This window comes from Dendrobates tinctorius, unplaced genomic scaffold, assembly GCF_039654945.1.
Source record: "Dendrobates tinctorius isolate UK_male_01 unplaced genomic scaffold, ASM3965494v1 ptg000157l, whole genome shotgun sequence".
NCBI lineage: Eukaryota > Metazoa > Chordata > Amphibia > Anura > Dendrobatidae > Dendrobates > Dendrobates tinctorius.
The window spans coordinates 8,305,436-8,377,524 of NW_027361824.1; the positions used below are offsets into that span (position 1 = coordinate 8,305,436).

A 72,089-nucleotide genomic window follows, 5' to 3' on the forward strand; every position below is an offset into this window, starting at 1 on the left:
GGAAGTTATGATACATCCTAGATATTGTGAATTATTTCAGCTAGGAGATCAAGGAAGGAGAATTCAGTCCAACCCAGAGGGGCAGTGGCAAATATGGAAGGGAGCGAGCTAGGGGTTAAAAGCTAGCCATACACCTTTAGCCTTCGTCTTTGTTCTGCCATGGAAGCCACATCACATCACGTGTGGAGATGGACCAGAAACTAAGAAGGTGCCTGTGGATGCGAGAGCGTCCCTTCATCCACAAGATATATGGACCGGTAACGTGACACATCCAGCTAACTGATATCCCCAACCTGTACCCTACTTTATCTGTACTTCTGGCTGTATTATCTGTATATTACCCTGTATATATTTATAGTATCTAGTGCGCCTTTCGGCACCCTCACTGTAGTGTCTCGATAACCATTAAGTGACAGGGCAGCCTCTCCGGCGACTACTTATCAAAGAAAAGGATGAGCTGTCTACTCAAACGTCTGCTAGCGGCAAAGCTAAAAAGAAGAAGACAAAGCCAAGTTTGTCTGAAGTATTTTCTTCTGCAGCTGTTGAAGATGAGGATTGGAGTACCTTCGACCAGCCTTACTGGAAGAAATTGGAGCCAGCGAGACAAGAGGAGTTGTGAAAGTTGTGGGCAGCTGTAGGTCCTCAGGTGAGCATCATGGAGTACAACGAACCCTCGCCCGTGGAATGGCGACCTTTAAGAGAGGGAGAATGTAAGGAGGTGAACCGGACCGTGGGTATCTGAGTGCCTGGTCCAGAACTGAAAGGGCTGCTTCCTCTGTTTCTGGGGGGAAGCCTGAGGGAGGCGGACCTTCCCCTGCTGCAGGAGGGAAGGAGAGGAGTTTCCTGCTGACAAGAGGGGGCGGGGAGAGCATGCGGACACAGGGCAATAAGAAAAAAATGCGTGCTGCAGCAGGGGTTGGCGCCAAGTGAGTGCAGCGCGCAGAGAAAAGCGCGCCCTGCTTCCCCCTCCAGAGAGTGCTGACCCTGTGACAGGCTGTGCTGCTGCTGTCCAGATTAGGAGCTGTGGTGCTGGGGGAATTAGTCGTGTCATTAAACCAGAAAGCACAAAGAGGAAAACCCCCTAAAATATAACTTTTAATTAAATAATTAAAAAGAAACACACAGATGTGAAATCACAAAAATACCAGGGGGTCAGAAAGAGATATATTTATATTCCAAATATAGTGTAAGTATATATCACAGAAGGGGCAAGAAACTATAATGCCCTAAAAAGCCCTAATATGGCCCTTCCTAACCACGGAGGTTGGCACCGTAGTGGTTGATGACATGGCGCCCCCGCTCAATGTCGGCGTCCCTAGTAACGCCCTAGACCACCCTACGTATACAAAAAAGGACACAAAAAACACACACACCCAAATACCGAAAAGACTAATATAAAGTACTAAAGTGCTGTAAACTTATCTCATAGTGTAATCACTATCAGAAAATTGACGTCTTTTTCTTCCATCTCTAAATCTATGGCTGGGACATACCCCTATTTTATATGTGGGTTATTTATATATTTTTGATATCTCTGTCTTTTATACAGTGTGTTCTATTACTACACGGGCTTGTCCTGAGTTTGTCTCATTAAGTGCGTTATTGCCACATTTTTTGCTGTAGACGGTTTTTTGAGGGACATTTAACCACGTGTCTGCCCTTTAGCGGCACTAAACATTTTTTTGATTACGAGATAAGTGTCAATAAGCTGCTTTTGCTCTCAAATTTTGGTATTACTCCGAGATAAGACGTCAATTTTCTGATAGTGATTACACTACAAGATAAGTTTACAGCACTTTAGCACTTTATATTAGTTTTTTCGGTATTTGGGTGTGTGTGTTTTTTGTGTCCTTTTTTGTATACGTAGGGTGGTCTAGGGCGTTACTAGGGACGCTGACGTTGAGCGGGGGCGCCATGTCGTCAACAACTAGGGTGCCAACCTCCGTGGTTAGGAATATTTACACTATATTTGGAATATAAATATATCTCTTTCTGACCCCCTGGTATTTTTGTGATTTCACATGTGTGTGTTTCTTTTTAATTATTTAATTAAAAGTTATATTTTAGGGGGTTTTCCTCTTTCTGCATTCTGGTTTAATGCTTGATGTCGGAACCCCTTAGTCATTTCTTTTGAGGTTTTCTACTTGGAATTAGTCATGTCAGCAGAGCGGAGTGTGCGGAGCTAAGTTAGGTGCCGTACACTAGGAGACAGTGAGTACCGCACCCGCTCTGCCCAAGAGTGACCTTATACTCAAAAGAGCCCTCCTGCTGAGCACTGAGACAGACCGACAGTACGCAGTGAGCACCCTCTGGGTAAACGTGGACCCGCCAGCCTCCGTGACCGGAGGAGACTCCCTTGACAAGCCTGAGACAGTAGCTAGTGCGTGCAGGCCCGGCGTGTGCAATGACAGATCTGAGCCCCTGAGAGTAGTAGCTGGACTGACCGAGGAGCGTGGCATTGTCCCTGCGGTGACACATTCTGATGGTGGACTTGTGACTAAGAGTGGTGAGAGCAGGACCCCTTCTCACCGCCCAGCATCCTGTTGTTTTCCCTGGAGACCGTTTCTTCATTATGGACAGAGACTTGAGAGACTGCATGTGCCGCTGTTGTCGGTGCCACCATTGGATTCCCGCCTGTCAGAGACTGCGACGAGATGACCTGCGCCGCTGTTGCCGGTGCCACTGTTGGAACCCTGAACTTCCTCATAACAGAAGACTACAGTCCGATAAGTTTAACCTCTTTATTACCGAACTCTCGTTCGTCCCTCACCTACCCTGCCATCCTTCCAGTTCTGACCCATACCTAACCGTCACCCTACAATCCCTCACTCCCTGCGTGTAGAACATCCCCCTGTAAATAAACCTGTTTAACCCTTGCTCTGTCTCCCTGTGCGTGACTGAATCCAACGTTCCTGCAGGTTATTACATCATCTCTATGCCTATGACATGCTGATCTACCTATCTGGACCTGACATCACCTCCTTACTGACCAAAATCTCACAATAGATTCAAAATCCCACAATGTCTGTCTGCTATTTCATCTTTCTTTTCTGTTCGCTTTCTAAAACTGAACATGGACAAAACAGAATTCATCATCTTTCCCCCATCTCACTCTACCCCTCCGCCGACCTAGCCATCAATGTCAAATGCTGGCCACTTTCCCCAGTCCCGCATGCTCGGTGTCTCGGGGTGATCCTCGACTCTACCCATCTTTCAAGCCGCATATCCAAGCCCTTGCCTCCTCCTGCCGACTCCAACTCAAAAATATTTCCCGAATCCGTACATTCCTTGACCAAGAAACTGCAAAAATGCTTGTGCATTCCCTCATCATCTCCTGCCTTGAATATTGCAGCCTCCTACTCTTTGGCCTCCCCTCTAGCACTCTTGCACCACTCTAATCTAACCTAAACTCTGTTGCCCGACAGGTTCTCCCCATTATTCCCCAGCCTCCCTCCTATGCCAGGTACTTCACTGGCTTCCTATTGTCCAGACGCTCCAGTTCAAAGTTCTAACCATGACATACAAAACCATCCACAACCTGTCTCCTCCATACATCTGTGACATGGTCTCCCGGTACTTACCTACACGCAACCTTCGATCCTCTCAAGATCTCATTCTGTACCCCCCTCTTATCTCCTCTTCCCACAATCGCATACAAGACTTCTCCCGTGCTTCCCCCATACTCTGGAACTCTCTACCCCAACACATCAGACTTTCGTCTTCCATAGAAACTTTCAAAAGGAGCCTGAAGACCCACCTCTTCCGACAAGCCTACAACCTGCAGTGATCCTCAGTCTACTGAACCACCGCACGACCACCTCTACCCTCTCCTACTGTATCCTCACCCATCCCCTGTAGACTGTGAGCCCTCGCGGGCAGGGTCCTCTCTCCTTCTGTACTTGCGTGTGCCTTGTATTGCTCATGTTTATTGTACTTGTCTATGTATGCCCACTTTTCACATGTAAAGCGCCATGGAATAAATGGCGCTATAAAAATGAATAATAATAATAACATTAACAAAGATAAACCCGTGAAATAGATCCCTCTGTGTGTAATGACACTATAGAATATGTGAAATTCACTTTTTGTACTGAAGAACTGCAATAAATTCACTTTTTGTTGATTAATGTTTTGGCGCTTTTACACAATAAAAACTACCGATATTTCATAGAAAAAAAAAATATTATTTTTGCATCTCTTTATTCTGAGAGATATAACTTATGTTTATTTTTCCACTGATGGAGCTGTATGCTGTTTGTTTTTTCAGCTATATCATTTTTTCATCTTTTTTATCACGTTTTATTCCACTTTTTGTTCGGTGGTATGATAATAAAGCATTGTTTTTTTGCGGTGTTCACTAAAGGGGTTGACTAGTGGGATAGTTTTATAAATCAGGTCATTCCCGTCGTGGGAATACCAAAAATATATTTTTATTAATTTGTGATTTTTTTTATAATACTCTTAGTTTTTTTTTACTTTTTTAAACTTTTTTTACCTTGTTACTTTGTCTCACTATGGCACTTTCACTTTTCGCAGGCCGGTCACTTGTATAGCATAGAGATGCAGGAGTTGTGCTATGCTTTAGAAACTGTCAGTGCTGCCCTGATCATGGTGTAGCATGCTTGCTGCCGCAGGAACGCAGATCAGAGAACAGAGAGGGCTGCCTCCCTCTGCTTGCCCTCCTAAATATTGCGATCGATATCAGGGTTGATATCGATCGTAGTATTGAGGGGGTTAAAGTGCCAGCCGGCTGTCCCTTTATAGTGGGGTCTGTTTAGCTTCCATTGGGGTATCTGCCAAATGCTGCACCACTGTTTTTACTTCTGCTGGTATTGCTAGGTGAAACAGGTAACAATCCCAGGGAAAGTGGTCGTCAGAGCTTGTTACCTGACCTATTCGAGGGGTTGGAGGGTAGTGTTTTAGGGGTCCTGTTACCTAAGTCTCCGACCCATTTCTTTACATGGGGGCTGAGGGTTCATGTGGGGGAGGGGGCATCATCGGCTTCATCTGTCCAAGACACTGAAGTACCTTATCGTGACCCTTCAACCTGGACATCCCAAAAACCATGTCCACTCCTCCACAATGTCTGAAGCCCGCTCCTCCACAATGTCTGAAGACCGCTCCTCCACAATGTCTGAAGCCTGCTCCTCCACAATGTCTGAAGCCCGCTCCTCCACAATGTCTGAAGTCCGCTCCTCCACAATGTCTGAAGCTTGTGTAAAGGGTTACAAAGACTGTCTTAAGCCTCACACACGTCCCGGTTAAATGTTAGTAAATGTAAATGTTCTGCCCTGCATATATGGTTGTGTATCTTAATGCTGCTATGTGTCCATTGTATATAGGGAGAGTGCAGTACTCAAGTTAGCTCACTAGAGGGGGGAACATTAGGACTAAATAGAAAAAGGATAGCTACTAGTTAAATTAGGAGGGGCCAACTGCAGGTAAGTTGTAGTATTTCCTGAATTCTAGTTGGTAGGGCCTGGGAGACCGGACAAGGCAGGTGGTCCCCATAATGTTAAGAAAGGTGCCCAGTCTTCCGGGGCCTGGTGGCAGATCACAACAGTGAGAGAATGCAGGGCAGCTCCAATATGTGGCAGCTATCTACATGGGCTGATGCCCTTTTGTCTGGGGCGAAACGGAGAGGGGAACTCCTGAAAATAGGCTGACCCAAAGGAATGAAGCGGTATCGGACAAGTCGGTACGACCCTGGCGCATTCTGGAAGAAGTGAGGGAAAGCACAGAAAAGGCAAAGAGTGTACTCTGTGATGATCCCTGTGATGTCACTGTGACTGATCCGGACGTAGTGAGAATGGAACCAACTAAAGTTGTTTTTTTTAATTTGGAACTGGACTCTGTCTTTCTTTGTGCGATTCTGACAGGAAGCAAACCTCAGCATATCAGAGAGGATCCGAAAATGGTAAGAAAGGTATGCCGCAAAGGTGACAATATTGCTGCCATCCATCTGTAACGTTCTCATTCTCCGGTGGGTGGAGCGGTGGGAGACGAGGCTGCCATCCATCCGTAACGTTTTCATTCTCCGGTGGGTGGAGCGGTGGGAGACGAGGCTGCCATCCATCCGTAACGTTCTCATTCTCCGGTGGGTGGAGCGGTGGGAGACGAGGCTGCCATCCTTCCGTAACGTTCTCATTCTCCGGTGTGTGGAGCGGTGGGAGACGAGGCTGCCATCCATCCGTAACGTTCTCATTCTCCGGTGTGTGGAGCGGTGGGAGACGAGGCTGCCATCCATCCGTAACGTTCTCATTCTCCGGTGTGTGGAGCGGTGGGAGACGAGGCTGCCATCCATCCGTAACATTCTCATTCTCCGGTGTGTGGAGCGGTGGGAGACGAGGCTGCCATCCATCCGTAACGTTTTCATTCTTCGGTGTGTGGAGCGGTGGGACACGAGGCTGCCATCCATCCGTAACGTTCTCATTCTCCGGTGTGTGGAGCGGTGGGAGACGAGGCTGCGATCCATCCGTAACGTTTTCATTCTTCGGTGTGTGGAGCGGTGGGACACGAGGCTGCCATCCATCCGTAACGTTCTCATTCTCCGGTGGGTGGAGCAGTGGGAGACGAGGCTGCCATCCATCCGTAACGTTTTCATTCTCCGGTGTGTGGAGCGGTGAGACGAGGCTGCCATCCATCCGTAACGTTCTCAATCTCCGGTGGGTGGAGCGGTGGGAGACGAGGCTGCCATCCATCCATAACGTTCTCATTCTCCGGTGGGTGGAGCGGTGGGAGACGAGGCTGCCATCCATCCGTAACGTTCTCATTCTCCGGTGGGTGGAGCGGTGGGAGACGAGGCTGCCATCCATCCGTAACGTTCTCATTCTCCGGTGTGTGGAGCGGTGGGAGACGAGGCTGCCATCCATCGGTAACGTTCTCATTCTCCGGTGGGTGGAGCGGTGGGAGACGAGGCTGCCATCCATCCGTAACGTTCTCATTCTCCGGTGGGTGGAGCGGTGGGAGACGAGGCTGCCATCCATCCGTAACGTTCTCATTCTCCGGTGGGTGGAGCGGTGGGAGACGAGGCTGCCATCCATCCGTAACGTTCTCATTCTCCGGTGTGTGGAGCGGTGGGAGACGAGGCTGCCATCCATCCGTAACGTTCTCACTCTCCGGTGGGTGGAGCGGTGGGAGACGAGGCTGCCATCCATCCGTAACGTTCTCATTCTCCGGTGGGTGGAGCGGTGGGAGACGAGGCTGCCATCCATCCGTAACGTTCTCATTCTCCGGTGGGTGGAGCGGTGGGAGACGAGGCTGCCATCCATCCGTAACGTTATCATTCTCCGGTGGGTGGAGCGGTGGGAGACGAGGCTGCCATCCATCCGTAACGTTCTCATTCTCCGGTGTGTGGAGCGGTGGGAGACGAGGCTGCCATCCATCCGTAACGTTCTCACTCTCCGGTGGGTGGAGCGGTGGGAGACGAGGCTGCCATCCATCCGTAACGTTCTCATTCTCCGGTGGGTGGAGCGGTGGGAGACGAGGCTGCCATCCATCCGTAACGTTCTCATTCTCCGGTGTGTGGAGCGGTGGGAGACGAGGCTGCCATCCATCCGTAACGTTCTCACTCTCCGGTGGGTGGAGCGGTGGGAGACGAGGCTGCCATCCATCCGTAACGTTCTCATTCTCCGGTGGGTGGAGCGGTGGGAGACGAGGCTGCCATCCATCCGTAACGTTCTCATTCTCCGGTGGGTGGAGCGGTGGGAGACGAGGCTGCCATCCATCCGTAACGTTCTCATTCTCCGGTGGGTGGAGCGGTGGGAGACGAGACTGCCATCCTTCCGTAACGTTCTCATTCTCCGGTGGGTGGAGCGGTGGGAGACGAGGCTGCCATCCATCCGTAACGTTCTCATTCTCCGGTGTGTGGAGCGGTGGGAGACGAGGCTGCCATCCATCCGTAACGCTCTCACTCTCCGGTGGGTGGAGCGGTGGGAGACGAGGCTGCCATCCATCCGTAACGTTCTCATTCTCCGGTGGGTGGAGCGGTGGGAGACGAGGCTGCCATCCATCCGTAACGTTCTCATTCTCCGGTGTGTGGAGCGGTGGGAGACGAGGCTGCCATCCATCCGTAACGTTCTCATTCTCCGGTGTGTGGAGCGGTGGGAGACGAGGCTGCCATCCATCCGTAACGTTCTCATTCTCCGGTGGGTGGAGCGGTGGGAGACGAGGCTGCCATCCATCCGTAACGCTCTCACTCTCCGGTGGGTGGAGCGGTGGGAGACGAGGCTGCCATCCATCCGTAACGTTCTCATTCTCCGGTGGGTGGAGCGGTGGGAGACGAGGCTGCCATCCATCCGTAACGTTCTCATTCTCCGGTGTGTGGAGCGGTGGGAGACGAGGCTGCCATCCATCCGTAACGTTCTCATTCTCCGGTGTGTGGAGCGGTGGGAGACGAGGCTGCCATCCATCCGTAACGTTCTCATTCTCCGGTGTGTGGAGCGGTGGGAGACGAGGCTGCCATCCTTCCGTAACGTTCTCATTCTCCGGTGTGTGGAGCGGTGGGAGACGAGGCTGCCATCCATCCGTAACGCTCTCACTCTCCGGTGGGTGGAGCGGTGGGAGACGAGGCTGCCATCCATCCGTAACGTTCTCATTCTCCGGTGGGTGGAGCGGTGGGAGACGAGGCTGCCATCCATCCGTAACGTTCTCATTCTCCGGTGTGTGGAGCGGTGGGAGACGAGGCTGCCATCCATCCGTAACGTTCTCATTCTCCGGTGTGTGGAGCGGTGGGAGACGAGGCTGCCATCCATCCGTAACGTTCTCATTCTCCGGTGTGTGGAGCGGTGGGAGACGAGGCTGCCATCCATCCGTAACGTTCTCATTCTCCGGTGTGTGGAGCGGTGGGAGACGAGGCTGCCATCCATCCGTAACGTTTTGATCGTTTGTTGCAACTTTTTCATGGTATTGAGGCGACCAAAAAACAGTCACATTCTTTTCTGTCAGCAGATAGGGTGACATCTTCGTATATGGCGATCGTTCGGCCCTTTGTGAGCGGCGGCTCCGCATCGGCTTTACAGCTATATTTCACTGTATTATTCGTTCCCTACAGACGATATACAACACTGCGGTAATAACTTCTCAGTCTCAGAACATGGTGATAACACCTGCCTCATCCGGGGCTGTCCGGTTGCTCATAGTAACCAGCAGCCCAGTTCGGCCCACGTTGTCATAGCAACTGACACAGCGCAGAACTCCTCCCACCGGATCACAGGAAAAGGCGGTCCCACACGTGCTTTGATATCCAATGTCATTGGTCAGACGGGACGTTAATCTTCTCGGTAGCCAATCAGTGAGAAGTATTGGCGCATGCTCAGTAGACTGACTTGTGAGCTGCGTTAACGGCGCCAAATCTGTCGGTGGCCTAAACATCTGGAGCTGCGGGGCCGCCGGCGCCATGGACGAGCTGTACCTGGAGAACATCGACGAGCTGATCACCGACCACAACAAGATTGTGAGACCGCCATGATGGATAGTACTGCTGTGATATGGCCCCGTGTGACCCCGATATATCGCCCCCCCTCCTCCTCTGCCGTGTCGCCCCCTCCCGCCCCTCCTTCTCCTCTGCCGTGTCGTCGCCCCCCCCTCCTCCTCCGCCTCCTCCTCCTCCGCCGTGTCGTCGCCCCCTCCTCCTCCGCCGTGTCGTCGCCCCCTCCTCCTCCTCCTCCGCCGTGTCGTCGCCCCCTCCTCCTCCTCCTCCTCCTCCGCCGTGTCGTCGCCCCCTCCTCCTCCTCCTCCGCCTCCTCCTCCGCCGTGTCGTCGCCTCCTCCTCCTCCTCCTCCTCCTCCGCCGTGTCGTCGCCTCCTCCTCCTCCTCCGCCGTGTCGTCGCCTCCTCCTCCTCCTCCTCCTCCTCCGCCGTGTCGTCGCCTCCTCCTCCTCCTCCTCCTCCTCCTCCGCCGTGTCGTCGCCTCCTCCTCCTCCTCCTCCGCCGTGTCGTCGCCTCCTCCTCCTCCTCCTCCGCCGTGTCGTCGCCCCCTCCTCCTCCTCCTCCTCCTCCTCCGCCGTGTCGTCGCCCCCTCCTCCCCCTCCTCCTCCCCCTCCTCCTCCGCCGTGTCGTCGCCCCCTCCTCCCCCTCCTCCTCCTCCTCCGCCGTGTCGTCGCCCCCTCCTCCTCCTCCTCCTCCTCCTCCTCCTCCTCCGCCGTGTCGTCGCCCCCTCCTCCTCCTCCTCCTCCTCCTCCTCCTCCGCCGTGTCGTCGCCCCCTCCTCCTCCTCCTCCTCCTCCTCCTCCTCCGCCGTGTCGTCGCCCCCTCCTCCTCCTCCTCCTCCTCCTCCTCCGCCGTGTCGTCGCCCCCTCCTCCTCCTCCTCCTCCTCCTCCTCCTCCGCCGTGTCGTCGCCCCCTCCTCCTCCTCCTCCTCCTCCTCCTCCGCCGTGTCGTCGCCCCCTCCTCCTCCTCCTCCTCCTCCTCCTCCTCCGCCGTGTCGTCGCCCCCTCCTCCTCCTCCTCCTCCTCCTCCTCCTCCGCCGTGTCGTCGCCCCCTCCTCCTCCTCCTCCTCCTCCGCCGTGTCGTCGCCCCCTCCTCCTCCTCCGTGTCGTCGCCCCCTCCTCCTCCTCCTCCTCCTCCGTGTCGTCGCCCCCTCCTCCTCCTCCTCCTCCGCCGTGTCGTCGCCCCCTCCTCCTCCTCCTCCTCCGCCGTGTCGTCGCCCCCTCCTCCTCCTCCTCCTCCGCCGTGTCGTCGCCCCCTCCTCCTCCTCCTCCTCCGCCGTGTTGTCGCCCCCTCCTCCTCCTCCTCCTCCGCCGTGTCGTCGCCCCCTCCTCCTCCGCCGTGTCGTCGCCCCCTCCTCCTCCGCCGTGTCGTCGCCCCCTCCTCCTCCGCCGTGTCGTCGCCCCCTCCTCCTCCGCCGTGTCGTCGCCCCCTCCTCCTCCGCCGTGTCGTCGCCCCCTCCTCCTCCTCCTCCTCCGCCTCCGCCGTGTCGTCGCCCCCTCCTCCTCCTCCTCCGCCGTGTCGTCGCCCCCTCCTCCTCCTCCTCCGCCGTGTCGTCGCCCCCTCCTCCTCCTCCTCCGCCGTGTCGTCGCCCCCTCCTCCTCCTCCTCCTCCTCCTCCGCCGTGTCGTCGCCCCCTCCTCCTCCTCCTCCTCCTCCGCCGTGTCGTCGCCCCCTCCTCCCCCTCCTCCTCCTCCTCCGCCGTGTCGTCGCCCCCTCCTCCTCCTCCTCCTCCTCCGCCGTGTCGTCGCCCCCTCCTCCGTGTCGTCGCCCCTCCTCCTCTGCCGTGTCGTCGCCCCTCCTCCTCTGCCGTGTCGTCGCCCCTCCTCCTCTGCCGTGTCGTACCCCTCTCCTCCTCTGCCGTGTCGTACCCCTCTCCTCCTCTGCCGTGTCGTCGCCGCCGACCCCTCTCCTCCTCTGCCGTGTCGTCGCCTCCGCCGCCGACCCCCCTCCTCCTCCTCTGCCGTGTCGCCGCCGCCGACCCCCCCTCCTCCTCCTCTGCCGTGTCGTCGCCGCCGCCCCCCCCCCCCCCCCCTCGTCCCCCCATATTCAGCTTCTTCGTTCTCTTCTCCAGGTGACCTATAAATGGCTGAGTCACACTCTCGGGGTTCACGTGAACCAAGCCAAGCAGTGAGTATTGGGGGACAGTGAGCTGGGCTTTGTAGTTCCTGTGCGGCCGCTCACGCCTCGCTCTTGCAGGATGCTGTATGATTACGTCACTCGTAAGAGGAAGGAGAATGTGAGCGCTCAGGTGCACGTGACCTACCTGCTGACCGGGACGTGTGTGCGGGACGGCTGCCACGTGAGTAGTAACAGATGAGTGTGGTGTGCGGGGGACACTGCTGCCCTCCTCCTGACACTAGAGGGCGCTGTCCCTCCGTGGTGCGTGTACCCAGGCGGCAGCGTGATCAGCGCTGATCCCCTCTGTTTAACCCAACAAATGCCGCTGGCCCCAGAGTGACGTCTAAGCATCTCCGTCCAGGTGACTCCACCTGCCGAGTCCTCCACAGCCACAGACCCGGGGCTCGGCCTAATCCAATGGCTGGGCTACATGGCACAGTGTAATTAGTGCTGACGGGCGTTATACCTTGTATTTTGGGGAGACCCCCATTAATGACCATGTCCATCCAGCGCTGCTTCCCCCCTTGTACAGGATCAGTGCCCGGGCTGTGACTTCTGGCAGAAGGGCATCAGGAGCCGGTTGTAGACCTGTCGATGTTGTCAGCCTGGCGTCCAGTTTGGAGGAGGCTTCTGTGGTTTTGTCTCTTTGGTCTCGGGTGCGGGGGTCCGGTCAGTCCTCTAAGTCCGCCACACGTGTCTCTCCCAGAGCGCACCCCCAGATGGCTGCAATCTAAGAAGCCCTGTTTCACAAGATGATAGAATCCAATTTCGAGCCCCTGAACTCGTCCCAGAGAAACACAAACCCGCCCAATGCTGCGTCGTAGGAAAAATGAAGTCTTCATTGCGGTGAGGATCCTGGGTAACGCGTCTCCATTGTCGTTGCAGTACCACAAGGTGGCGGTAGTGAAGGAGGAGCAGCTGGAAGGTACTGTCCTCACCCGCTCTCACGGTTTGGTCTTGTTGTTTGTGGGTTTTAACCTCTTGATTGCTCCGATTTTTTTTCCAGCTGCCAAGTCCAAGCTCAGCGCGGTGGCCACTGTCCATGTGTACAGCATCCAGAAAGCCGCACTAAAAGACAGCGCGCCCCTCTTCAGTGCCGACTACGACATCACCAAGAACAACCTGCAGAACTGCAACAAGTAGGTTACCGCCGAGCGCTATCCGCAGCGTCCGAGCCAGCACCGATCCCCACACTCCAGCATCAATACAACTGTACTCCCCCCAGGTTCAGTGCCATCCAGTGTCCGGCCGCCGTACCCAGATCTCCGGAGGAAGTGGCGCAGCTCCAGAAATCACACTTCCAACCAAGCGAGACGCAGAATATATCTGCCACACCGGCTGTCAATGGGTTCACGTCACCACCGGCTGCCAAAGCTGTACCCCAACAGCCAAAAGGCATCATGGGAATGTTCTCACGTCCGGCGTCCAAGTCCCAGGAGGCTCAGAAAGGCCCAAAAACTGAAGCCAAAGAAAGCGCTGTAAGTGACAGCTCCAATATGGGGGATTCACTGTGTACATACATTACTGATCCTGAGTTACATCCTGTATTATACTCCATAGCTGCACTCACTATTCTGCTGGTGCAGTCACTGTGTACATACATTACATTACTGATCCTGAGTTACATCCTGTATTATACCCCAGAGCTGCGCTCACCATTCTGCTGGTGCAGTCACTGTGTACATACATTACATTACTGATCCTGAGATACATCCTGTATTATACCCCAGAGCTGCGCTCACCATTCTGCTGGTGCAGTCACTGTGTACATACATTACATTACTGATCCTGAGTTACATCCTGTATTATACTCCAGAGCTGCACTCACTATTCTGCTGGTGCAGTCACTGTGTACATACATTACATTACTGATCCTGAGTTACATCCTGTATTATACTCCAGAGCTGCACTCACTATTCTGCTGGTGCAGTCACTGTGTACATACATTACATTACTGATCCTGAGTTACATCCTGTATTATACTCCAGAGCTGCACTCACTATTCTGCTGGTGCAGTCACTGTGTACATACATTACATTACTGATCCTGAGTTACATCCTGTATTATACTCCAGAGCTGCACTCACTATTCTGCTGGTGCAGTCACTGTGTACATACATTACTGATCCTGAGTTACATTCTGTATTATACCCCAGAGCTGCACTCACTATTCTGCTGGTGCAGTCACTGTGTACATACATTACATTACTGATCCTGAGTTACATCCTGTATTATACTCCAGAGCTGCACTCACTATTCTGCTGGTGCAGTCACTGTGTACATAGATTACATTACTGATCCTGAGTTACATCCTGTATCATGCTCCAGAGCTGCACTCACTATTCTCCTCTGGTCACCGTGTACATACATTGGTTAGTCTGTCTGGATCTTTTTGTTTATTAGCATGTTGACTGCAGTTATGTTGCTGACAGTTTCCGATATCAAACAGTAGCATGAGCGCAGCTCTGGATGTGGCTGGAGTTTTGTACATATGTGACGGCTATGTTATTTTCTGGAGACTTTCTCACTATTTTTTTCCCTTTTTTCTTCTCTAGGTTTCTGAATCCAGCAGTAAACAGTCAGCTAAATCCAGCGCCATGAACAACTTCTTTGGAAAAGCTTCTATGAGTGAGTAGTGACGGCTGAGCCCGAGAGCCCTAAATTAATGAGATTTTACTATCTACTCGCCCATAATCTGTAGAAATTAACTGAAAACTTTTCAGGTGGGAAAATTAAAGTAAAATAATGTGGTTGCATGAATCTGCACACCCATTTACTAATACTGTGTATTTCTGACATTCCATCTTTTTGGGTCAGGGCCCATTACTCAGAACATCTAGAGTTGGAGATTTTCGCCCCTTGTTCTTTACAGCAGCTCCACATCTGTCAGATTGCGGGGGCATCTCCTGTGTACAGCGCCCTCTTTAGGTCACCACAGATTGTCACTTGGGTTAAGGACTGGTCTCTGACTGAGCCGTTCCAGAACGTCAGTTGTCTTCCGGAGAGTGCATTTGTGTAGAACGCTGAAATTCCACCTCACTCTTGACTTAAGCTCTAGGTCGAGCTGCCGAAAAACTGCTTCAACACACAGTGGTTCCCCACCATGCCTCACTGTGGGGATTGTGGTCTTGCGGTGATTCGGAGCGTTGGGTTTGCACCTTTAGAATTATTGTCCATAAGTTCGTCCTTTGGTCTTTTTAGACCATATCTTGTTCCCCTCATGCTTTTAGTGACGTAATGGAGGTTTTGATAGAACATCGCCGGGCTTCAATATTTTTCTTTTGTAAGGCTTCTGTTTTGCCCCCACCGTATAGGCCTGACACGTGAATAAAATAGGAGATGTTGGTCACCTTCAGGACACAACCAGGACTGGAAGAAATTTCTGCAGCTCCTTTAACGTTGCTCCTGCAGCTCCTTTAATGTTGCTGTCGGCCTCCTTTCTTCTCGTCTTTTTTCATCAATTTTTGAGGGACATCAAGTTCAGGTGATGTCTGAACTATCTCTTAATCCGGAATACCCACTGCACCCCAGAATCCCATGTACTACTCTTCCTCTGTTCTAACTGGTACGCTGTTGCTTTTTCCCTGACTCTAATCCCGTGTATCATACTTCAAATTTACTGAAGCATATTGATGTCAGTACTCCTCACACCTAACTCTATCATTCCATCTTAATCTGTCTTTCTCCAGCTTTGATGCTAGTCTAAGGGTACCGTCACATTTAGCGATGCACCAGCGATCCCGATTACGATATGACCCGGTCAAGATCGCTGGTGCATCGCTAAATGGTCGCTAGTGAGCTGCCAATCAGGCAGATCTCGCAGCGACAGCAGCGGTCGTTACATACCTGTCAGACGCAGAGATGAAGACGTCCTCCCGCCTTCGTCCACGCGTCGCTCGTCGGCGCCAGCAGGAAGCCGACGACGAGAAATGGACCAGGCCGATCTCGCGCAATCAGCGATAGACAGCGGGGGAGCCGGTCGGCGGTAAGTATCACACGCAGCGATATCATTAGCGATCTTGCTTAAGGTACTGTCACACTTAGCGATGTACCAGCGATCCCGACCAGTGATATGACGCGGTCAGGATCGCTGGTGCATCGCTATGTGGTCGCTAGTGAGCTGCCACACAGGCAGATCTCACCAGCGACATCGCTGGGGACGGGGGTCGCTACTTACCTGTCATACTAGGCGATCCTACGTCCTCCCGCCCGGCTCCACGCTCGTCTCTCCACAGGAAGCTGACGACGAGAAGCGGTCCAGGACGTTCTCGCGCGATCAGCGATAACCAGCGGGGGAGCCGGTCGTAGGTAAGTATCAGACACAGCGATATCGCTAGCAATATCGCTATAACGTCACAAGTTATAGCGATATTGCTAGAGATATCGCTTAGTGTGACAGGCCCTTTAGTGTGACGGGGCCTTAATGCTCTATTAACTGCAATCTGTTAATTGCTCCCTGCTGTGAACCGTCCTCCTCACCTCTCTCACCTGGCTTCATTTCATGGACATTTGAATGGTATAAGTTGAATGGATCAGGTGAGATATGACCCTGGTCAGATGTGACATCTTCTTTTAAGTGTAACATCAGAAATAGGTCTGAAGGTAAGAATAATCACTGCCTTCTAACTTTACTTGCCTCTCTTACCTGCTCTTTAACCATGCTCACATTTGCCCTTACCGTTTTTTCCTTCACTAATCTTCACTCTCCTTCACTATCCCCAAACCCCCCAGCACCTTTGAAGCAAATCTCTATCTCCCCCTCTCTCACCCCCCCACCTTGCTTCGCCCTCAGACCCCTCCTACTAAAATATAACATAAGCCGGTCACTCTCCTTTACCCACCTGCTTTCCCTTTCTCTGCTTCTTCTCACTGCTGCCCCCCCCCCCCCCATACATCCCACTAATCCTCACCCCTATCTTTCTCATACTAAGAGAAACTACCGCAATCCCTCACACTTAAAATCTGTTCCACTGACCCCCACTCCCTCTCTCTGGAGCACTTTGGAATGCCTGCTCCGTCTGCAACAAGCTCCACGTGATCCACGACCTCTTTACCTCCCGCAACCTTTCCTTCCTTTTCTTTCACTGAGACCTGGCTGACGCCCCCTGACACAGCCTCCCCTGCTGCACTGAGTTATGGTGGCCTCCACTTTACCCACACTCCTCGCTCTGGCAACAGACATGGCGGAGAAGTGGGTTTCCTCCTTAAAAACTCCTCCTTCAACCCAATCCAACCCCCACCCTCCCTTATCCTCCCTTCTTTCGTTGTCCAAATGGATGTCATATTCCGACCACCAGGCTCCGCCACTGCCTTCACTGACCAATTCTCCACCTGGCTTCTTCACTTCCTCTCTGCTGACATCCCCACCATCATCATGGGTGACTTATATATCCCTGCTGACACCCCCCAGCCAGCAGCCTCCAAACTCCTGTCACTTACCTCATCCTTTGGACTGACTCAGTGGTCCTCCACAGCCACCCACACAGATGGACCTACATTAGACCTTATCTTCACCCGCCTCTGTTCCCTATCTAATCTCACAACCTCTCCCTTCCCCCTATCTGACCACCATCTACTCACCTCATCCTTGTCCTCCTCACCCGCCCCCCCCCATGTCCAGCCATTAGCACATCCTCGCACACCTAGACGTTCACAAACTCTCTTCTACCTCTGTCCTCCATATCGTCACTCCACAACACGGACAGTGCCACCGTTTTCTACAACGTCACCCTCACATCAGCCATAGACTCAGTCGCCCCTCTCATGCATGGCAAAGTGCGACAAACCAATAGGCAATTCTGGCACAACAACCTCACCAAAAAACTTCGACAAGCATCCAGGGTCGCGGAGCGGCGTTGGAAGAGAACACACCTGCCAGATGACTTCACTGCTTTCAAACAAGCTACACTTGCCTTTAAATCAGCTCTCACCTCTGCTAAACAGACCTATTTCACAAACCTTGTATCTTCATTATCCCACAACCCAAAGCAACTGTTCAGCACATTTAAAGAGAAGGTGCCATCCAAAAAAATTTTTTCAGCAATTGAAAAATTGTGAAGAATTAATGTTTGTTTTCTTAAAATATTATCATTTGTTTTTAATTTTGTAAAATATGAAAAATAATTTTTAAATTTGGCATTTCCACTTGTTAACACTAGGGGGAGCAGCTACTGAAATTTGGCACAAACACCTACTCTACAACTAGCTCACATTACTGCCCTGCAGTAATTATGGGCGGAATCTGCTGACATGGTTGTGATGTCACTCCTCTCCTCCCCTCCCATGGGTGTGATGTCACTCCTCTCCTCCCCTACTGGGTGTTTGCTAAGGGAAAAGAGAGGATGACATCTAGGAACACAGTGAGGAGCCATTGTGATGGGGCCTGCAAAGTCACTGACTGTGCATGCAAAGTCTGGATCAGAACAGGCCATCAATCAGCAGAAATGTTTCCTGGATTTCTGTGGAGCAGACAAGCAGACGGTCCATCCATGTGTATATAACACAGCGCTCTGTGTACAATCCCTGGCACCGAACAGTATTTCAGGAGAGCAGTGTGCTGATCTATGGGGGGCACAGAGGGAGATATATGGTGGAGGAGCAGGGTGACAGCAGCACAGAGTATTTCAGGAGAGCAGTGTGCTGATCTATGGGGGGCACAGAGGGAGATATATGGCGGAGGAGCAGGGTGACAGCAGTACAGAGTATTTCAGGAGAGCAGTGCGCTGGTCTATGGGGGAGGTCACAGGGAAATATATGTGGGTGGAGCAGGGAGACAGCAGCACAGAGTATTTCAGGAGAGCAGTGTACTGGTCTATGGGGGAGGTCACAGGGAGATATATGGGGGAGGAGCAGGGTGACAGCAGCACTGAAATCCAGGAAACATTTCTGCAGATTGATGGTCTGTTCTGATCCAGACTTTGCATGCAAAGACCCCATTCCCCTCCTCAGATCCTGTCCTGGCGATGTGTTACAGCGAGGCGACAGGCGCAGTCCGGGGTGACCCTGGGAAGCAGGATGGGGGGGAAATGAAGCCATATAGTAACGATAAAAAGAGACCCCTCTTTTCAGCTGCCTCACCAGCCCACCCCTCACTGCACCTAACTATTACCCCTGACCCGTGTGCAGGTGCTCAGCCAGAACCACCCTAGAATGGGTCCCCTTTTAGCAGATAATACTGCCATAGGGTTCTCACATACGGTAATACCGCCATATACTTCACACATAATGCCGCCATATAGATCACACACAAAATCAGCAGGGTGACAGCAGCACAGAGTATTTCAGGAGAGCAGTATCACACAGGATAGGATTAGATATACGGCTCAGCAGTCAGTATCACACAGGAGAGGATTAGATGCACGGCTCAGCAGTCGGTATCACATAAGATTAGATACACGGCTCAGCAGTCAGTATCACACAGGAGAGGATTAGATACACGGCTCAGCAGTCAGTATCACACAGGAGAGGATTAGATATACGGCTCAGCAGTCAGTATCACACAGGAGAGGATTAGATACACAGCTCAGCAGTCAGAAACAGCAGGGGCAGCAGCTGGTCGGGTGTTTTGGAAGGAGCAGCTCGGCCTCCAGCAGTTCGTCCTGGTTCCTCTCCTACAGCTGGTATGTGCAGAGTGAACATCCAAGCCCTGTTATGCTGGAACAGTACAGCATCAGTGATAACAGGGCTTGCAATAGAGTGTAAATGGAGCTAAAAGGAAAGCACTGGGCTCTAATAAGATGGCGCCTGGCCACACCTACAGCTGTGAATTGAGCTGCCCACAGAGGGGTGCCCAGTTCACAGCTGATGCTGCTGCAATGATACAGATAGGGGTCGGGAGCCGACTCTTGTCTCTTATGCCCAGGGACTGCCGTAAATGAGCATGGAAAGTGTCGTTCAGCAGCTAGAAAGGTAAGATGGCAGCCCCCAGTGGCTGCATTAATGCAGTAAAAAAAAAAACCCATACACACCACTGAGTCAAGCTTAGGGGACACTATTTTTTATACTATTTTCTTTTTTTACATTAAATTATGAAAAAACACGGCACCTTCCCTTTAACTCTCTCCTCCGCCCACCACTGCCGAGGACATTGCCACCTGCTTCAAAAATAAGATTGAATAAACAAGGCAAACCTTTACAGTTCCACCACCCCAATCGCTCCACATACCAGACCTCTGCCCTTCCCTAATGACCTCCCTCTCCAACATCACTGAAGGAGAGCTTACTCACCTTTCCAAATCACACATCAAGAGTTGTACACTTGACCCCCATCCCTTCCCACCTGCTCCCCCAACCTCACTAACATGATCATTGTCCCTGTCCTGGATCGCCTCATACCTTTCCGACCGCACATTCAGCGTTTCCCACGCCCACACTACCTCCTCTTCCCGCCCCCTCTTTGTTGGAGTCCCTCAAGGCTCTGTCCTGGGGGCCCCTACTTTTTTCCATCTATACTCTTGGCCTAGGACAACTCAAAGTCCCATGGCTTCCAGTACCACCTGTATGCAGATGACACTCAGATCCACGTCTCTGGCCCAGATATCACCTCTCTGCTGTCCAGAATCCCAGAGTGTCTATTAGTTATATCCTCCTTTTTCACATCTCGCTTCCTAAAACTCAATGTAGACAAAACTGAACTCATTTTCTTTCTTTCATCTCACGTATCTTCCCTATCCGATCTATCTATTATGGTGAACGGCATCACGCTCTCTCCCTCACCTAAAATCCGCTGCCTTGTAGTAACTCTCGACTCTGCCCTGTGCTTCAAACCACACGTCCAAACTCTTGCCACCTCCTGTTGCCTCCAACTCAAAAATATTTTCAGAATCCATCCCTTCCTCAACCCTCATTCTACTAAAACTTTTGCACATGCCCTCATGTCCCGCCTTGACTACTGCAACACTCTCCTCTGTGGGCTCCCTGCTAACTCTCTTGCACCACTCCAGTGTGTCCTCAATTCTGCTGCCTGACTAATCCACCTCTCTCCTCGCTACTCTCCTGTCTCCCCCCTCTGCAAATTCATCCATTGGCTCCCAATTCCCCAATGAATCCAGTTCAAACTACTAACAGTGACCTACAAAGCCATCCACAACCTGTCCCCTCCCTATATCTCTGAACTAATCTCCCAATATCTTCCCTCACGTAATCTCCGGTCCTCCCAAGACCTCCTTCTCTCCTCCACACTTATTCGCTCCTCACCCAACCGCCTCCAAGATTTCTCCCGAATATCCCCCATCCTCTGAAATGCCATGCCTCAACAAGTCCGATTATCCATCACCCTCGGATCCATCAAACGGAACCTGAAAAACCATCTTTTCATGAAAGCTTACTGCCTGCAATAACCATTCTGCCGCCTCACCACCACCAGAGCTGCTGCACCCCCGACCTTCTGTCTCTTCCCCATTATCCTGTAGAATGTAAGTCCGCAAGGGCAGGGTCCTCTCCCCTCTGTATCAGTCTGTCATTGTTAGTTTGTTTACTGTAAGTGATATCTATAACTTTGTATGTAACCCCCCTGTGATGGTGTTATATGCAATGTGGATATCGTTTTGCGTATATTTCTATGTCACTGATTTTCATAGTGTTTTTCTTGTTGCCTGATATGTCTATAGCCTGACTGTATCTGTCTCTTGATGCCACCCTGCAGTTCCTTAATCCCCAAGGCTCCTTTGTCTCCTCAACCTGTCTGACTACCCCTGGACCTAAGGAGGGGGCTGGGGAGGACAGAAGCTGTACACAAGGAAGGGGGTGGGGAGGAGAGGAGGGAGGTAGACAAGTCAGTTCCTGTGTGGAGAGCTTCGTGAAGACTGCACTCGAGAGAGAAGGACCCATTTTTATCCTCTGGTGCTAGAGTTTTGGAATCTTGTCTCCCTGGACATTTTATCCTGTTACTGGAGTGCATTCTTGTTCTGGACTATTGTATCCTCAGTGTGGTGGATTGTTTATGGACCTTCTAATTTTGCCTGTAATAAAGGTCTTGGGATTGTTCACACTTCCCTCGCTCAGTTGATTGTGTGGTATCGGAGGAGGACCCCGTGACAACCGGTGGCAGCGGTGGGATCAACAGAGTGTAACCCAGTGGAGAACCACCCACAGAGTGAGTACAGAAATTGGACTGTATCCAGATTACAGGAGAGAGCCAGAGACCTGGGCCTGAACTACCAGGGACTGACTAAAGAGGCCTTAATTGACCTACTGGTGGGCGCTAGCCCGGCCACCTCCTCCCAGATGTCTGAAGGACGAGCACTGGAGACAGGGATCCCCATCCAGAAAAGCCAGTGGTTGGTGTGGTATGAAGAAGAGATGGCGGTTCTGGGCCCTGGCGTCTCTCAGGAGTACAAGGAGGAGGCTGCCCGCCGGGCACAGTGGAGACAGGAAGCAATGGAGCTTGAAAGAGGGAGTAACGCAATGTGGAGTGTAACCCCAACGATCCGGGAGCCTGTACGGATCACCCGGACAGAGTTTAAGCCATTTGATGAAGCTTCCGGAGATGTGGAGGGGTTCTTCAAGGACTTTGAGCAGCAGTGTGCTGTGATGGAGGTGCCCCACTCTAGCTGGATGCGTTTGTTAGTGGGGCTCCTGAACGGAAGCATGGCGGAGGCTTACCGAACCATTGACGCACCGCGGAATCGGGATTATAACATTGTAAAGCGGACCATCCTGGATTACCATGCTATCACCCCAGACTCATATAGGGCCAAGTTCCGAGACCTCCCATGCCCCACGGGGGGATCGTTTAGGATGTATGCACATAAGATGTCCCAGGCATGTCAGAGATGGCTGGAAGCAGAAAACGCCTTTACTGTGGAAGATGTTATACTAGCGTTCCTTATAGAACAATTTCTTGCCAAGTGCCCTGCAGAGGTACGGGAATGGGTCCGGGAGCGCACGCCGTGTACCGTGGATAGAGCTGCAGCCCTGGCCGATGAAGCCTTTACTATCCGGCCGTAATGGAGGAGGCTTCTGGACAATGAACCACGGCCTACTCCCGTGCCCCGTCCCCCTCCAATTATATCTGCCCTTCCACCTAGTCGCAAGCCGATGACAATCACGCCTCACAATCCTAAGCCCCAACAGTTCCGACCACGACCTGGGGGTATCACAGAGAGGAGGTGTTATGGGTGTGGGCAACCTGGACATTTGTAGTCTGGCTGTCCCTCCAGGATTTGGAGGGAGCCCCACGCAGCCCCACCTCGTCCAGTGCATCTTGTGCACTCCACCCCGCCTGAGGAAGAGCTACCACCACCCCCACCAGAGTGGACCACCGACCACAGCACCATAGATACCCCTCCTGGAGTGTACGGACTCCGGCCTCTGTCCTTTAGCTCCTTAGAGCAATGGCAACGCCACCTGCAGGATGCCTTAATTGATGGATACAAAGTGTCAGGATTTAGAGACACCGGGGCATTCTTGACTATCGCTGACCCCCATGTGGTTCGACCCGAGGCAATTTACCAGGGTCTGGGAATTCCCATTGTCCTGGCGGGGGGTGCCCGCAAATATATACGGCGAGCTTCTGTGCGTTTGGATTATGGTTGTGGAGAAAATCTGTGGATTGAAGTTATGGGAGGAGTTCCTGCAGATATCCTCCTTGGTAAAGACATTGGGGAGTTAGTGCCAATTTGTGGGAGCAATCATCCGACTACAGGCCCTTCAAGCACTACATCATCCGGTTCTCACCGGGGAGCAACCACCACAAACCGCATTAGAGGTGGTAAGCAATACATTCGCTGCTACTACATTGGGAGAGTCTTGGGACAGAGAGGAGTTTAGGAGAGAAATAGAGGGTGACACTACCTTAGCAGCCCTTAGGCGAAAGGCAGAAACTGGGCACATGGGAGATTATGGGGATGGCTTCACTCGAGAAAACGGACTGTATTATCGTGTAACAAAGGGCAGTGACCAGGGCAACCTTGGCGCAATGACCAGACAACTCATTGTCCCTCAGAAGTACAGGGCACAGCTACTCCAACTGGCCCATGACATCCCCTTGGCTCCAGGAGCTCGACATAAGGTACCCCTGCAATCCCTGCCCATAATTGAGGAACCATTTCAACGTGTAGCTGTCGACATCATAGGTGCTCTGGCCCATGGTGGACTATGCCACTAGGTATCCTGAAGCTGTGGCCCTGTCCAGTATTACAGCAGTAAAGGTAGCCAAGGCCCTTGTTACCATCTTTACCCGGGTAGGGTTTCCTAGTGAAATATTGTCGGATCAAGGCACTCAGTTCATGTCAGATCTGGTCCAGTCCCTATGGCATACCTGTGGTGTTCGAGCCATTCGCACCACCCCATACCACCCGCAGACCAACGGACTATGTGAACGCTTTAATGGGACCCTAAAAAATATGCTGAGGGCTTTTGTTGACGTTGAAAGACTGGGAAAAGTACCTGCCACATCTCTTCGCCTGTCGGGAGGTTCCCCAAGAGTCCACAGGGTTCTCTCCCTTCGAACTACTGTTTAGCCGGAAGGTCCGTGGGCCTCTCACTCTTCTGAAAGAACATTTGGAGGGAGACATCTCAGATACCGGAATGCCCATGGTTCCCTATGTTCTAGAGCTCAGAGACCGTCTCGCCCAGCTAGCTACCTTGGCTAAAGAACATCAGCGAATGGCCCAGTCCAGACAAAAAACCTGGTGTGATGTACAATGTCTGTGAGGTATGGGGTTTTGTCTACAAAATATGATGTTTTCTGTTGTAACTTTCCAGAAAGATCCGGCACATATGACAATCCAGGCTGCTAGCTCTGCAGCTTCACCCCTCCTCCCTTCACACACACACAGAGCAGTGCCACCCCCCTCCTCTACAGCCTGTGTTCGCACTAGTAATAGGAGACCCCCTGCTGTTACAACCATTTGTTTCCTCTCCACAGCTGAGAGAAAAAAGTGCGGGATGGTTCTTTGTTTGAAACAAAGAGGTTTGAATAAAACTATAAGAGCCTGCCGTGCGAAAACCATACCCAGCAGAAATATAAAAATCATATTTCTGCGATCCGAGCAGACCCAGCTTCGCTGTGGTGCCTGTTGCAAAACTCTCGGATGTCCAGAACCTGAGATATGATTTGCGCCCAAATGGACGGTCATATCGCATAGATGTTTGATGTTTTCTTGATGGGCTCATTACGCTGGGAAACATGATACCACTGATGAGTCCATACCAGCTTCTCCCATAAAGTTATAGCTAATCTAAGTTTTGTAGCCAAAACATAACTTGGATAAGAGAGGTGGGATCAACCCAGAATGCACCTCTCCGTGATGTCACATAGGAAAGTCTATAAGGCATTTCCTGGGCAAACCAGCGGAGAACAGCTGCAGAGTCGGTGCTGACAAGAACTCCAGATGAATGGAGACGTGTGGCTCCTCCCCCCTTAAAGCCGCATGGTCTGCCTAAGGAACAATATGGAACTGTGAGTGTAATCTCTTTGTTTTCTCCACTTTTATTTTATACCTGTACTGTACATATTTTATGTCTCAATTTTATAGCAACTTTTATCTGTAATCACTGTCCTCTTTCGGAAAATAAATGAAATTATTTAGATCTGTCTCCATGCTCTAAGAATCGAACTATACGCCTTTGATAGATAATCGCTACTAATTCAAGGGGTTTGCCACGGACCCACTTAATTTAACACTGTGAATTAAGTAACCGTGACTGGTGGCAGCGCGTTGTGTACGGCTATAGAGGCTTGCTGGCAGTCTAGAAGGGTCTTATATTGCTGAGTAAGGGGCTTCAGCCACAGCATTGATAATTCCCTTACTGCAGAAGCCTAATTGCCGGTTCACAACAGGCAGCCCGTCCGGCGACTAATTATCCTAGGTGCAGTTCCCTGACTGACCTGAGGGTAAGGGGGGCGCCGGAGAGCTGTGAGTTCCAAAGTGGAACTGAGAAAGTGGGATATACACAAATCCCCGCAGTACTTGGAAGATTGATAGCAGTGGTGGGGCATCCAAATTAAACTCCCCCTGCGGCAAATTGTAGAGCGAGATTAGCTTGCTGGATATTTTTGTCACATGGTGCCAGTGGTGGGATAACTAAGATAAGCCCCACTGCGCCTGTGATAGCCGTGTGCCGGCATTGTGTCACGTCCCTCCGTCCGCTGATACACCCGTGTCAGTGGTGGGACTGTGACATAGTGGTGACACAGGGTCCGCTGTCCGTCGCGTTTTGGTGGCAGTGGGACCCCCGTTAGTCGTCGCCCGTAAGTAGACGAACGGCGGTGGGCTGTTCGTCACATATTGGTGGCAGAGCGGTGGGATAATCCTAGAGCATTAGTGATTTGGTTTGAGCAATCATTCCTCTCACTAAAGACCTGCACGGTTCCTGCGGGAATACTGCATCATAGGTTTTGGAGAACAGACTCAGTGGTTACTAGTCCTGAGACATTAGTGTGTACTTGCAAGTATCCCCCTCCCGTTTCTTCGTTTTTCTTTTTCTATCTTTTATTTGGCAACCATGGCGGCGATGACAGTGGAGTGGTATCAGAAGCAGAAAAAGGACACCCTTGCTGGGTTATGCACGTACCGAGGCATAGACGCCGCAGGAGGAACCAAAGATCAAATGATCGCGGCTCTAGTGCAGCTGGACAACGGCCAGAATCCAGCGAGCGCAGAAGTTGGCCCAAGTTGTCATGGGGCTGCAGCAGAGGCTCCACTCCTGAGCGCTGGCCCCACATTCAACCAGAACGGGGTGGACCCCTATCTGCAAATGGCCTTGGACGAACTCCCCGCCGAAGACAGGGATGGGCGGGTGAGGCTGATCCAGCAATATCGGCAGGAGGCCCAAGCCGAACGTGAGCGCCAAGCTGAGGCTGAGAGGGTCGAGCGTCAAGCCCAGGCTGAGAGAGCTGAGCACCATGCAGAAGCTCAGAGGGCCCATGAGCTGGAGATGCTCCAGCGGGGGTGGAATGCCCCCACAGCCCGAAGCCGTGAGCCCAGCAGCGTCCAGACTCCTAAACCCCGGCCAGAGCATTTTCCCGTGATGGAAAAGGATGGGGACTTGGACACGTTCCTGCGAGCCTTTGAGAAAGCCTGCAGACAGTACCAGCTGCCTAGAGACCAATGGGCAAGGTACTTGACCCCAGGGCTAAAAGGCAAAGCCCTGGAGGCATTTGCTTCTCTTCCGCCAGAAGCCGATGACGACTATGACGCCATAAAGCAGGCGCTGATCGGCAAATACCGGCTGACACCTGAGGTATACCGAAAGAAGTTCCGACACCTCCAACGTGGCCCACACGATAGCTACAGTGATGTGGTGCAAGGACTCAGGACCCACTTTGACCAGTGGATCCATGGACTGTCCGTTGAAACCTTTGAGCAGCTACGGGACCTGATGATCAAAGACCAGTTCCTGCATCTCTGCCCAGCTGAGGTCCGACAGTTCATCCTGGACCGCGAACCAACGAACGCGGACAAAGCGGCGCAGATCGCCGACAACCACGAGGCCAACCGGAAGCCCGAGACGCGGAGGCCAGTCGCCACCAGCTGGAAAGGGGGTAAGCCAGCAACCAACCCCAATGCCCCAGCTAGCCGTCCCTCCGGAGGCCCTGTCCCTGTTGCCAACAACAGGCCGGCTACTGACAGTCGCCTGTGTCACCACTGCCAGCGGCCTGGTCACTTCTCTTACACCTGTCCGAATAGGCCGAAGAACCCCCCAGCCAAGGCCCCCGGGCCCAACGCCTCTGTTCTTTTGGTGGGAGGTGTGGTTGGGAGGGCTGACGACAACGTTCAACCTGTTCAGGTGGGGGCCCGTCTTGCTACAGGCCTCAAGGACACCGGGGCTGAACGAACCCTCATCCGTCCTGGACTGGCGGCCCCTGAAGAGTTTGTTGAGGGGAAAACCCTGACTGTCACCGGGATTGGAGGCACCCGTTGTCCCTTGCCAGTGGCACGAGTTTTTCTTGATTGGGGTGCCGGGAGCGGGTTGAGGGAGGTGGGAGTGTCTGAAAATTTGCCCACTGATGTTTTATTGGGGACTGACTTGGGGAGGATGGTTGCATACTATGTCCCTGACACCCTTCCCCAAACTGATAATAAGGGTAACGTTAACCCTGATGATGTTGATGATGGGAAACTGAATGTGTTACCTGCTAATGCCTTGATGAGTAATGATGCAACTAACAACCATTCTTTCCCAAGGTATGATGCTGATGTGATTGTACCAAAGCAAACTGATAACCATTCTTTTCCTAGGAATGATGATGTTGATGTATCTGTGCCGACTGAACCCGTTAACCCTTTCTTTGAAACGGTAGATGTGTCCACAGGTACCGAGGTGCTCAGCCCCGTCACTCTGCGGAGTGAGACGGCTGAGGAACCCCTGGCAGGAGCAAGCAACGGTGCTCAAGAGAATGGGGAGGTGCATGGGGACCATGAGGAAGGTAATGCCATGCAGCTGACCAGTGCCACCGAGGAAGGTAACTGGCCCATAAGTAGCACTGCTCCTAAAGTGTTGGGGGTGGATGGGGAGGTAGAGCCCAGGGCAGCACCAGCTGGTGGGTCTGCAGAAATCCCCAGGGAGACAGCATACATAGCAGCTGTCACACGCAGTCAGAGTGCCCAGATCGCAGGTAACGCACTGTCTTCTGGACCCTCTGCTGCTACAGGAGAGACTGAACCAGAGGTGAACCCAGAGCCGGTTCCAGAGGGTCCCAGTAAAGAGGGGACCCTGACGTCCCTTCTGGCAGCCTCCAGCATGGAGTTCCAGGCTGCTCTGTACTCAGATGCCAGCCTGGAGAAATTGAGAGGTCTCGCCGAGACGCCCACCTCCAAGTCTGATAAGGAGAGGGTGTTCTGGGAACGAGGAAGGTTGTACCGGGAGACGGTACCCGGAGATCCTAAAAAGGAGTGGTTGAGGGAAAGACAGCTGGTCGTCCCCTATCAGTTCAGAACTGAGTTGTTGCGGATTGCCCATGAGATTCCACTCGCTGGACACTTGGGGATCAGCAAAACAAAGGCACGGCTGTCTCAACACTTCTATTGGCCCAAGATGGGGACAGATGTAACACACTACTGCCGCTCCTGTGCCACCTGTCAAAAAGTGGGTAAGGCGGGGCCTGCTCTTAAGGCTCCCCTTATTCCTTTGCCGGTGATAGAGGAGCCTTTCCAGAGAATCGCGGTGGACATTGTAGGACCGCTGTCCGTCCCCAGCAGCTCCGGAAAGCGATACATTCTCACCGTGGTAGACTACGCTACCCGGTACCCAGAGGCAGTAGCTCTGTCTTCAACCAGGGCAGATAAGGTGGCTGACGCACTGGTGACCATCTTTTCAAGGGTAGGATTTCCCAGGGAGATGCTTACCGATCAAGGGCCCCAATTCATGTCTCGCCTAATGGAGGCTCTCTGTGAGAAAATGCAGGTGACGCACCTGGTATCGAGTCCGTATCACCCACAGACTAATGGTTTGTGTGAACGCTTCAACGGTACCCTCAAACAGATGCTCCGCATACTGGTTGAGACCCAAGGGCGCGACTGGGAGCGGTACCTCCCACACCTGCTGTTCGCTTACAGAGAAGTTCCGCAGGCCTCGACCGGGTTCTCCCCCTTCGAGCTCCTGTATGGCAGGCGAGTCCGGGGACCCCTTGGGTTGATAAGAGAATCCTGGGAAGATGAGCCAAACCCCACAGAAGTGTCCATCGTGGATTATGTCATGCGCTTCCGTGACAAGATGCAGACCTTGACGCAGTTGGTGCATGACAACATGACGCAGGCTCAGGCTGACCAGAAGCACTGGTACGACCAGAACGCCCGGGAGCGGACCTACCAGGTGGGTCAAAAGGTGTGGGCGCTGGTCCCTGTACCAACGGATAAGCTTCAGGCAGCCTGGGAAGGCCCATACGTCGTCCACCAACAGCTCAACCCGGTCACCTACGTGGTCACGCTTGACCATGCTCGGGGTAGGCGCAAGGCCTTTCACGTCAACATGCTGAAGGCGCACTACGAACGTGAAGCTTGCATCCTACCGGTCTGCAATCTGCCAGAGGATGGGGAGGAAGATTCCCTCCTGGACATGCTGGCCCAGGCCAAGGCCAATGGGTCCATTGAGGACATGGAGATAAGTGGTTCGCTCACCGTGTCCCAGCGGTTGCAGTTGATGGCCACCCTGGAACTCTTCCGGCCCGTGTTCACCAACCGTCCTGGGAGGACGGAGTTAGCGGTTCATGAGGTGGACACCGGGAATCACGCCCCATTACGGCGAACACCTTATCGGATCTCTGAAACGGTGCAACAAGTCATGCGCCGAGAGGTCGATGAGATGTTAAGGCTGGGAGTGATTCGACGGTCAAAAGGTGCGTGGGCTTCACCTGTAGTCCTCGTGCCTAAAAAGGATCGAACCACCCGGTTCTGCGTGGACTACAGGGGGCTCAACGCCATCACAACCTCTGATGCCCACCCGATGCCGCGCATCGAGGATCTGCTCGAGCGGTTGACAAACGCCAACTACATATCCATCATGGATTTGAGTCGGGGATACTGGCAGATTCCCCTGAGCCCTGAGGCGCAGGAGAAATCCGCCTTTATCACCCCCTTTGGACTGTACGAGTCCACGGTCATGCCCTTCGGCATGAAGAATGCCCCTGCCACTTTCCAGCGGATGGTCAACCACCTGCTTCGGGGACTGGAGGAGTACGCCGTGGCGTACTTAGACGATATTGCCGTCTTCAGTTCCACCTGGGAGGAACACCTTCAGCACCTCCAGGAGGTGCTCAAGCGTCTTCACCAGGCAGGCCTGACCATCAAGCCGGGGAAGTGCCAGATAGGCATGCGCAAGGTCCACTACCTGGGGCACCGGGTAGGCGGGGGTTCCATGAGTCCGGAGCCAGAAAAAGTGGACGCAATCGTGTCCTGGCCCACCCCCAGGACCAAGAAACAGGTGAAGTCCTTCTTGGGCACTGCAGGGTACTATAGGCGGTTCGTACAGGACTATAGCGCCCTTGCCAAACCCTTGACTGACCTCACCAAGCAGAGGCTACCCCAAACAGTCAACTGGACAGATGACTGTGAGGCGGCTTTCCAAGCTTTGAAAGCAGCCCTGTGCAACTCTCCAGTGTTGAGAGCAGTCGACAGCAGTCGCCCGTTTCTGGTACAGACCGACGCCAGCGAGTTTGGCCTCGGTGCTGTGCTTAGCCAGGTCGACTCGGGGGACCAAGAGCACCCCGTGTTGTACCTGAGCCGGAAACTTTTGCCGAGGGAAGTGGCATACTCGACCATCGAGAAGGAGTGTCTGGCCATGGTGTGGGCACTGCAGCGTTTGCAGCCCTACCTGTATGGGCGCGCCTTCACGGTGGTAACCGACCACAACCCACTGAGCTGGTTGCACACCGTGTCGGGAACCAATGGAAGATTGCTCCGCTGGAGCCTTGCCCTTCAACAGTACGATTTTACTGTAAAACACAGGAAGGGCAGTGAAAACGGCAATGCTGATGGGTTGTCCCGCCGGGGCGAACCCGCTGAGGTGCGCATGGCCGATTACCGAGAGGTAATGCCTCCTTAGCGCCCTCTTAAGGGGGGAGGTGTGATGTACAATGTCTGTGAGGTATGGGGTTTTGTCTACAAAATATGATGTTTTCTGTTGTAACTTTCCAGAAAGATCCGGCACATATGACAATCCAGGCTGCTAGCTCTGCAGCTTCACCCCTCCTCCCTTCACACACACACAGAGCAGTGCCACCCCCCTCCTCTACAGCCTGTGTTCGCACTAGTAATAGGAGACCCCCTGCTGTTACAACCATTTGTTTCCTCTCCACAGCTGAGAGAAAAAAGTGCGGGATGGTTCTTTGTTTGAAACAAAGAGGTTTGAATAAAACTATAAGAGCCTGCCGTGCGAAAACCATACCCAGCAGAAATATAAAAATCATATTTCTGCGATCCGAGCAGACCCAGCTTCGCTGTGGTGCCTGTTGCAAAACTCTCGGATGTCCAGAACCTGAGATATGATTTGCGCCCAAATGGACGGTCATATCGCATAGATGTTTGATGTTTTCTTGATGGGCTCATTACGCTGGGAAACATGATACCACTGATGAGTCCATACCAGCTTCTCCCATAAAGTTATAGCTAATCTAAGTTTTGTAGCCAAAACATAACTTGGATAAGAGAGGTGGGATCAACCCAGAATGCACCTCTCCGTGATGTCACATAGGAAAGTCTATAAGGCATTTCCTGGGCAAACCAGCGGAGAACAGCTGCAGAGTCGGTGCTGACAAGAACTCCAGATGAATGGAGACGTGTGGCTCCTCCCCCCTTAAAGCCGCATGGTCTGCCTAAGGAACAATATGGAACTGTGAGTGTAATCTCTTTGTTTTCTCCACTTTTATTTTATACCTGTACTGTACATATTTTATGTCTCAATTTTATAGCAACTTTTATCTGTAATCACTGTCCTCTTTCGGAAAATAAATGAAATTATTTAGATCTGTCTCCATGCTCTAAGAATCGAACTATACGCCTTTGATAGATAATCGCTACTAATTCAAGGGGTTTGCCACGGACCCACTTAATTTAACACTGTGAATTAAGTAACCGTGACTGGTGGCAGCGCGTTGTGTACGGCTATAGAGGCTTGCTGGCAGTCTAGAAGGGTCTTATATTGCTGAGTAAGGGGCTTCAGCCACAGCATTGATAATTCCCTTACTGCAGAAGCCTAATTGCCGGTTCACAACAGGCAGCCCGTCCGGCGACTAATTATCCTAGGTGCAGTTCCCTGACTGACCTGAGGGTAAGGGGGGCGCCGGAGAGCTGTGAGTTCCAAAGTGGAACTGAGAAAGTGGGATATACACAAATCCCCGCAGTACTTGGAAGATTGATAGCAGTGGTGGGGCATCCAAATTAAACTCCCCCTGCGGCAAATTGTAGAGCGAGATTAGCTTGCTGGATATTTTTGTCACATGGTGCCAGTGGTGGGATAACTAAGATAAGCCCCACTGCGCCTGTGATAGCCGTGTGCCGGCATTGTGTCACGTCCCTCCGTCCGCTGATACACCCGTGTCAGTGGTGGGACTGTGACATAGTGGTGACACAGGGTCCGCTGTCCGTCGCGTTTTGGTGGCAGTGGGACCCCCGTTAGTCGTCGCCCGTAAGTAGACGAACGGCGGTGGGCTGTTCGTCACACCTGGTATGACCGTAATGCCAGGAACCGGGAATTTATGGAAGGACAGCAAGTGTTCATGATTACTGCTTCCCCTGCCAACAAGCTTCAAGCAGTGTGGAAAGGCCCTTATCAGGTTGTCAAGAAAATTAATGACACTAACTACGTTATTGCCCTGGACTCTAGTGGTCGACGACAGAAAACCATCCTCATTAACATGCTGAAAGACTACCACGACCAATCTCTGCCTGTTCTAGCTGTCTGCCACCCCCCTAGTGATACCGCCAACGACGAGTATCTCCCTGATCTCCTCCAGGTAGCCCAAGCTGGAGGATCACTGGAACAAGTGCCCCTGGGCTCCCATTTATTGGATATACAAAAGGACGATATTGTCGCCGTACTAAGGCCAAGGGCTGCTGCTTTCTCCTCAAAGCCGGGGAAGACTACTCTCACCAGCCACCATGTGGAAACCCCCGGACAACGCCCCATCCAGCAGGCTGCCTACCGGGTTCCAGAGTCTGTTCAAGGCATGATAACGAGCGAACTGGAGGAGATGAAACGACGGAGTTATTCAGCCATCTCACAGTTCTTGGGCCTCTCCTGTCGTCCTGGTCCCCAAGAAGGATGGTACAACACGATTCTGCGTTGATTACAGACGACTAAATGATGCCACCAAGAGTGATGCTTATCCCATGCCCAGGATTGATGATCTATTGGATCGTCTGACCAGTGCCCAATTTGTGACCACGTTGGACTTGAGCAAGGGGTACTGGCAGATACCCCTAACGGAGGACGCTCTGGAGCGCTCAGCCTTCATTACTCCATTTGGGCTTTGAGTTCCTGGGAATGCCCTTTGGGATGAAAACTGCCCCCGCTACTTTCCAGAGACTGGTGGATCGACTGTTACAACAATGTCAAGACTTTGCCTGTGCTTACTTAGACGACACTGATAAGTGCCAAATAGGGATGGCTGAGGTGCAGTACCTCGGGCATAGAGTAGGGGGTGGGACACTAAGGACTGAGCCTGCCAAGGTGGAAGCCATTAGCAACTGGTGTAGACCCCAGACTAAAAAGCAGGTACTTGCGTTTTTAGGAACTGCTGGTTACTATTGCAAATTTGTTTCTAACTTAAGCACCTTGGCCAAGCCCCTAACCGACCTGACCCGCAAGAACATGCCTAGGAATGTGACGTGGACGACGGCATGCGAGGATGCCTTTTCAGCGTTAAAGACTGCTCTCGTCACTGCTCCTGTCTTGGCTGCCCCAGATTATAAGCGCATGCTCCTCGTGCAGACAGATGTATCCACCTTTGGGATTGGGGCAGTACTTAGCCAAGTGAATGCCGCCGGAGAAGAACATCCTGTTGCTTTTGCCAGTCGGAAACTACTGGATCGGGAAGTTGCCTATGCCACTATTGAAAAGGAGTGCCTTGCCATCGTATGGGCGCTAAAAAAATTGCAGCCATACTTGTATGGCAGAGACTTTACGATTGTTACAGACCACAACCCCCTCACATGGCAGAACCGCGTATCAGGGGACAATGGAAGATTGCTGCGGTGGAGCTTGTCCTTACAACCCTACAGCTTCTGCATCCAATACAAGCGGGGAAGCCAACACCAGAACGCCGATGGACTGTCTCGACAAGAAGAACCATAGGCTCCCCAGGCCGACCTACCCCTGCCACTGTACAAGGAACTATAAATGGTTGAGCAATGTGGACTAAAGTGAGCAGGCCAGAGGTCTGTGTAGACCTCATGGCGTGCTCACTTATTATGGGGGGAGAGGTTGTGATGGTGTGATATGCTGTGTGGATATCATTTTGTGTATATTTCTATTTCACTGATTTACGTAGTTTTTCTTGTTGCCTGGTATGTCTACAGCCTGATTGTATCTGTCTCTTGATGACCTCATGCAGTTCCTTAAGGGCCTGTCACACTAAGCGATATCGCTAGCAATATCGCTATAGCGTCACTGGTTTTTGTGACGTTATAGTGATATCGCTATGTCTGATACTTACGTCCGACCGCTCCCCCGCTGGTTATCGCTGATCGCGCGAGAACGTCCTGGACTGTTTCTCGTCGTCAGCTTCCTGCTGGGCTTCTTGCTGTGACCACGAGTGACGCGTGGACGCGGGCGGGCGGACGTCAGGATTGCCTCGTCTGACAGGTAAGTAGCGACCCCCGTCCCCAGCTGTGTGGCAGCTCACTAGCGACCACTTAGCGATGTACCAGCGATCCTGACCGCGTCATATCGCTGGTCGGGATCGCTGGTGCATCGCTAAGTGTGACAATACCCTTAATCCCCAAGGCTCCTTTGTCTCCTCAACCTGTCTGACTACCCCTTGACATAAGGAGGGGGCTGGGGAGGACAGGAGCTGTACACAAGGAAGGGGGTGGGGAGGAGAGGAGGTGGACAAGTCAGTTCCTGTGTGGAGAGCTTCGTGAAGACTGCACCCCAGAGAGAAGGACCCATTTTATCCTCTGGTGCTAGAGTTTTGGAATCTCGTCTCCCTGGACATTTTATCCTGTTACTGGACTGCATTCTTGTTCTGGACTATTGTATCCTCAGTGTGGTGGATTGTTTATGGACCTTCTAATTTTGCCTGTAATAAAGGTCTTGGGATTGTTCACACTTCCCTCACTCTGTTGATTGTGTGGCATCGGAGGAGGACCCAGTGACACCCCCCTTCTCATGTACATCACCATGGAATCAATGGCGCTATATAAATTATAATAATAATGTCACTGTTGGGCCAAATTTCAGCCCCTTGTTGATGACGTCTTTGCAGTGTCCATGGTAGAGCTAATGTTTGTCTCTTCTTCTGACTGACAACTTTCCTCACTCGGATCCTCTGCTGTGTTGTCAGCTGTTTACTGACCCGAATGTGTCCCGAAATTCTTATATTGGCGACGCTTTCCATGGAGTTAATCAGAATGGCTGTAAATGTCGGCGGCTGTTACTACTATGTAACATGGGGGAATGTGATCGGCTGATTCTGAGCACAATCACAGCCGCAATTATATGTTATTTTGGTTTTACCGCTCAAAATGATTTCCGTTCAGTGGTTTCTGAATGGATTTTTACAGATTATATGCGAAATTAAACGTAGAAAAAACTTCTGAAATGGTTCTTTTTGGTAAGATTATTTATACATGACAAAAATATCATGGGTGTGAGTGTAGCTCTGGAGTGTAATGCAGGAGCGGCAATGTGTGCAGTTCTTTCCTTCCTTCCGGTCACATTTTATTCTCTCTCCTTTCAGATAAAGTGAAGGCATCTCCCAGCACTGAGACTCTGAAGGAAGAGACGGCAGCAGCTCAGCAGGTCCCGTCCCCGGAGAACATAGAACCTGCACCCCCGAAAGCAGCTGCTAAAAGCAAGAAAAGGTGTCTGCATCTCTCCCCTTCATGTCCGGGCCATTTATATTATTTGGTTTTCAAGAGCCATAACTCTCTCCCTCTCTGCAGCCCCATGATGGTTTATTTATCTTATTTTGTGGACCATTAGACACACCCCAAATTTTGGGCGAAAAATGGGCAAACCTTTAAAATAAAGTGGTGGTGCGACTTTCTGATTTTATGGTAGCTTACCGAGGGGGCGGGTGGCAGGAGTGGGGTGATGCTGCGGGCCTTGGGCTGGGAGGAGACGGTGTCCTGGCGGTGTGAGACGGCGTGCCTTGGGTTTTCATAAAATGTCAGCAGTCCTGAGAATCTGCGCATGCGCCGCAGCCTCCAGCGGCCATCTTCTTGAAGCCCATCATAGTGAAAGCAATATGAAGAGTATACCGCTCACTGCCGACATTTTATGAAACCCGGGGCCTGCAGCATTGCCCCTCTCCTACCGCCTCCAGCTTCTTGCAGCAGTGACCCTGCCTCCTCTGCAGCTGCCCCCTCAGTAAGATACTTTCAGATTATAAGACGCACCACCATGTTCCTTGTAGATTTGTGGGGGAAAGTGCATCTTCAAATCCGAAAAATGGAGTATTTTTTTTTTTTTTGCAGGGCGAGTTGTAGTTTTGAATTTTATAATTCTCTTCAGTTTATAAAGGACTGAAAAACGTGGAAAACATTGTCCTCCCCCCCCCCCCCCCCCCCCGATCCATCAAATGTAAATCACTTTGAGAAGTGGAAACGTCTTTGAGCTTTTGGCGTTTTCGCACCGGTTTCCCTCGGCTCCACCTCCTTGGCCGGACAGCGGGGACATCGCGTCTGTGTCTAAGTCGCAGGCTGACAACCTCTTGTTAAACTTTTCTGTTTTAGCAAAGCGAAGAGGGTGGAGTTGTCGGACGGTGACGATGAGTCGGACAAGCTGGTGAAGAAGCGGCGGAGGATCAAGAAGCCGCAGTCTGACAGCAGCGATGACGAGGGAGGTAGGTGGCAGTGACCCATCTGCGCTTGCACGGGCAGTTCTTACCCTCACGGTGTCTTTCACACCCACACACTGTTTGTTGTACTCGGAGTAATCTCCTGCCATGCCGTCTGCCAAAACATCGCCATTTATCCCATCACGGAGCGCCCACGTCAGCGTTGCCCACCGGCCAGTGTCGCCTGCTCGTCACTCTCCACGCCCGCTCCGGCTTTGATGTGTGTTTGCTTTCGTCGCTGTCCCACCGAGCCGCGAGGTTTAGTCGCAGGTGGAGCTCTGAGCCGTGTTAATAAGGGCTGGCAGCAGCCGCTGTGCCCAGGGGGCTGCATGTGCCGCTGTGTGAGGGTCGCGAGGTCGCCGGAGCCCCTGACCCTGCGTCAGCCGGTTTTTCTCTGTGTCGCTTTTTACTGAACTCTAAAAGGTCAGTGCCTGGGGGGGGCGCCACAAGGCATTAGCGCTGAGGCATTGAGGGGATTAATCCCTGACTCCAGGTTTACGGCGTGTGGTCCAAGAGCATTTAAAGTGGCAGCTGTCAACCATTCATGTAATCTGTGGTGATGTTTTGGGGCCCCGTGGCTCTCTGTGACCCCTTCGTGGCAATGAACATTGTGATTTCATACCTGCAGTTGTTCCTTTGTCTCCGGATGTAAAGACAACGTCCCCTCCTCCTCCTTCTCCTCCTCTTGAGCTGGTCGTGAAGATGGAGACAGAACCTCAGGTGAGATGAAGCCCCACGGGGCGCTCTGCGTTACCTTTTCTTTGGAGCAGTGTATCATCTGGCTTTTTTATGTTATCTTACCAGACACAGCCCAGAGAGAAGATGCGAAAACGGAAACGCGTTCTGAAATCCAAGATGTTCATAGACGATGACGGCTCCATGGGTAAGAACCTGCGGGAAGAATCTGAGAATGGCCCGCGCCATTTCAAGGGTCAGCATGTAAATCTTGTCTGCAGTTTGTACGGCATTTTGGTGCCAGATTCATCCCGGCTTCGTTTCGTGCTGGGGGGAAGCCTCGCAGTGTTTTACCGTCACTGACAGGAAGCCGTGATCTTGATATGGTCAGGAACTGAAGTACAAAGTCATTGGTGAAGTATCCGATGGCGAATCCTGCCAGGAAGAGAACTTGTATCCCATAGTGGTCGCTCCCCAGGGTATCGACCATGGACGGAGGGGATTCATGTGTTTCAGCGCTACTTGCGTCATCTGCCCACCCTCGGTGTCGTTTACCCCCCCCCCACCTGACTTCCTTCCATTTTGCAGTGACGGAGAAGGTGGTTGAGAGCGAGTCCTGCACTGATAGCGGAGAAGAGTTACCAGCGTCCAAACAGTCAGCAAAACCGTCCACGGCCGGCAAAACCGAGGCCAAGACTGAGTCAAAGACGGCGAAGAAGACGGCTGCTGCCAGCAAGGGAGGGACCAAGCAGGCGTCCATCATGGGGTTTTTCCAGAAGAAGTGAGTGTGAACCCATCCACATGAAGTGGAAATAATCCCAGGACGCATCCCCTGTGATCAGACGATGACATCTAGATACTGAGGACACTCACTGGACGGCGAAATGTTGCTGATCGTCTGGAGATGAAGATCCATCACTGCTCCACCGGGCAGAGCAGCCGCTCAGTGCTCTGGGAAAGAGGGGGAGATGAGCTGTGACCACTTCCATGGTGGGTGTCATCCGGCTCTCCATGACCTCCTTCATGTTGGGATCGGTGGTCACCCAGCTTTCCTGGATTCAGTTTTGGGACTCTGACTCTGGGTTGTAATATTGTAAATGATCTATTATTTTTTTTTATGCTGTGTATTATAACTCCACCATTAGCTCAAGCAGCGGACGGGTCTGTGCAGTGGGCGGTCAGGAGGGTGACTGGTGACCCTACGCTGAGACTGCCGTCTGTCTTCCTGTAATGTTGGGTCTATTAAAAGTTGCAGTTTAACAAGTAACTTTCTGTATCTGAGTCTGTGCTGCCCCTGACTCCACATGTAAACTGAAATGCTCTGTGCTGCTTGGCCACCACCAGTATGTAATGGTCAGTCTGGAAACCTCCCATCAGCTCAGCACAATTCTCTCCTGAATTACTCTGCACTGCTGTGGACCAGGTCTCTGTACTCATGTAACCAGGTTATCAGGCTTCTTTCCTAAAATACTCTGCACTGCTCTGAACCTTGTTCCTTTTAAAATACTCTGCGGTTCTGTGGGCCCGGACTCTTTCCACATTGTAACCTGAAATATTCTGTGCAGATGGGAGTTTTACCCTTTTACTTTTATTATTTTACCACCATTTATTCCATGGTGCTGTACATGTGAGGTAGGGTTTACCTACCAAAAAACAAGTACAATAATTCTGAACAAAAGGAGTCACGACTGGTCCAGGAGGCGAGAGGACCCTGCCCGCGAGGGCTCACAATCTACATGGGATGGGTGAGGATACAATAGGCGAGGGGCAGAACTGGTCGTGCAGCGGTTTGATCGATTGGTGGGTACTGCAGTTTGTAGCCTTGTCGGAAGAGATGGGTCTTTAGGTTCATTCTGAAGGTTTCCAATGTAGGCGACAGTCTGATATGCTGGGGTAGAGCGTTCCGGGGGGGGGGGGGGGAGCACGGGAAAAGCTTGTATGTGTTTATGGGAAGAGGGGAGTAGAGAAGGAGATCTTGTGAGGATCGGAGGTTGCGTGCAGGTAAGTACCGGGAGACGAGGTCACAGATGTATGGAGGACTCAGGTTGTGGATGGCTTTGTATGTCATGGTTAGGGTTTTGAACTGGAGTCTCTGGGTAATAGGGAGCCAGTGCAGGAACTGACAGAGGGGGGAGGCCAGGGAATAGTGGGGGGGATAGGTGGATTAGTCGGGCAACAGAGTGTAGGATCGATTTGGAGGGGTGTGAGAGTGTTAGAAGGAAGGACACAAAACAGGAATTTACAGTAGTCAAGGCGGGAGATGATGAGGGCATGCACTTCTGGAGCTTATTGGTTGAGAAATGTGCGTATCTGAAAGATATTCTTGACTGGAGTTGGCAGGAAGTGGAAAGGGCTTGGGTTTGTGGTTTTATGGAGAGATTGTAGTCCAAGGTTACCCAGAGGCAGCGAGTTTGTGGGACTGGGGAGAGTGAGGAGCCATTTACTTTGATGGACTGGTTTGATGGGTGAATGATCTGGAGTATCATCTGGAATATTGTGTCCAGTTTTGGGCACCACATTTTAAAAAAGACATCAACAAACTGGAGCAAGTTCAGAAAAGAGCGACCAGAATGGTGATCGGTCTGCAAACCCTGTCTTATGAGGAAAGGTTGCAGGATTTGGGAATGTTTAGTTTGCAAAAGAGAAGACTGAGAGGAGACTTAATAGCTGTCTACAAATATCTAAAGGGCTGTCACATTGTAGAAGGATCAACTTTATTCTCATTTGCACAAGGAAAGACTAGAAGCAATGGGATGAAACTGAATGGGAGGAGACACAGATTAGATATTACAAAAAACTTTTTGACAGAGTGATCAATGAGTGGAACAGGCTGCCACGAGAAGTGGTGAGTTCTCCTTCAATGGAAGTCTTCAAACAGAGGCTGGACAGACATCTGACTGGGATGATTTAGCGAATCCTGCTTTGAGCAGGGGGTTGGACCAGATGGCCCAGGAGGTCCCTTCCAACTCTACCATTCTATGATGAATGAATTCTGTTTTGTCCATATTAAGGTTTAGGAATCTAGCAGAGAAGAATGAAATGACGGACAGACATTGAGGGATTCTGGTTAGTAGGGAGGTAATATCTGGTCCAGAGATATAGATCTGTGTGTCATCAGCATAAAGGTGATACTGAAAGCTGTGAGATTCTATGAGCTGTCCGAGGCCGAAGGTGTAAATGGAGAAGAGCAGGGGCCCTAGGACTGAACCTTGTGGGACTCTGACAGGGGCGAGGTGAGGAGGTGGTGAGACACTGAAGGTTTGTTAGGTATGACGAGATATAAGATAGGGCCAAGTCTGTGATGCCAAGAGATGAGAGGGTCTGTAGTAATAGGGAATGGTCCACTGTGTCAAAGGTAGAGGACAGGTCTAGGAGGAGGAGGACAGAGTAGTGTAGAAGGCAGAGGACTGGTCCAGGAGGAGGGGGACAGAGTAGTGTAGAAAGCAGAGGAGGGGGACAGAGTAGTGTCACTTGACTTTGGTGGTTAGTAGGTCCTTGGTGACCTTAGGGCAGTTTCAGTGGAATGGGGCAATCGAAAGCCATATTGTAAAGGGAGCAGGAGGAGAGGTGGGAGGACAGTTAAAAAAGGATGTATTCCGGTAGTTTTGAGGTATAGTGGAGAATTGATATGGGGTGATAGCTAGACAGAGGATGGGTCAAGGGAGGGATTGAGGTATGTTTGAAGACACCAGTTTGTGATTGAAGAGGTGGGTTAGGGTTGGGAAGAAGACTGGTGAGGTTTGGAATGAGGTGTGATGTGACCGGGTCAAGTTCTCATGTGAGGTGTGATTTGGAGACTAAATAGGAACGTTGATCTTCTGTAATGGTGGAGAAGTTGGTTTTGGAGGAGGAGGGTTGAGTAGTTATGAGAAGGAGCTGTAGGCCAAAGCTTTGTCTGATGTTATCGATCTTCTGTTTGAAGAATAAGGTAAAGTCTTCAGCTGAGAGGAGAAGGGAGGAGGTGCTGGGGGTCGGAGGACATAATTGAAAGTGAATAGCTGTATAGGGTTGTGAGACAGGGGAGGATATAAGGGATGAAAAGTAGGTTTGTTTTGCTGCCGTGACAATGGGCTAGAAAGTAGTGAGGGACTGTTTGAATGCAATGAAGTGCTCGTTGGAGTGGGATCTTTTCCATCTCCGCTCAACAATCCTGGACGCCCTCTACAGTTCTGTAGTAAGGCTGGTGTGCCAGGGTTGCCTGTTGATTGTGCGAGGTTTTGGTATGTGTGTGTGGAGAGGAGGGGTGACCGATTAGAGATCTCTTTTGTGTTACACGAAGCGACCGCAGCATCTGCAATGTGTAAGGAATAATGTCTGTAAGAGGGAGAAGGGATTCTGAAAGCGAGAGTAGGTCAACGTGTTTGAAATTTCTGCAAGGGTGTGCAAGTTTGTGGAGTAGGGATTGTGGACCTGGAGAGGAGAGGGAAGAGAATGTAAATAGATTGTGGGGAGTTACAGAGGTTAGATAGGGAGCAGAGGCGGGTGAAGATGAGGTCCAGCGTGTGGCCATCTTTGTGAATGGCTGCGTCAGACCATTGAGGCCGAAGAAGGAAGTGAGAGAGAATTTTAGTGACAACTGAGAGGGAAGTGTCAACGGGGATGTTGGAGTTGCCCATGATAGTGGGGGATGTCAGTGGAGAGGAAATGAAGTAGCCAGGTGGTGAAGTGGTCGAAGAAGGTGGTGGCTGACCCTGGGGGGTGGTAAATGACAGCTAGTCGGTGGGGGAGTGGATGCACACAGTGTACCTCAAAGGAAGGGAGGGTGGCAGTGGGATGTGGGTGAAGGAGCAGTTATCTGACAGGAGAAAACCAACTCCTCCACCATGCTTGCTGTTGGGGCGAGGGGTGTGAGAAAGGTGGAATCCACCATATGAGAGTGTGTCAGAGGGGGTGAGCCAGGTTTCGGTAATGGCGAGAAAGGAAAGTTTTAGTAATATAAAGATCATGGATGTAGGAAAGTAGATTGCAGGAAGAGTGAGCATATCATAGAGCTCCTGTTAGAGGGACTGGGGAAGCGGGGGCCGGGTGATGGTATAAGGTTAGAGAGGTTACGGAAATGTGTGATAGACCGTGGATGGGAGATAGAAATGACTGGGAATGTGATGAGGAGGACCAGGATTTGGAGAGATATTACCAGCAGTGAGAAGGATCAGAGAAAATGATAGCAGGTGGGAGCAGGAAAGAGCATGAGGGGGCTGTCTGTGTTTGGAGGCAGAGGATTGTGTGTGGATGAACAGTTCTGAGGAGGGGGTGAGATGGATGGGGAGGATGGAGGGAGATAGACAGTTCATTACTACGTGTAGGGATTACGGGGGTTTGTAAGAAGTGGAGGACTATGGGGTGAGAATGAAAACAAACATTTACTGTGACTATGTATCCAGTTCTCTTCTGGTTAAATTCTGGACAGCGCACTTGTATGACACTTATGCGATGCATGGGGCAGAAGACATCATGCAAACTGCTCACAATATATTTCCTGACAAATCATTCAAGAGTGAATCCTGGGGAGGAGGTCTGGACTCGTCTTCAGGATCAGTTAGCCATGTTGAGCCAGATGTGAGATCCTGAAGTCAGAATAATCAAATGGGTCATAAAGAAAAGTGGGGAGGAGGAGGAGGTAGCCGAATACCAGGGTGAGCGGCGGAGACCAAATCGTCATAATCAGAGTTAGGAAAAGCTGGATTGTTGCAGAGTCGCACATACCTGCGGGAAGAGGAGATAAATAGACATGATGTTTAGAGAGGGATGGTGGAAGAAGCCGGGTGCATTCTGTATACATCGTATTACCTTCTGGGCAGCGCACTTGTATGATTCTTATGTGATGCACTTGGCCGACAATGTATCTATTCACTGCACAGTAGATCAACACACTTCTGAAATGCTCTGTGCTGCTCGGCCACCCTCACCCATCTACTATATAACTTTTCTTCTGTGAGCATTTAATTGTGATACTTTGCTCCTAAAATACTTTGTGCTGCTGAGGAACCTTTCTATTCTTCTGGAAGGCGATAGGTTATCCATACGCTGCATGAAAAGAGTCTCAGGCTCTGCTTGAGCACATCGCCCCGGTGGTCTAGCCCTGATCATAGCCCCATCCAATATTCGGTGATGACTTTCTCCACTAGAGGGCAGTAGATCCCTGCACTGATCCTGCAGCTGCGGATACCACGAATAGTCACTGTTCTGTCCCATAGAAGAGTCTGTAGGATACAGAGGAGCTTTCAACCACTGCATGCTCAGCTAGGAAGAGTGTGCATGTGTATGGGGGTCCAGAGGAAAAGATGCGGCACAGACGTAGCTTACAAACACTTTAGAAACTGAGTAAAGGTGGACAATGATGACTGCTGTTTGCAATGATAGAATAATGCTGCCCGCACGACATTACCGTTACATTTGGACAGGAGATGCTGGGAGTAGAAGTTGTATTACATAGCTTTAATCTCAGCCCGAACCTAATCACTGGTGGTACTGAAAATCTACAAAGTGAATAGTGGTTATAAAAATAACTACAGCATCATAGCAGCTGGAGCAATGTGTATCTAATACCAGGTGCTAAATGTGAGAAATGATTACACCAATATCAGGTATGGAAACAGATACGATTTTCTGCAGCCACCGCTAAGGGGAGCTCCCTGTATACAGAGATACATAAGATCCTGTCTGCAGCGACCACTAGGGGGAGCTCCCTGTATACAGAGATACATGATAAGATCCTGTCTGCAGCCACCACTAGGGGGAGCTCACTGTATACAGAGATACAGTACATACTGGGGTCCTGGGTTCGAATCCCACCAAGGACAACATCTGCAAGGAGTTTGTATGTTCTCCCCGTGTTTGCGTGGGTTTCCTCCGGGCACTCCGGTTTCCTCCCACACTCCAAAGACATACTGATAGGGAATTTAGATTGTGCGCCCCATCGGGGACAGTGATGAAAATGTGTGCAAATTGTAAAGCGCTGCGGAATATGTTAGCGCTATATAAAAATAAAGATTATTATTATTATTATTATTACATAAGATCCTGTCTGCAGCCACCACTAGGGGGAGCGCCCTGTATACAGAGATACAGTACATAAGATCCTGTCTGCAGCCACCACTAGGGGGAGCTCACTGTATACAGAGATACAGTACATAAGATCCTGTCTGCAGCCACCACTAGGGGGAGCTCACTGTATACAGAGATACAGTACATAAGATCCTGTCTGCAGCCACCACTAGGGGGAGCGCCCTGTATACAGAGATACATGATAAGATCCTGCCTGCAGTCACCACTAGGGGGAGCTCCCTGTATACAGATACATAAGATCCTGTCTGCAGCCACCACTAGGGGGAGCTCCCTGTATACAGAGATACATGATAAGATCCTGTCTGCAGTCACCATTAGGGGGAGCTCCCTGTATACAGAGATACATGATAAGATCCTGCCTGCAGTCACCACTCGGGGGAGCTCCCTGTATTCAAAGATACATGATAAGATCCTGACTGCAGCCACCACTAGGGGGAACTCCCTGTATACAGAGATACATGATAAGATCCTGACTGCAGCCACCACTAGGGGGAGCTCCCTGTATACAGGGATACATGATAAGATCCTGTCTGCAGCCACCACGAGGGGGAGCTCCCTGTATACAGAGATACGTGATTAGATCCTGACTGCAGCCACCACGAGGGGGAGCTCCCTGTATACAGAGATACATGATAAGATCCTGTCTGCAGCCATCGCTTGGGAGAGCTCCCTGTATAAAGAGATACATGATCCTGTCTGCAGCCACCACTAGGAGGAGCTCCCAGTATACAGAGATACATGATAAGATCCTGTCTGCAGTCACCACTAGGGGGAGCTCCCTTTATACAGAGATACATGATAAGATCCTGTCCACAGCCACCAGTAGGGAGAGAGACCTGTATACCATTCTGACATCTCAATGAAGGCTGAAGCCCATTTCCATCTTTACCTGCCTGATGTCCTGTGGGTCCCTTCGTGCTCTGACCCACCTTGACCTGAGCACATTAGCAGCAATATAGAGTGCAGGAAAAAAAGTATTTGGTCACCTAAAAACATGCAAGATTTCTGGCTCTCACAAACCTGAAATTCTTCTTTAAGAGTATCCTCTGTTCACAACCTCAAACAGTCAGGCTGTGTTCACACACAGCGTTTTTTTAGCGGTTTTTACCGCGGTTTTCACTATAAAAACGCTATAAAACCGCTAAAAATAAGATGCACAGTCATTTCTATGCATTTTGCACTTTTTGTGCACATTGATGCGTTTTTTACCGCGAAAAAAACGCATTGCGGTAAAAACCGCAGCATGCACATTAATTTTGCGGTTTTTTCCGCGGTTTAGGCTTCTCCCATGCTTTTAGAAACCGCTGCGGTAAAAACCGCATCAAAAACGCATCAAAACCGCATCAAAAATGCATCAAAACCACCGCGGAAAAATAGGTGCGGTTTCTGGGAAGGGATTCAGGTTTTTGTGCAGAAATTTTCTGCAACGTGTGCACTTAGCCTCACACTCCAAACTCCACTGTGGTGAAGACCAAAGAGCTGTCGAAAGACACCAGAAACAAAATTGTAGCCCTGCACCAGGCTGGGTAGAGTGAATCTGCAATAGGCAAGCAGGAGACTCCGATCCTGCAGTGCCAGACGTGTCCCACTGCTTAAGCCAGTACATGTCCGGGCCCATCTGAAGTTTGCTAGGGAGCATTTGGATTATCCAACAGAGTACAGGGAGAATGTCATATGATCTGATGAAACGAAAGTAGAACTGTTTGGTAGAAACAAAATTCATGTTTGGAGGAGACAGAATGCATCCAAAGAACACCATACCTACTGTGAAGCATGGGGGTGGCAACATCATGCTTTGGGGCTGTTTCTCTGCAAAGGACCATCATGACTGATCCGTGTACATGAAAGAATGAATGGGGCCATGTATCGTGAGATTTTGAGTCCAAACCTTCCATCGGCAAGGGCATTGAAGATGAAACGTGGCTGGGTCTTTCAGCATGATTGATTCCAAGCACACCGCCAGGGCAATGAAGGATTGGCTTCATAAGAATCATATGAAGGTCCTGGAGTGGCCTAGCCAGTCTCCAGATCTCATCTCCATAGAAAACCTTTGGAGGGATTTGATAGTCCGTGTTGCCAGAGACAGGCCCAAAACATCACTGCTCTAGAGGAGATCTGCATGGAGGAATGGGCCAACATACCACCAACAGTGTGTGCCAACCTTGTGAAGACTTATAGAAAACGTTTGACCTCAAAATATTGAGATGAACTTTGGTAATGTCCAAATACTTATTTTCCACCATAATTTGCAAAATAAATCTTCCCAAATCAGACAAGGTGATTTTCTGGATTTGTCTTCTCATTTTGACTCTCATAGTTGTGGTCACCTATGATATCAGTTACAGGCCGCTCTCATCTTTTTAAGTGGGAGAACTTGCACAATTGGTGGCTGACTAAATACTTTTTTTCCCTCCTGTATCTTGTGTGTCAATTGGTGTGGCCTCTTTGGAGCCCACAGATCAGATTGACATTTGGAGACAACTTATCACTTTGATATCTTTCTGACATTTCTCAGACTAATCTTGGTCGATGGAGCATCCAAGCTCTACCTTCTCCCAGGTAAGTGATACACCCGGCCATCCACATAATCGGAAATATGATTCCAGACGGGTTCTTTTCCTTACACCGTGACCCAGGACTGATGATGCTCATGTGCACATTTCAGATGATCTTAGTGGTGGACAGGGGTCAGCATGGCGCTAGTATATGTGGGGTGGGTCCTCCTACAAATTTTACATTGTGGCCTATAAACTTCAAGCATATCCATCTTCTCAGGTATGGAGGTTTGGTGGGTTCACCTTTTTCATTTTTCTTCCTTTCAGGATCTCCACAAATAGTTAATTCCTCCATAGGCCACCTTAACAACTAAACAGTTGGAAACTAAATTGACCCAAGAAAATCTAAAATGAAAATTCTCTCGGAACAATGCGGTTAGATTTCCCCCAGGCGCCGCGCCGTCCCCCTCCAGAAATCACACAGTAAATACCTGTCTTCTGCAGCATGGCAAGCCGGGAATTCAGAAGATTATTGCTTCTTAGAATAGGAGATGACCCAGCATGTGGTTGTCAACTTTTTACGAGACCGTGAACTTCACTTTAAAATTCTCTTTCCATATCTTTTTTCTTATTCTACTTCCTATGTGGATATAAAGTAAAATTACTTTTACGAGACTCTTCCTCAATTTCAGAACTGTTCGAAAAAGTTTATCTGATTGTCTTTAACGATCTATGAAATACGATATTTCGGGAACCATGACGAAAGGCAAAGATGATAAAGTTCTTGATCTACGGGAAATCGGCGGTGATCAAGATGAGTCTTCAGCTCTATGCCATATGATTTATGGTGGAGGAATGATGCGGGTACATGGCGCCTAGAATTTCTATTGGAATGTATGGTATTATAGGGTTGAATGGAGATTCCCTGAGGAAAACAATTCCGCAAGAATGAAAGGTCAAGAAAAGAGCTTTTGATACCAAGATGTGTCCAAAACATTCAAGATGAGCATTCAACTCCATGCCAACATGATCTATTGTGGTGGAATGATGTGGTTACACAACTCTCGGTTTCCATAAAGTAGCGCCTATCATTTGTACTTGAATGTAGGGTAATACTGCATTGAGTGGAGATTTCTTGGAGAATAGACCTTTGGTGGTAGGATGATGTGGGTGCACGGCTTTCACTTCACTTAGAGTTGCACCTATAATTTCTACTGGAATGTAGAGTAATACACCGCTGAGTGGAGATTCCATGGAGATGACAATTCTGCAAGTACAAAAGATTTTTAGATGCTAAGATGTTTCCATCAAAACATTCAAGATAAAGACAAGCCTTCAACTCCATGCCAGGGTGATTTATGGTGGTGGAAGGACGTGGGCACACGGCACCTACAATTTCTATTGGAATGTACGGTAATACAGATTTCTTGGAAGAGACACTTCTGCACGTTCAAAAGACCAAGAAAAGCTCTTATGATGCCAAGATGTGTCCATGAAAATGTTGAAGATGTAGATGAGCATTTAGCTCCATGCCAGGGTACTTTATGGTGATGGAATGATGCTTGTACCCAACTCTGAGTTCCCGTAACGTAGCGCCTATCATTTCTACTGGAATTTAGGGTAATAGTGTTGAGTGGAAATTACTTGGAGGAGACGATTCTACAAGAACAAAATACGAAGGAAAGATCTTTAGATGCCAAGGTGTGTCCATCAAATCATTGACCAGAAATGGATGGATGCATGAGGAAGAAGTAGGACATGAATCTACAAGATGTCTGTGGTGATCAAAACGAGCCTTCATCTGCATTGCCAGGGTGATTTGTAGTAGTGGAATGATGTGGGCGCACGGCGCCTACAGTTTCTATTGAAATGTAGGGTAAGACGGAATTAGAGTGGGGATTCCTTAAAGGACAGAGACAATTCTGCAAAAAGACAAATGGACAGTGACATCATGTCAGCTTATGTGATGAAAACTTCAGCAATGAGAAAGACAAAAGCATAAATATTTGCTTCAAATAGTCGATTTAGATATTAGAAAAAACTTTTGACAGTGAGAGTGGTTGTGATGGTGAGATAATGGTGTTTAGGGTATCATTCTGTCTATGGTCATCTTTTTTTTACTGATTTTAGGGGTGCTGTCTTGTTGCTCTGTATCATTCTGTCTATTCTCATCTTGTCTAGAGTCTTAATTGCCTAACAAAAGGTCTGATAATTGAGTTATCTCAGTTACCATCTTCAGCCTGAATGTGCCCATGCCTGTTGATGAACCCCTGCTAACTTCCTGACTGTCCATTCATGATCCTCTCTGCTCTACAAATGCCACAGATCACCCCTTCCGTTCCCAGGTCTGAGGGGCCTGAAAACCATCGAACCTGAGGAGGGGGCCTGAGGAGGTCAAATAGACAAGTAAGATAGAGCCTTTGTGGGATGATGATGCTTAGGCCAGCACCCCAGACAGACTTGGAGAAACCCTGATTATCCTGGAAAATACTGTTGGAGGAGCCCTATACTGAGAAGTATCTCGAACCTCATTGCCATGCTGATCTCTAAGCGTAGGCTTATGACTCTCATCTCCTGAGACATTTATCTCGTTACTGGACTGTATCCATGTTCCTGGACTATATCATCCTGTTTGTGGTGGATTGTTTTATGGACCTTTCAGCTTGCATACAATAAAGGTTCTCGGGACTGTACATTCATCTCTTTCTCTGTTGATTGTGTGATACCAGAGTAGGACCCCATGACAGTGATCAACGAGTGGAACAGGCAGCCATGAGAGGTGGTGAGTTCTCCTTCAATGGAAGTCTTCAAACAGAGGCTGGGCAGACATCTGTCTGACATGGTTTAGAGAACCCTGCACTGAGCCGGGGTTGGTCTCTTCCAGCTCTAACATTCCAGGATTCTGTGATTTTATTTTGATCGGGCAAAAAGGAGAAACAGATAATGTTCAACGTTTCAACCCATAGACTTTATCATGGACCTCTATAGTACATATAAATGTAAAAAAAAATCACATATGGTGTGTTCATAAAAGTAAATGAAACAAGAAACTAATGAACTCCCCAGATCTGTGTCTCCTTGAGAACCTGCGGTCAATGCCCAAAAAGTGAAATACAAAACCCAGAAACTGGGATAAACTAAAACCACTGATGAAACAAGACTGGGCAGATCTGCCCAGAAGCCAATATCCAGCTGCCAGTGTGAAGGGCAGAAGTCGAGAATAAGAGGCAGGTGTCTGGAGAATAAGGGGCAGGGGTCTACAGAATAAGGGGCAGAAGTCTGGAGAATAAGGGGGGTCAGGAGTCTGGAAAATAAGGGGCAGAAGTCTGGAGAATAAGGGGCAGGATTGTGGAGAATAAGGGGCAGAGGTGTGGCGAATAAGGAGAAGGAGTACAGAATAAGGAGAAGGAGTCCAGAATAAGGGGTAGAAGTCTGGAGAATAATGGGCAGAAATCTGGAGAATAAGGGACAGAAGTCTGGAGAATTATTTGCATTTTCATTTATCCCTGTACATCTTTCCATGTTAGTCTGGTATTTGTATTCTTATACACTACAACTCCCTACTTCCCTGGGTGGGGGAGGGGACCGATACGGGCTAATTCAGGAGCTCAACAAGATACGCGGCCCCAACATGCTCACCATTAGAAGTAATCCAGGGAGCATGGATTGGTAGGGTGCCCCTAGCTTTAGGAATAGGGAAGAGCCCCTAGCCCCGGGATATCTTACTAAAGTATCGTTACAATAACACTGGCTGTACCATTTTTTGATCCATCATGGATTCAGTGACTGCTTTGGCAAGGCAACTGCAGTAACTCAGCCTGGGGGTGGCAGATATTCACTCAGTTGCTTCACAGCACCAAACTCATCTGGTTTAGGGTCCATTACTCCCAGGCAACCCCTGGTAGAGTACAAGGTCGCTTTGCCTGCGAGGTTCTTGGGGGGTGTGACAGAGAGATCTGTAAGCTTTACTTTAAATTGTGTCCTCACTTCTCAGGAACCGAGGCACAACTGGTGGGTATCATAATTTCACTCCTCCAGAGTTACCCCCAAGCCTGGACATTTTCTCTCCTGCAGACTCTGTCGCTTCGGATGGTTGACTAATTTTTTCAGGTACTGGGTCACATATACGTCGACCCCGTCTGCGTCTCCCTGGCCGAGTCTACGCTACATCATCTTCAGCAGGTCGGTGGAGGAGTATTGCTCTGAGTTTTGGAGGTGGTCCACTGACAATAAGTGGAATGACCTTTGCTCCGTAGCCAATTCAGTCAATGGCTTTCTGTTAGGGTTAAGGATACCTTGGCCCTGTATGAGATTCTAGTGTAACAACCCTGCCGGCATCACTGTATGGCCTCTCATCCCCCACCTGCATTACACACCAACTTACTACTCCGGGCCATGCTGTGTTATGTCATCTGCCGGCTCCTTGCTGTGAAACCTCATGTCTCCTGATTGCTGGCTTCATTCTTCCTGGCTGTGTGCTTAGGGCAGCCCCCGCACATCCTGCTTCTTATAGGGTCAGTGTGCACCTTCCTAAGGTGTCCCCAGTCAATTGCCAAGAGGCCTCAGGTACTTAAGGCATCTTCGCCCATTGTAGGATGTCTGAGCAGCGATTTCTCTCAGTCAGTGCCTTGCTGCTGAGTTGCTAGGTCCTGTCCTGTTTTCCGCCTTCTCTGGGGGCTGCATTCCCAGACCTGTTAGTGTGCTATATGTGTCTTGTGTTCCCGCCTCCCTGAGGCCTGCATACTCAGGTCTGAATCCTTGTCCTGCATTTGTTCCCATGTTCGTCCTTGTCTGTACTGTGTCCTATTCCTGTACTTTATCCCATACCTGACCTTGACTGAACTGAGCCCTTTACCTATGGCTGTTTGTATCCCTGTCTGTTGCCTTTCCTATTCCGCTGTGTGTTTCCTTGTGGTCTCTGCATCCTGCGACTTTGCTCTGCATCCTGCGACTTTGCTCTGCACTCTGCGACTTTGCTCTGCACTCTGCTCTGCATCCTGCTCTTTGCTCCACACCCTGCGGCTCTGCTCCGCACCCTGCGGCTCTGCTCTGCTCTTTGCTCCGCACCCTGCGGCTCTGCTCTTTGCTTCACACCCTGTGGCTCTGCTCCGCACCTTGTGGCGCTGCTCCGCTCTTTGTTCCACAACCTGTGGCTCTGCTCTGCACCTTGTGGTTCTGCTGTGCTCCGTATCCCGCGATTCTGCCCTGCACCTCACTCTGCGGTTCAGCTCATCCAGTCTGAACAGGTCCCAACCTGTTCCCATATACCATTCATACTCGTCCATGTTTCTGTCCTCTCTGAATCAGTTCCAGCTCATCCAATCTGAACAGGTCCCTACCGGTTCCCATATACCATTCATACTCGTCCGTGTTTCTGTCCTCTCTGAATCAGTTCCAGCTCATCCAATCTGAACAGGTCCCTACCGGTTCCCATATATACCATTCATTCTACTCCGTGTCTCTGTCCTTCCCAAGTCAGGTCCTGCCCCTTCTGTTCCAACCGTGCCCACCTGCCAGAGTATCAGCCGTGCCCACCTGCCTGCCAGAGTACCTCCATGCCCGCCTACTCACCTGAGTACCAGCCGTGCTCACCTGCTTGTCTGCCAGTTGAGCCTGTCACCCGCACCTGTCCTAGCGTTCCGTCCTCCAGTAGGATCAGCTGCTACAGCCAGACACCGCCCTGGAGTGGTACCTGGCAGCTACCTGCCGCACAAGCCTGACCTCACCATCAGAGGCTCCAGTGAACACCAAGGTAGCTGCTTAGTCACGCCCCTTCCAGGGTAGTCTGGTTTGTGGCAGAGTGGGGTCACACCCCCACGCTCACGCCAACCAGTCAGGGCGTGAGCATTACATCCGGCTTCCCTTAAGGCAGCCATATTTCTAGCAATCCATGTGGACCACTGTCTTCGCCTGAGATATAAAGAGACTTTCCAAATTGTGGGTGGGGGGGGGGCAGGCCTGAGTCAACTAGGGAAACCATGCAGTTGGGTGAGGAGACTCGTTCTTTTGGTCCAACTGTAGTTTGGTGTAAAGGGGAGTATGTTTCTTCTGTGGTGGAAAGTGTCATTTTGTGGGTACTTATCCTTCCATATCCCACTGTAAACAACCACTGGAAAACTAAGAAGCAGGGTTGAGGGATGTTGGCAACCCGGGTGTACATATTTGCTCTCTGGGTAGGTCACAATTTTTTTTTTACTGGCCAAGATCCATCTTAGCAAAAATAAGGTGACCTTTTCCAGACTTTCTAGACAGTAGGATGGGGTTTAATTTGATCAACACGAGGTTCATCCAGGCTCACGTCCTCAAATCGCCTAAACTATCTAGACCCATTACTCATAATTGCCATTGACTCTGCACCCTTGAGCCAGGGGTATTTTACTTAGGTCATTCGAGTGTTGCATCTTCAGGTCGGGGCTAAGCACTCAGACTTTATTGACATATGCTAGAGGGTCGCCCTCACCTGTGGTTCTTGGACTACCTTGGCTCACGCTGCACAGTCCTGTGATAAATTGGCAGATTCGGGAGGTGGTGAAATGGAGAGTCGGGGAGAGTATTGCCAAGAACACTGCTTGGGAACCATGTTTGCCAGAGTGGGCACCCAATCTCTGCCCAAATACCCATCTGACTTAGGGGTGGGGGGTGTTTTCGGAGCAGGGGTGTCAAAAACTTCCTCCTGATCATCCTTATGATACGTCATTAATTCCTGGGGGCAAGCTGCTAAAAAGCAGATTATATATTATCTCTGGTCCAGCGAGGCAGGCCATGAAGAACTATATCGCAGAAAGTCTGGCAAAGGGTCATATCAGACCATCCTTATCCCCCGTTGCAGCTGGGGGGGTTTTGTCAAGAAAAAATACCAGGGACTACGCCCCTGCCTAGATTTGTACAAATTAAATCAGATCACGGGCCTGGGATCCATATCCGCTCCCTCTCATACTGGACCTGTTTAATCAGATTGTGGGAGCCAAATGGTTTTCTAAACTGGATATCTAGTGGCATATAATCTCATTAGCATTAAGGAGGGGGATGAATGGAAGACAGCTTTCAATACACCTGAGGGACACTATGAAAACCTTGTTATGCCATTCGGGTTGACTAGTGCTCCCTTTGTCTTTCAACACTTTGTTAATGACATTTTTAGTCACCTGGCAGGTAGATTTGTCTTAATTTTGTTTTTGTTTTTTGTTATTTGTGTCTTTTTGTGTGTCCCTTTATATATTTTTTTAGTTATTTTCCTGTGTCCCTGTGGACAGTAATTGGACCCGTGCAATATGATATGAAAGAAGTGTACTATGGATCCTCATCACCAATTTGGGCACCCTCTTTACTACTTTATTTGTCTTTCACTTTTTAGAATATAAAAATTCCTTATTTTTTATTATACACAATTCAATGTATTTTTCACTTTATTTACTGTTTGTAATATTACTACAGCATTATTAGGTGGTGTCTGTAACTTTTTATTATGTATATTTATGCATGTATTCATATATTACATATGTGTATGGTTTCATATGTATTCTTTGTCCTGGTTTGCGGTTTCCAGGCTTAGTCTTACTGTATTGTATTTGCACTTATTCTTATTTAATATGGTGTATTTTTCTATATATAGGATCCCGTGTATTTCTTGCGCCCTGTATATGCTATCAAGGCCATATTTTTCTATGCACGATTCCAATCTGGATATTTTTATGTATTTTATCTTTCCCTTTCATTTTCCCACAATTAATATGGTGGTTCGGGTATTTCCGGTACCGGAAGTAGCTAGTGCGCATGTCCCGGACTGTTTTGCAGTCAGAGCGTTGCGCCCGGTGTCCTTCAATGACTGCTGCGGGTCAGTGACTTCAACGGGGGAGTTCCCTGTGACTCGCTCAGTCATGGACCGTCGGATGTAACGCAGTCTCTGGCGCAATACATGCGCCGCTGATTGCTACAGGTGGACATACTTTTGGAGTATATTTATAGCATCATAGACACATCTAGGACACGGCCCCCTGAGGAAGCCGGCGCGAAACGCGCGTTGGGGCTGTGTTTTCCGGGTCTTTGAAAGAGGGACTATGGGTGAGATTGGCGTTATTTGCTTCTTACCTATCATGTGAAAATTTAGGCTGCTTTTGCAGTCGTTTTTTGCAGCCATTTATCTCTATTCAAGTATATATACTCATTGTGAAAGAGTGATGTTAGCAATATGTGCATTTTACTATTTCACCCCTATGTACCAGTACTATCTGGTTATATTCTGATATTTGGGGGTTTGTTCTGGCTGCAATGGTGATATCATTAGAATTGCCATCCTCCCACCTTTATATGTCTGACCATAGACCCGGGCAACATATTTTGTTTGTTCTTCCCCTCTTTTTTCATGAACCCTCAATGGTTCTTCTATACGTGTGTTTTTATGTATTGCTATTTATGTGAATAAAAATATATATTTTTTACCTCTATATTTTGGATGTGCACTCTGTCTGTTTTGCATACCAGTAATTGGTGAGTGTTCCAAATAGGAAAGAAATTTTTCCATGGTCCGTATATTGATACATCTATTTGGGGGACCATATATAATGGAGGAATAATGTATTTCGTTCTAATATGTATATGGCAGGTAGATTTGTTGTGATCTATCTTGATGACATATTGATTTATTTGCCTGACCTCGAATCATATCAGATTCATGTCAGGCAGGTCTTACAGATACTCAGAGACAATAAATTATTTGTGAAACCAGAGAATTACTGTTGTTAAAGTAGTCGGCCGCGATACTCGCCTCATTTCTCCACCGCCATGTCTCACCGACACTTCTGGGTCCTCAGCCGTGCTGGGGATCTCGGGCTCCACGCATGCGCACCCGCCCACTTAGGTCGCAGGCGCGCGCTATCCCGGCAGTTTAATACTGTCGGGTTGTTTGGTTCCGGAAGCACTTCCCAGTTTGGGCAGCGGCTACTGGGTATGTCAGGTCACTTCCTGTTAGAGGAAGCGCCTGATTATTGTTGTGCCTATCCCTTTGCCTTCCTTAGGTTCCTCTGTACTAGGGAAACCTCAGGTCCTCTTGCATTCCTCGGGGAGCTGCCTCTGTGTCTTTACCTCACGGTACTCTGTTCTGTCTCTCTGCAGTTCTCGGATCCCTGGACCCCAGGCCATCTCCGCTCCCTGCTCTTCCTCCACGGTCCCGGGTCTTTGGCCCACCATTTCTGCACCTCTTCCTGTTTTTCTCATATTGCTCTGTCCCTGTCCCCGTCTCCTACGAGCGGGACCCTTGGTTCCAGCACTCGTGGTGTCAGACCCCCTGGGCTTGCCCCTGACACTCCCTGTATAAGGGGTGGTCTCAGTAGGTCAGCTCACCGGGGACGATCTTGGTATTGCGATCCTGTGGGTCCACTCCAGGAAGAGTTACAGTAAGTGTTACAGTATAATCAGGCCATGGACCCCTCTGGTGCCTCGGCCGCTGCTCAAAAAGAGTTAGTATGCTTGCGGGAGAATCAAACGCAGATCATGGCTTTCATGAAGTCCATGGAGTTCCGGTTGTCAGCTTTACAGACCTCCGACCCAGAGAACGCCTCCCAGCTGGCCAGCCTCCAACATGAGCTTGCTCAGCAGCGTGACACCCAGGCCCACATACTTAGCTATATGGCATCGGTAGATGACCAACTGCTCTCCCTTCAGTCTGCTGCCTTGGGCTTTCATCCCACTGATCGGGCTAAGGTGACGTTTGTGGTGTCTCATTTAGAGGGAGAGGCTTTAGGGTGGGTTAATCCTCTCTGGGAGTGTGATGATCCCGTTGTTTTCCAGCTGTCAACTTTTCTGGAGACCTTTCTCAGAGTCTTTGATGAGCCAGGCAGCTTGGCCTCCACTACTGAGTCCCTCTTTAATCTCCCCCAGGGTTCTCTTTCCGTGGGTCAATACGCCATTCAGTTTCGCACTCTGTCCTCTGAGTTGGGCTGCAACAACGAGGCTCTGGTGGGGGCTTTTTGGCGAGATCTGTCGGGTCGATGAGCCACCACAGATCTCCTTACTCTGCGTTTTTGGAGATCTGGGATACGCCAGGCTGTTGGGGAGTATGTAGCATCCTGTAGTATGCGTGCATGTTCTAAGACCCATCATACTCGTCCATCAGGGTCTCTCCAGCCATTGGCAAGTCACACCTTGGACTCATTAATCGGTGGATTTAATCACTGATCTATAAGTGTTGACAGGTATTACTGCTATTTTAACAGTCGTGGACAGACTCAGGAAGATCTATCATTTCATTGTGCTACCTCCTTTACCCAACGCAAAGACTTTGGCATAAATTTTTATTAAAGAAATCGTGAAATTACATGGAATTTCTACCAATTTTGTTTCTGACAATTTATTTCCAATTTTTGTAAAGCGTTTTGTGCTTGTTTGAAGATCTATCTGTCATTTTCTTCAGCATTTCACCTGCAGTTTAATGGACAAACTGAACGGGTTAAACAGAATCTTGAGACTTATCTTAGGTGTTTTGTGACCGAGAATCAGGAGGATTGTGTTACCTACTTACCTCTAGCTGTAATGAGTCTACTGGAAAGTCCCCATTCTTCGGGGTCTACGGGTTTCATCGTCAGGTCAGCTCGTTTAAGAATCGTTCTTTCAGGAATACTAGAAGAACAGGTTTCATCTTCTATCTGTGTGGCAAGGGGTTCTGAATAATCTGAAGAAGATGGGATCCAAATATAAGTGTATGGCTGAGACTTTTGGTGAGTCTGGACCTGTGTCTTGGTGACTGGGTGTGGTTGTCATCGAGGAACATTAAGCTGAAGGTTTCCTCTTGGAAACTGGGTCTCAGGTTCATCGGTCCTCATAAGATTGTGGCCGTCGTCAATCCTGTAGCATTCTGCCTTGCTTTGCCACACACTTTTAGGATTCATAACGTGTTTCACAGATCTTTACTCAAAAAATAAGTTGTGTCATCTAGGCCAGGGGTCCCCAACCGCCGGTCCGCGGCCCAGCACCGGGCCGCTGCAGTGCCCTTGCCGGTCCGCGGACACAAGGGGAGCCAGGGGCGGTCAGTGGCGTAGCGGGGGCTGGGGCGGCGCGCAGCAGTTCTTAGCGGCGTGTGTAGCGGCGGCCAGGGAGCGATCCAAGCAGCTCCGCTGCCTGCAAGAGGGAATAGCAGGAGCGGAGCTGCAAGGACCCGTCCAGCTTCCTGCCCGCCGCCCGCGCTTCCTGTCTCTGACTGACACAGAGAGGAGCGCGCCGCTGCTGTGTCAGAGCGAGGAAGCGCGGGCGATGCTGCGACAGGTGAGAGGAGAGAGGTGGTGTGTGTGTGTGTGTACATATGTCTGTCTGTGTGTGTGTGTATGTGTGTGTGTGTGTGTGTGTGTGTGTGTGTGTGTGTGTTGGTCTGTGTTTGTGTAGCCTGGCCCTGGAGGAGATGGGGACATGAGGAGAAGGCCATGAGGGGAGTGATGGGGTGAAGGCAATGATGGAGAGACAGCAGTGATGGGGTGAAGGCAATGATGGGGAGAGGGGAGTGATGGGGTGAAGGCAATGATGGAGAGACAGCAGTGATGGGGAGAAGTGAGTGATGGGGTGAAGGCAATGATGGGGAGAGGGGAGTGATGGGGTGAAGGCAATGATGGAGAGAGGGGAGTGATGGGGTGAAGGCAATGATGGAGAGACGGCAGTGATGGGGAGAAGGGAGTGATGGGGTGAAGGCAATGATGGGGAGAAGGGAGTGATGGGGTGAAGGCAATGATGGGGAGAAGGGAGTGATGGGGTGAAGGCAATGATGGGCAGAAGGGAGTGATGGGGTGAAGGCAATGATGGGGAGACAGCAGTGATGGGGTGAAGGCAGTGATGGAGAGACGGCAGTGATGGGGTGAAGGCAATGATGGGGAGAAGGGAGTGATGGGGTGAAGGCAATGATGGGGAGACGGCAGTGATGGGGTGAAGGCAATGATGGGGAGACGGCAGTGATGGGGTGAAGGCAGTGATGGAGAGATGGCAGTGATGGGGTGAAGGCAATGATGGAGAGATGGCAGTGATGGGGTGAAGGCAATGATGGGGAGACGGCAGTGATGGGGAGAAGGGAGTGATGGGGTGAAGGCAATGATGGGGAGAAGGGAGTGATGGGGTGAAGGCAATGATGGGGAGAAGGGAGTGATGGGGTGAAGGCAATGATGGGGAGAAGGGAGTGATGGGGTGAAGGCAATGATGGGGAGAAGGGAGTGATGGGGTGAAGGCAATGATGGGCAGAAGGGAGTGATGGGGTGAAGGCAATGATGGGGAGACGGCAGTGATGGGGTGAAGGCAATGATGGGGAGAAGGGAGTGATGGGGTGAAGGCAATGATGGGGAGACGGCAGTGATGGGGTGAAGGCAATGATGGGGAGACGGCAGTGATGGGGTGAAGGCAGTGATGGAGAGATGGCAGTGATGGGGTGAAGGCAATGATGGAGAGATGGCAGTGATGGGGTGAAGGCAATGATGGGGAGACGGCAGTGATGGGGAGAAGGGAGTGATGGGGTGAAGGCAATGATGGGGAGAAGGGAGTGATGGGGTGAAGGCAATGATGGGGAGAAGGGAGTGATGGGGTGAAGGCAATGATGGGGAGAAGGGAGTGATGGGGTGAAGGCAATGATGGGCAGAAGGGAGTGATGGGGTGAAGGCAATGATGGGGAGACGGCAGTGATGGGGTGAAGGCAATGATGGGGAGAAGGGAGTGATGGGGTGAAGGCAATGATGGGGAGACGGCAGTGATGGGGTGAAGGGAGTGATGGGGTGAAGGCAGTGATGGAGAGATGGCAGTGATGGGGTGAAGGCAATGATGGAGAGATGGCAGTGATGGGGTGAAGGCAATGATGGAGAGATGGCAGTGATGGGGTGAAGGCAATGATGGGGAGACAGCAGTGATGGGGTGAAGGCAATGATGGAGAGATGGCAGTGATGGGGTGAAGGCAATGATGGGGAGAAGGGGGTGATGGGGTGAAGGCAGTGATGGAGAGATGGCAGTGATGGGGTGAAGGCAATGATGGAGAGATGGCAGTGATGGGGTGAAGGCAATGATGGAGAGATGGCAGTGATGGGGTGAAGGCAATGATGGGGAGACAGCAGTGATGGGGTGAAGGCAATGATGGGGAGACAGCAGTGATGGGGTGAAGGCAATGATGGGGAGAAGGGGGTGATGGAGCACTCATTCAAAACCTATGGTGAGTTGAGTCACATTATAAATGTTATTTAATTATAAGTATGCACTGCTACACTACAACCGTGTCCATAGGCCCGCCCCCTTATGACCAAAGCCCCGCCCCTAACACACCTCCATCCCCGCCCTGCCGGGCCATGGAAGAATGGTCTTGCTTGAAACCGGTCCCTGGTGCAAAAAAGGTTGGGGACCACTGATCTAGGCCATCACCGCCACCTCAACCTCCGGTCAATGCTGATGGGAACTTGGAGTTAATTTAGTGGATTCTTTCTTGGTTCGTCGGTCTAGTAGGTATATTCTAGTACATAGGGGCAGGATTATAGTAGTTATATTCTTGTACATAGAGGCAGTATTATAGTAGTTATATTCTTGTACATAGGAGCAGTATTATAGTAGTTATATTCTTGTATATAGGGGCAGTATTATAGTAGTTATATTCTTGTACATAGAGGCAGTATTATAGTAGTTATATTCTTGTACATAGGGGCAGTATTATAGTAGTTATATTCTTGTACATAGGGGCAGTATTATAGTAGTTATATTCTTGTACATAGGGGCAGTATTATAGTAGTTATATTCTTGTATATAGGGGCAGTATTATAGTAGTTATATTCTTGTACATAGGGGCAGTATTATAGTAGTTATATTCTTGTACATAGAGGCAGTATTATAGTAGTTATATTCTTGTACATAGGAGCAGTATTATAGTAGTTATATTCTTGTACATAGGAGCAGTATTATAGTAGTTATATTCTTGTACATAGGGGCAGTATTATAGTAGTTATATTCTTGTACATAGGGGCAGTATTATAGTAGTTATATTCTTGTACATAGAGGCAGTATTATAGTAGTTATATTCTTGTACATAGGAGCAGTATTATAGTAGTTATATTCTTGTACATAGGAGCAGTATTATAGTAGTTATATTGTACATAGGGGCAGTATTATAGTAGTTATATTCCTGTATATAGGGGCAGTATTATAGTAGTTATATTCTTGTACATAGGGGCAGTATTATAGTATTTATATTCTTGTATATAGGGGCAGTATTATAGTAGTTATATTCTTGTACATAGGGGCAGTATTATAGTAGTTATATTCTTGTACATAGGGGGCAGTATTATAGTAGTTATATTCTTGTACATAGGGGGCAGTATTATAGTAGTAATATTCTTGTACATAGGGGGCAGTATTATAGTAGTAATATTCTTGTACATAGGAGCAGTATTATAGTAGTAATATTCTTGTACATAGGAGCAGTATTATAGTAGTTATATTCTTGTACATAGGGGCAGTATTATAGTAGTTATATTCTTGTACATAGGAGCAGTATTATAGTAGTTATATTCTTGTACATAGGAGCAGTATTATAGTAGTTATATTCTTGTACATAGGAGCAGTATTATAGTAGTTATATTCTTGTACATAGGAGCAGTATTATAGTAGTTATATTCTTGTACATAGAGGCAGTATTATAGTAGTTATATTCTTGTACATAGGGGGCAGTATTATAGTAGTTGTATTCTTGTATATAGGGGCAGTATTATAGTAGTTATATTCTTGTACATAGGGGCAGTATTATAGTAGTTATATTCTTGTACATAGGGGGCAGTATTATAGTAGTTATATTCTTGTACATAGGGGGCAGTATTATAGTAGTTATATTCTTGTACATAGGGGGCAGTATTATAGTAGTTATATTCTTGTACATAGGGGCAGTATTATAGTAGTTATATTCTTGTACATAGGGGGCAGTATTATAGTAGTTATATTCTTGTACATAGGAGCAGTATTATAGTAGTAATATTCTTGTACATAGGAGCAGTATTATAGTAGTTATATTCTTGTACATAGGAGCAGTATTATAGTAGTTATATTCTTGTACATAGGAGCAGTATTATAGTAGTTATATTCTTGTACATAGGAGCAGTTTTATAGTAGTTATATTCTTGTACATAGGAGCAGTATTATAGTAGTTATATTCTTGTACATAGAGGCAGTATTATAGTAGTTATATTCTTGTACATAGGGGGAGGTATTATAGTAGTTATATTCTTGTACATAGCAGTATTATAGTAGTTATATTCTTGTACATAGGGAGCAGTATTATAGTAGTTATATTCTTGTACATAGAGGCAGTGTTATAGTAGTTATATTCTTGTACATAGGGGGCAGTATTATAGTAGTTATATTCTTGTATATAGGGGCAGTATTATAGTAGGTATATTCTTGTACATAGGGGCAGTATTATAGTAGTTATATTCTTGTACATAGGGGGCAGTATTATAGTAGTTATATTCTTGTACATAGGGGCAGTATTATAGTAGTTATATTCTTGTACATAGGGGGCAGTATTATAGTAGTTATATTCTTGTACATAGGAGCAGTATTATAGTAGTTATATTCTTGTACATAGAGGCAGTATTATAGTAGTTATATTCTTGTACATAGGAGCAGTATTATAGTAGTTATATTCTTGTATATAGGGGCAGTATTATAGTAGTTATATTCTTGTACATAGGGGCAGTATTATAGTAGTTATATTCTTGTACATAGGGGGCAGTATTATAGTAGTTATATTCTTGTACATAGGGGGCAGTATTATAGTAGTAATATTCTTGTACATAGGGGGCAGTATTATAGTAGTAATATTCTTGTACATAGGAGCAGTATTATAGTAGTAATATTCTTGTACATAGGAGCAGTATTATAGTAGTTATATTCTTGTACATAGGAGCAGTATTATAGTAGTTATATTCTTGTACATAGGAGCAGTATTATAGTAGTTATATTCTTGTACATAGGAGCAGTATTATAGTAGTTATATTCTTGTACATAGAGGCAGTATTATAGTAGTTATATTCTTGTACATAGGGGGAGGTATTATAGTAGTTATATTCTTGTACATAGCAGTATTATAGTAGTTATAGTCTTGTACATAGGGGGCAGTATTATAGTAGTTATATTCTTGTACATAGGGGCATTATTATAGTAGTTATATTCTTGTACATAGGAGCAGTATTATAGTAGTTATATTCTTGTACATAGGGGGCAGTATTATAGTAGTTATATTCTTGTACATAGCAGTATTATAGTATTTATATTCTTGTACATAGCAGTATTATAGTAGTTATATTCTTGTACATAGGGGCAGTATTATAGTAATTATATTCTTGTACATAGAGGCAGTATTATAGTAGTTATATTCTTGTACATAGGGGCAGTATTATAGTAGCTATATTCTTGTACATAGGGGGCAGTATTATAGTAGTTATATTCTTGTACATAGCAGTATTATAGTAGTTATATTCTTGTACATAGCAGTATTATAGTAGTTATAGTCTTGTACATAGGGGGCAGTATTATAGTAGTTATATTCTTGTACATAGGGGCATTATTATAGTAGTTATATTCTTGTATATATGAGCAGTATTATAGTAGCTATATTCTTGTATATAGGGACAGTATTATAGTAGTTATATTCTTGTACATAGGGGCAGTATTATAGTAGTTATATTCTTGTACATAGGGGGCAGTATTATAGTAGTTATATTCTTGTACATAGGGGCAGTATTATAGCAGTTATATTCTTTTACATAGGGGCAGTATTATAGTAGTTATATTCTTGTACATAGGGGCAGTATTATAGTAGTTATGTTCTCGTACATAGAATATGTAAAAAAAAATGTAACAACATTCCTCCAATAATACAAAACTAAATTCACTAGGATTGTACATACATTCATTAAATATCCAGATTATACATATCAAACTAACTTAGAGTCCATACTCCTAGTTTGGGGGGAAAAAAAACATTGCAAGCAGAGCTCATCATATTCCTACCCAGTGACTCATCCTTCTCTATCTTAACATTTCCTAATTTCTCCTAATGATTTTCCCTTTCTGAGTTCGGACATTATCTGGTTGACAGCGTCACAGATCTGAGTCGGAGTTATTCTGTTCACCACCGGTCTCCATCTCAGACTCTTCCCGAGTGCCCTCAGGTAAGGGCTTCCGCTTTGGCGGAGGACAGTCCTCTACGTCCCTATCACACTCTGCGTCAGTTCTCTTAAGGTCATCTTCAAAATTGCTGTCACTCAGACAGAACATCAGACCTGTTAGAAACGACCATTACACCTGCAGAACTCTGGAATTTCTTCCCGCCTCCTTGGCCAGTGTCATACCCCTCAGGTTTACGGGAGGCCTTGTCCTTTTTCTTCCTTTTCTGATTATTGCTATACTCTTCAGACACAGATGGTAGCACTGAAGTAATGCCTTCCTGTGACTGCTGCCCCTGAGGTACAACCTCCATACTCCCCTGTTCTCTCTCTGAACCCTGCTGCTCTGGAGTTAGCTGAGTAGACCCCTGGTGGACCTCTGGTCTGGTCAGTATTTCCTCTGACAGTAAAGCTGCCTCCTCCAGAATCTCTGCCCCTGCCACCAAGTCCTCGTCAGGAAAGTCCTTACAGATATTGTGCCAGGTGTCTGGACAGTCCCTGTGAGGGTGACCGATCTTCCCACAGAGGTTGCACCTGATGTTCTGGCAGTCTGCAGCTAGATGGCCGACCTCCCCACACAGGCTGCACCTCACCACAGTGCAGGTATTTGCCAGGTGACCGGCCTTGCCACATTTAAAGCACTTACGAGGCTGCCCAGGATAGAAACACACACCCCTCTCCAGGGGTGGGATTCAAATTTTTAACAACAGGTTCTGTGTGTGTGTGTAGGAAAACCACACCCATTATTAAGTCACACCCATTTACACGCACCTTTTCCTCAAACATATACAAGTAGGGGCGCAGTCAAACAGTTGAAAAAAAATAAATTGGAATTAGATCAGAACAGGTCCCCAAAAGACAGCACAGACATACTAACCTGGCGTTGGAGTACAGTACACAGTGACTGGCTGTGATGCGTCTGCAGTAAGTGAGTCCCATGGTTGCCCAGGCCTCCTGGATGGCCCCCAGGCCCTGCACCGCCCGTCCTGCTCCACCGTGCCGATGCACACACTGGAAGCACACCACCGCACCGGTTACCGGGGTGATGAGGATGATGGAGGCCCGCAGGCCGCACAGCACAGCTCACACTGGGTAGGTAGCAGTGCGCGGTGATTCCCCCAGATACCCAATAGCGGCAAAGCTCTGCTGCAGGTATCAGTGTGCGGGGGCCGCTGGGGTCCGGCAGGGTGAGTGCTCAGTCAGAGTGCACGGACGTATCAGTGCGCCGCGCGTGGTATCTGGCGGGCGGGGCTAGCATCTAGGAAGCCGAAGCAGAGAGTCTGGATCTCCCCGGTTCGGGGAGCCGGCTGCTTTTTTAACAACCGGTTCCACCGAACCGGGGAGAACCGGCTGAATCCCACCCCTGCCCCTCTCCCTCTCAATAAAGGAGTTGGGTAAATGGGCAGTGATGTTATTGTTAGTGATGTTATTGCATTGGCGCAGTTTCACCAAAACCCGCCACCCTCCCGTCCAGATACCATCACTGTCTCTGCTTTTGGTGAGGTCAGAGACCAGGTCACAATGCCTCCGTAGCCACACCACAATGTCCTGCGGGGGAACAGACTCATTCCAGAAGATGACATTTATGGTGACAGTATCTGGCTGGAGATAGGAATAAAGCTGAACTTACTCCAGCCCTCCGTGTCTCTAAACGTGGGGAAACTAGACCAGAATCTGTCCAGGTCAGACATGAGCTTAAAGCTGACATCATAGCCTTGCCTGTCTGGAACATTAATCACTGCCAGGATGCTGACTGGCACAAACCCCATCTGGTGGCATAAAAGCTCCCTGACAACAAACCTCCTGTCTGGCAGGTCCTCCTTGGCACCCCTGTGCCGGAAACGCACGACGTTTCGCCGTTTAAACGCCTGGCCTGTAAAATTGGTACCAGAGGTAAAGGACGGAGCACCACGACTCCAGGCATTACTGGGGGGACCGTGTGGAGTCACATTGGGTTGACTGATGGGGTGAATGAAGGTCTGCAGCAGGGGGGCTGCCACACCTTGTGTGTCGAAATTAAAGGGGGGAAATCACAGACATTATCATGCACATTGTTATCATCAGCATCAATGTCATTTGTTATGAATGAGTCACCGGAGGAGGAAAAAACAAAAATACAAGCTAAGTCCAGAAAACTGGAGAGGTTGGTAGCTAGCGGATTGCAGACCCCTGATCCTATTCACATCAACTAACAGTAGCCGTGGGGTGATCCTACGGTGGTCCTAGACACCTCGTTCACAGCCGGAGAACTAAATAAACCTAAAGAAAGAAAGGGGAAATCTAAACTGCCCCAGAGCAGACTCCAAAGCAATAGACAGCCCCCAACATGTATTGACGGTGAAAACAGATGAAAACACAAACAGAAAGACAGGCTGAGCAAACGATGGGGCCCTCACTAACTAGATAGGACAGGAAAGAAAAGCAACTGTCTGCAATCACGCAAAAACCCTGCCAAAAATAATGTCCAACACGTCTGATAGAAAAGGCCCTGAAGTCACTAGACTTCAAAATCACTATATCAGCACTCAGGTATATTCTGAAGACAGAGCAAAAGAGATCAACTGATCAGAGACAAAAATGGAGTCCAGCCAGTCCCAACCAGGGCTGGCTGAAAACAAACACTTTAAGTAAACCAGACAAAATCTCATGGAACAATAGCAGAGCAAAAACTTAGCTTTAGTAGACAGTACTAAACTGGAGACCAGAGCTCAGAGCAAAGAGGATCACCAGCAACCCAGCAGGGCGTCGGCGGCCTTATATCCACTCAGAGATTCCAGATGTCCAATCACACTCCACCTGTTCAGATGACAGGATTTTCCCATCCAAATCAATTTCACTACCTCCTTTCACCAGCAGAGGGAGTTCATCGGACATCAAAGGTGAAGGAGAAAATGAGCTCATAACAGTCATTATCAGACTGTGCAGCGTCTACCAAAGATACTGTGCTCCCCTAAGCCCCCGACCCCTCAGATACAGCGCGGTTATCCCCAGCATCAGAGCCCTGCTGGGCACCATCAGTAATGACCAGCACATGTCCACTGCCCAACTGTTGTGCTTGGCATTCTGAGACTTGTAGTCCCTCTGCTGGAAAGTGCAGTCCATGCTGCTGCTTGGGATCTGCTGCAGGCTGCTGTGCTTGGCATTCTGAGACCTGTGGTACATCTGCTGGAATCTTCACAACATGCTGCTGCGGCTGCAGTATTTGACCCTTTTGGAAGCAGAAACTTGCAGGCTGCAGCACTGGCCGTAGCGGCTTCTGGGGTCCACATGGGACAATGTCTGAGCTGGAACCTGCAGAGTCCTGCAGGTGTGACATAAACAGTTCCTGGTTCCTATAAGTCTCTGCCAGGGGCCCCATCTTCTCTAGGACGCAGTCCATGTCCCTCACCACTTTTGCCAGCTGTATACCAAGTGTGTTCAGAGTCTGATCATAAAAGGTGTGATCGCCACCAGGATTAGAAGCCTTTACCTTATAACCCATGTCTATTTGTTTCTGCAGCAAGTCTTTGCACTGTTGTAGCTCACCGAGCCTCTTGACCAGTCCTGGGATCTCCTCTGCGACCTGAAGCTCAGTTGCACATGGCGTCTCCTCCTGGGATCCTGCTTTCAGCAATGTCCCTGGATGCTTGAAACCAGACGTCTCCTTAACTTTCACCACCGCTGGTTTCGTGGCTCCAGGCTCCACAGCACTTTTACTGCTGCCACCTGACTGCGACCTTGTGCGCCCAGAGCTCGCCATGCTGGCCACCACATGCTTCTGCTGCAGGTTCTCCTGGAGCGTCTGTCTCTCCAGTGAGGTTCTCCTCTGCCTGCTGGAAGTCAGCTGCACACCAGAGGCCGGTGATGGCATCTCCTGAGCTGCAGGCTGCTTTCCTCCATTCAGCTTCTCACCAGTAGATTTCTTTTGGATTTCTCCTAGTTGCTCTTCACTCTGCTGGCCTTGGCTGGCCGACTGCTTAACTGGTACTTTCTTACCCACAGCCATGGCTTTTCCTTGTTCCGTTACTTTACGCACTTTCACAGCTTCATCTTTCTTGCTGCTGCTGCTACTTCCATTCTGAGCTTTCTTTTCCTCAGAAACAACTTTGGGAATTGCATCCGCTTTAGACACAGCTTGAGCGTTACTTCCCAGTGTAGGCCTGGAAGTCTGGGCCTTGCTTGGGGAGTTACCCCATCCAGGGTGGCCTCCCCCTGGGCTTGCTCCAGACATCAGGAACAGCTACAAACACACAACCTCACAGCTAGGAGCAGTATTATAGTAGTTATATTCTTGTACATAGGGGCAGTATTATAGTAGTTATATTCTTGTACATAGGAGCAGTATTATAGTAGTTATATTCTTGTACATAGGGGCAGTATTATAGTAGTTATATTCTTGTACATAGGAGCAGTATTATAGTAGTTATATTCTTGTACATAGGGGCAGTATTATAGTAGTTATATTCTTGTACATAGGGGTAGTATTATAGTAGTTATATTCTTGTACATAGGGGGCAGTATTATAGTAATTATATTCTTGTACATAGGGGCAGTATTATAGTAGTTATATTCTTGTACATAGGAGCAGTATTATAGTAGTTATATTCTTGTACATAGGGGCAGTATTATAGTAGTTATATTCTTGTACATAGGGGCAGTATTATAGTAGTAATATTCCTGTACATAGGAGGAGTATTATAGTAGTTATATTCTTGTACATAGGGGCAGTATTATAGTAGTTATATTCTTGTACATAGCAGTATTATAGTACTTATATTCTTGTACATAGGAGCAGTATTATAGCAGTTATATTCTTGTACATAGGAGCAGTATTATAGTAGTTATATTCTTGTACATAGGGGCAGTATTATAGCAGTTATATTCTTGTACATAGGAGCAGTATTATAGCAGTTATATTCTTGTACATAGGAGCAGTATTATAGTAGTTATATTCTTGTACATAGGGAGCAGTATTATAGTAGTTATATTCTTGTACATAGGGGCAGTATTATAGTAGTTATATTCTTGTATATAGGGGCAGTATTATAGTAGTTATATTCTTGTACATAGGAGCAGTATTATAGTAATTATATTCTTGTACATAGGGGCAGTATTATAGTAGTTATATTCTTGTATATAGGGGCAGTATTATAGTAGTTATATTTTTGTACATAGGAGCAGTATTATAGTAGTTATAGTCTTGTACATAGGAGCAGTATTATAGTAATTATATTCTTGTACATAGGGGCAGTATTATAGTAGTTATATTCTTGTATATAGGGGCAGTATTATAGTAGTTATATTTTTGTACATAGGAGCAGTATTATAGTAGTTATAGTCTTGTACATAGGGGCAGTATTATAGTAATTATATTCTTGTACATAGGGGCAGTATTATAGTAGTTATATTCTTGTATATAGGGGCAGTATTATAGTAGTTATATTTTTGTACATAGGAGCAGTATTATAGTAGTTATAGTCTTGTACATAGGGGCAGTATTATAGTAATTATATTCTTGTACATAGGGGCAGTATTATAGTAGTTATATTCTTGTATATAGGGGCACTATTATAGTAGTTATATTTTTGTACATAGGAGCAGTATTATAGTAATTATATTCTTGTACATAGGGGCAGTATTATAGTAATTATATTCTTGTACATAGGAGGCAGTATTATAGTAGTTATATTCTTGTACTGTATATAGGAGCAGTATTATAGTAGTTATATTCTTGTACAGTGGGGAAAAAAAGTATTTAGTCAGGCAGCAATAGTGCAAGTTCCACCACTTAAAAAGATGAAAGGCGTCTGTAATTTACATCATAGGTAGACCTCAACTATGGGAGACAAACTGAGAAAAAAAATCCAGAAAATCACATTGTCTGTTTTTTTTTTTCATTTTATTTGCATATTATGGTGGAAAATAAGTACCGTATATACTCGAGTATAAGCCGACCCCCCCTAATTTTGCCACAAAAAACTGGGAAAACTTATTGACTCGAGTATAAGCCTAGGGTGGGAAATGCTCCATAGATTATTCCCCCATATGCTGCCCCCATTAGAAGCTCCATATTGTTCCCCCATATACTGCCCCCATTAGAAGCTCCATATTGTTCCCCCATATACTGCCCCCATTAGAAGCTCCATATTGTTCCCCCATATACTGCCCCCATTAGAAGCTCCATATTGTTCCCCCATATACTGCCCCCATTAGAAGCTCCATATTGTTCCCCCATATACTGCCCCCATTAGAAGCTCCATATTGTTCCCCCATATACTGCCCCCATTAGAAGCTCCATATTGTTCCCCCATATACTGCCCCCATTAGAAGCTCCTTAAGATTATTCCCCCATGTGCTGCCGCTGCTGCAGCATGTAAAAATAAAAAAAATGACATACTCACCTCTCCGTCGCTGGGTGTCAGATACTCACCTGTCCTGCGTCCATGGCTGCTCACCGCTATCTGCCACGTCATCAGTCAGTGACGTTCAGACTGCAGGGGGCGCGGCGCACACTAATCACGTCACCGCGCCCTCTGCTGTCTGAAGTCACTGACCGATGACAGACACAGACAGCAGCCATGGACGCAGGACAGGTGAGTATCGCTATACTTACCCGTCCTGATGCTGTGTCTTGAGCCCCCAGCTTCTCCCCGTGCTCTCTCTTCCTGCCTTCAGCGGTCACGTGGTGCCGCTCAATAAAACTCATGATATGCGCATATTCATGAGTTTTAATGAGCGGCACCACGTGACCGCTGAAGGCAGGAAGAGAGAGCACGGGGAGAAGCTGGGGGCTCAAGACACAGCGTCAGGACGGGTAAGTGTGACCTGACACCCCCGCCCCCCCCTCCCCCCCTGACCCCCGGTCTATATGACTCGAATATAAGCCGAGAGGGGGACTTTCAGCCCAAAAAAACGGGCTGAAAATCTCGGCTTATATTCGAGTATATACGGTATTTGGTCAGAAACAAAATTTCATCTCAATACTTTGTGATATATCCTTTGTTGGCAATGACAGAGGTCAAACGTTTTCTGTAAGTCTTCACAAGGTTGCCACACACTGTTGTTGGTATGTTGGCCCATTCCTCCATGCAGATCTCCTCTAGAGCAGTGATGTTTTTGGCTTTTCGCTTGGCAACACGGACTTTCAACTCCCTCCAAAGGTTTTCTATAGGGTTGAGATCTGGAGACTGGCTAGGCCACTCCAGGACCTTGAAATGCTTCTTACGAAGCCACTCCTTCGTTGCCCTGGTGGTGTGCTTTGGATCATTGTCATGTTGAAAGACCCAGCCACGTTTCATCTTCAATGCCCTTGCTGATGGAAGGAGGTTTGCACTCAAAATCTCACGATACATGGCCCCATTCATTCTTTCATGTACCCGGATCAGTCGTCCTGGCCCCTTTGCAGAGAAACAGTCCCAAAGCATGATGTTTCCACCACCATGCTTTACAGTAGGTATGGTGTTTGATGGATGCAACGCAGTATTCTTTTTCCTCCAAACACGACAAGTTGTGTTTCTACCAAACAGTTCCAGTTTGGTTTCATCAGACCATAGGACATTCTCCCAAAACTCCTCTGGATCATCCAAATGCTCTCTAGCAAACTTCAGACGGGCCCGGACATGTACAGGCTTAAGCAGTGGGACACGTCTGGCACTGCAGGATCTGAGTCCATGGTGGCGTAGTGTGTTACTTATGGTAGGCCTTGTTACATTGGTCCCAGCTCTCTGCAGTT

General features: G+C 49.2%; 1 protein-coding gene across 1 annotated transcript; it reads left to right on the forward strand.

Annotated features, from left to right (window-relative positions):
- The first annotated feature begins 9,274 nt into the window (after positions 1-9,274).
- Positions 9,275-38,926, forward strand: POLD3 (DNA polymerase delta 3, accessory subunit). The gene is made up of 12 exons (XM_073548511.1): positions 9,275-9,454; positions 11,498-11,553; positions 11,623-11,725; positions 12,430-12,469; positions 12,551-12,683; positions 12,770-13,022; positions 14,099-14,171; positions 35,884-36,007; positions 36,881-36,990; positions 37,613-37,704; positions 37,789-37,867; positions 38,248-38,926. Exons 1-12 carry the CDS (start codon positions 9,398-9,400, stop codon positions 38,442-38,444), a joined length of 1,317 nt encoding a protein of 438 aa, XP_073404612.1. The 5' UTR covers positions 9,275-9,397; the 3' UTR covers positions 38,445-38,926.
- The last annotated feature ends 33,163 nt before the right edge of the window (positions 38,927-72,089 follow it).

Bases quoted from the DNA above. Each gene is read 5' to 3' on its own strand.
- POLD3 (XM_073548511.1), top strand. From the start codon at position 9,398: ATGGACGAGCTGTACCTGGAGAACATCGACGAGCTGATCACCGACCAC. The intron at 11,726-12,429 runs GTGAGTAGTAAC...TTGTCGTTGCAG, and splicing joins GTGTGCGGGACGGCTGCCAC to TACCACAAGGTGGCGGTAGT. The intron at 36,991-37,612 runs GTAGGTGGCAGT...TCATACCTGCAG, and splicing joins CAGCAGCGATGACGAGGGAG to TTGTTCCTTTGTCTCCGGAT.